Source organism: Triplophysa dalaica, unplaced genomic scaffold (assembly GCF_015846415.1).
Source record: "Triplophysa dalaica isolate WHDGS20190420 unplaced genomic scaffold, ASM1584641v1 Contig6, whole genome shotgun sequence".
Classification (NCBI taxonomy): domain Eukaryota; kingdom Metazoa; phylum Chordata; class Actinopteri; order Cypriniformes; family Nemacheilidae; genus Triplophysa; species Triplophysa dalaica.
Window position 1 is genome coordinate 79561 of NW_026622640.1, and position 72089 is coordinate 151649.

Consider the following 72089-nt stretch of genomic DNA (forward strand, 5'->3'; position numbering starts at 1 on the left):
ATAGCCCAGATTCACAACTGAGAAATGACCCATAACAGCTGCAGATATGTTTGCGTGATTCTTTTGTTTTGCTTAAAATCTTAATAGCTCAGATTCACAACTGAGAAATGACCCATAAAGTTTATTTCATTTATTTAAGGTTTATTGTGTAATGTCCAATGTTCAATGTGGTGTTAAATTGAATGTGCTGTCATGTCCATGATTACATACGTTTTGCTGTATCCTGAAGAGATGAGATTATTTTTTTATATTAATAATAAAGACAGACCCCTGTAAAAAAATGACATTTTAAAGAAGAATAACACACATTATTTATTTATTCAATTTAAAAACTCTTGGTTTAAACAAACAGAGTTAAACAGTTTAAACATTAGTTTATTTATTTATTAGGAAATGCTCTTCCTTTAAAGGAGTTAAAATCGTATGCTTTAATAACACAAAGAACACATAACATGAGCTAAGGATCTTTCTTTAATAGACAGATTCTTTAATCTTTCTTTCATGTATATGTTATTTGGTCTTAAACTGAGGCTCATAAACTCACTTGGTTTAATAAAGTATTGAAAAGGTCCCTTTTAGAAATGTCAGTTGCTAACATTTTTCCAAAAATCTTTCTTTGTGTTCAGCAGAACAAATAAATGTAAACAGGTTTGTAACAACTTGAGGGTGAGTAAATGATGACAGAATATCCATTTTTGGGTGGAGTATCCCTTTAATGCATAATTTAACTCATTATAATCTCTTTTTGCATCTTTGTCCTAGGGATGTGCACGAATATCGAAAACTCGAATATTCGATCCGCAATAACTATTCGAATATTCATATTTTTCATAAGAATAAAACTGCGTCAACACAAGGTTTAGTTATCCCTAAAAAAGACCTTAGAGTTGTCACGTCTTTTTAACGTTTCTTCACTTCATCTGTAATGATTTTTTACAGAAAATATAAAAAACAATTTGTATGTGTTCCTATATCTTTGTTCACTCAGATCGCAAGCTAGTTTAAATATTTTAAGTTAACACCGCGGAAGCCCGGACACATCAACATATTAACATTTTAAAAAACTGTTGAGCCAGAATTCGTTAACATACTTAGTTATAAAAATGCCAACGTCATATTAAATGATTAACAATAATTCATTTATTACCATAACTTGTTTGGAGCGGTTGTTCTTAATAAATTCATATCACTTCGTTAAAATATATTAAGTAATGCTAATTTCAACAATTAAAAACATGAAAATGTACATTTCACTGCAACAAATGTTAATCAATTTGGCCTTAACATAAGACTAGCACCTTTTTCCAATCATAATAGCAAGGATTTTTAGATGTTGAAATAGTCTCGTGGCCTTCAAGTTGCAGCCGATAAATAAAGTCACACGGATGTTTTTTTGATGTTTTAAAACGTGCTGTGATTCTTAAGTTAGTCAAAACAAATAGGTCTACCTTATTTAATGATGCAAATCCAATTCAAAGCTTAACAACACAAAAACTGACCGTGAACGACAAAGAAAACGATATTTTTGCGGTGCTGATCAGAATATCTTCCTCAGACGACCATCACAGGGAAAGCGTATACGGCTCCGTCTTTGTTGTGGGGTATTTTTTAGGATCTTAACCAAATTATCAGGCCCGTTTACTTAACCAACATTAGAAACAATTCTTGTCAGATCTGGGTTTTGTTACCGGGAGTTAGAGAAGAGCAGCGCGTTTTCCACGCGGTCGGCTTGTAGAACAGACTTTTTCACCAGAGTAAAATAGACCTATTTGCTTGCTTTCCTTATCTAGAAGATGTAAAACAAAATAAACAAGATAACCATATATCAAAGACGGTCAATATATGTTTCGTTTTGTTCGCTTTGATTTGTCTGTCTTTTTGTGTATTATACTGTTTTGCGCAGGTTTGAATGCACACTCTAAAAAATGCTGGGTTATTTCTGTAAACACATTTTATGGTTAATTGTGCTGGGTCATAATTTTGGGTTGTTTGAGGTACTGTAAACACACAGTTGGGTTGCTCATGCTGGGTCAAATGGACTGTAGGGGTTCTTTCACCACTGAACAGCTGGGTTGGGTTATTTTGACCCAACCGGTTTGTTCATTTTTCCACTTCATCGAATCTTCTGGATCCTTCACGAGTCTCATTGTCAGACGGCAACACACATCACAGCAAGCTGATTTTATAAGGTAAATTAATATGATAATATGATTATTTTTAATAACTCCCAGAAGTCCAAAACTTTTGCGAGCAGTCCACATCGTCATTGGACTAACAGGCTCGTGGAAATGGTTTCGTGTACGCTGCGCGGGGAAGACCCCAGATTTTTCGGGGGTCCCACGCCGGGGTCAACCGAAGGGGAGACCCCCGAGCGGACCTGGGGTGAAACCACGCCCCCTCGCTAAAGGGGGTCCGGACGGGAGGCGCGCCAAGCAAAGAGCTCCCCAGCTGCGCTTCGGCAGTCGACCACAGTGTGGCGCCAAGCCTGTCCACGGCCCAATTAAAGTGAATGGGGCTCATTACATTGGCATAGTCAAGGGTTGGGTGGTCTGTGCTTCCCCCGAGTGTCCACGAACATGATATTTATCCCACTTCCCAACTATCTTTTGCAGGTGGTCCTGGGACCCCAATTCATCTCAGTGATTGGTCCCTCTTTTGGCGGGCGACGCCCCCTGACACGCCCCCTGTAAAACCAAAGCACTATTTGTCCACTAACCAACTACTATTGCCAAAGTGGTCAGGTGACCACCAGGGTCGACCCCCACCCCCCCCCCCCCGTACCACGGAAGCACTATTTGTCCACTAACCAACTACTTTTGCCAAAGTGGTCAGGTGACCACCAGGGTCGACCCCCACCCCCCCCCCCCCATATCACGGAAGCACTATTTGACCACTAACCAACTAGTTTTGCCAAAATGGTCAGGGGACCACCCGGGTCGACATCCGCCCCCCCCCCCCCGTACCACGGAAGCACTATTTGTCCACTTGCAAACTAAATTTGGCTTGTCCACCTACAATTTATTTTAATGGGCCACACGTATTAAATTCGTGGACACACTTTAGAATAATCCATATGCATTATGGACCCTGTTAGTCTGTTAGTACATCTAAATAGACATACATATGTTAGCAGCAACTCACAGAAAGCTTATTTATGCTTAAAAAATGAACTTCCACGAACTCACTACACGTGGTCCACTCATATAAACTGCATGTGGTCATGTCCACCTGCAGATTACAGTAGTAGTCCACACATATGCTGTTCGTGGACACACTTTAAAGTAATCTATATGCATTAAGGACCCTGTTAGTCTGTTGGTACACTTAAATATAGATACATATGTTAGCAGCAACTCACAGAAAGCTTATTTATGCTTAAAAATGAACTTCCACGAACTCACTACACGTGGTCCATTATATAAACTGGCTGTGGACACTTCCTGTATGACTTAGTGAAAAACGGGGCAAATGTCCACCTGCAGTTTATGACAATAGTCAACACTTATGCAGTTCGTGGACACACTTTATAATAATCTATATGCATTGTGGACCCTGTTAGTCTGTTGGTTCACTTAAATAGTCATACATATGTTAGCAGCAACGCACAGAATGCATATTTATGCTTAAAAAATGAATTTCCACGAACTAACTACACGTGGTCCCTTCATATAAACTGCAGGTGGACACTTCCTGGTTGCCATATTTGAAGTCCTTTGTAGTTTTTCTTGATTATTAGTTTACCCAGGCGTTTCTTGTTTACTTTTTTGCCAAATGTATTCATATATACGATTAAAGAACCACCTTATTCCCTTAGTACACTTTATTAGACATACATATGTTAGCATCAATTCACAGAAGGCTGAATTATGCCCTAAATTGGTTGTCCACCAACTAACTACACGTGGTCCATTCATATAAACTGCAGGTGGACACTTCCTTTATGACTTAGTGAAAAACGGGGCAAATGTCCACCTGCAGATTACAGTAGTAGTCCACACATATGCAGTCTGTGGACACACTTTATAGTAATCTATATGAATTAAAGACCCTGTTAGTCTGTTAGTACACTCTCATAGACATACATATGTTAGCATCAACTCACAGAATGCATATTTATGCTTAAAAAATGAACTTCCACGAACTCACTACACGTGGTCCACTCATATAAACTGCATGTGGTCATGTCCACCTGCAGATTACAGTAGTAGTCCACACATATGCTGTTCGTGGACACACTTTAAAGTAATCTATATGCATTAAAGACCCTGTTAGTCTGTTGGTACACTTAAATAGAGATACATATGTTAGCAGCAATTTACAGAATGCTTATTTATGCTTATAAAATGTATTTCCACGAACTAACTACACGTGGTCTATTGGTATAAACTGCAGGTGGACACTTCGTGTATGACTTAGTGAAAAACGGGGCAAATGTCCACCTGCAGTTTATGACAATAGTCAACACTTATGCAGTTCGTGGACACACTTTATAATAATCTATATGCATTGTGGACCCTGTTAGTCTGTTGGTTCACTTAAATAGTCATACATATGTTAGCAGCAACTCACAGAATGCATATTTATGCTTAGAAAATGAATTTCCACGAACTAACTACACGTGGTCCCTTCATATAAACTGCAGGTGGACACTTCCTGGTTGCCATATTTGAAGTCATTTGTAGTTTTTCTTGATTATTAGTTTACCCAGGCGTTTCTTGTTTACTTTTTTGCCAAATGTATTCATATATACGATTAAAGAACCACCTTATTCCCTTAGTACACTTTATTAGACATACATATGTTAGCATCAATTCACAGAAGGCTGAATTATGCCCTAAATTGGTTGTCCACCAACTAACTACACGTGGTCCATTCATATAAACTGCAGGTGGACACTTCCTTTATGACTTAGTGAAAAGCGGGGCAAATGTCCACCTGCAGATTACAGTAGTAGTCCACACATATGCAGTCTGTGGACACACTTTATAGAAATCTATATGAATTAAAGACCCTGTAAGTCTGTTAGTACACTCTCATAGACATACATATGTTAGCATCAACTCACAGAATGCATATTTATGCTTAAAAAATGAACTTCCACGAACTCACTACACGTCGTCCACTCATATAAACTGCATGTGGTCATGTCCACCTGCAGATTACAGTAGTAGTCCACACATATGCTGTTCGTGGACACACTTTAGAGTAATCTATATGCATTAAGGACCCTGTTAGTCTGTTGGTACACTTAAATAGAGATACATATGTTAGCAGCAATTTACAGAATGCTTATTTATGCTTATAAAATGTATTTCCACGAACTAACTGCACGTGGTCCATTATATAAACTGCATGTGGACACTTCCTGTATGACTTAGTGAAAAACGGGGCAAATTTCCACCTACAATTTATTTTAATGGACCACACATATTAAGTTTGTGGACACTCTTTAGAATAATCTATATGCATTAAGGACCCTGTTAGTCTGTTGGTACACTTAAATAGAGATACATATGTTAGCAGCAACTCACAGAATGCCCATTTATGCTTAAAAAATGCATTTCCACGAACTCACTACGTGTGGTCCATTCATATAAATTGCAGGTGGACACTTCCTGGTTGCCATATTTGTAGTCCTGTGTAGTTTTTCTTGATAATTACTTTTTTTGTCCAAATTATTCATCTATATGATTAAAGAACCACCTTATTCCCTTTGTACACTTTATTAGACATACATATGTTATCATCAACTCATAGAATGCTGAAATATGCCCTAAAAAAGGGGTTGTCCACAAACTCACTACACGTGGTCTATTATATAAATTGCAGGTGGACACTTCCTGTATGACTTAGTGAAAAACGGGGCAAATGTCCACCTGCAGTTTATGAGAATAGTCCGCACTTATGCAGTTGGTGGACACAATTTATAATAATCTATATGCTTTATGGACCCTGTTAGTCTGTTAGTACATCTAAATAGACATACATATGTTAGCAGCAACTCACAGAATGTTTATATATGCTTAAAAAATGAACTTCCACAAACTCACTACACGTGGTCCATTCATATAAATTGCAGGTGGTCATGTCCACATGCAGTTTATAGCAATGGGTATAGCATATTATCTTGGTGGACAAACTCCCAAAAGGTGGTTGTCCACCAATTTAATATGCCTAGTCCATACAAATAAACTACATGTGGTCATTTCCACCTGCAGATTACAGTAGTAGTCCACACATATTAAGTTCGTGGACACTCTTTAGAATAATCCATATGCATTATGGACCCTGTTAGTCAGTTGGTACACCTTAATAGACATACATATGTTAGCAGCAACTCACAGAATGCATATTTATACTTAAAAAATGAATTTCCACGAACTAACTACACGTGGTCCCTTCATATAAACTGCAGGTGGACACTTCCTGGTTGCCATATTTGAAGTCCTTTGTAGTTTTTCTTGATTATTAGTTTACCCAGGCGTTTCTTGTTTACTTTTTTGCCAAATGTATTCATATATACGATTAAAGAACCACCTTATTCCCTTAGTACACTTTATTAGACATACATATGTTAGCATCAATTCACAGAAGGCTGAATTATGCCCTAAATTGGTTGTCCTCCAACTAACTACACGTGGTCCATTCATATAAACTGCAGGTGGACACTTCCTTTATGACTTAGTGAAAAACGGGGCAAATGTCCACCTGCAGATTACAGTAGTAGTCCACACATATGCAGTCTGTGGACACACTTTATAGTAATCTATATGAATTAAAGACCCTGTTAGTCTGTTAGTACACTCTCATAGACATACATATGTTAGCATCAACTCACAGAATGCATATTTATGCTTAAAAAATGAACTTCCACGAACTCACTACACGTGGTCCACTCATATAAACTGCATGTGGTCATGTCCACCTGCAGATTACAATAGTAGTCCACACATATGGACAATTCGTGGACACACTTTAAAGTAATCTATATGCATTAAGGACCCTGTTAGTCTGTTGGTACACTTAAATAGACATACATATGTTAGCAGCAATTTACAGAATGCCTATATATGCTTAAAAAATGCATAAATGCATGTCCACGAACTCACTACACGTGGTACATTCACACAAATTTTAGGTGGACACTTCCTGTATGACTTAGTGAAAAACGGGGCAAATGTCCACCTGCAGTTTATGAGAATATTCCGCACATATGCAGTTGGTGGACACACTTTATAATAATCTATATGCTTTATGGACCCTGTTAGTCTGTTAGTACATCTAAATAGACATATATATTTTAGCAGCAACTCACAGAATGCCTATATATGCTTAAAAAATGCATAAATGCATGTCCACGAACTCACTACACGTGGTACATTCACACAAATTGTAGGTGGACACTTCCTGTATGACTTAGTGAAAAACGGGGCAAATTTCCACCTACAATTTATAGTAATGGGCCACACGTATTAAATTCGTGGACACCCTTTATAATAATCTATATGCATTAAAGACCTTGTTAGTCTGTTGGTACACTTAAATAGACATACATATGTTAGCATCAACTCACAGAATGCCTATATATGCTTAAAAAATGCATTTCCACGAACTCACTGCACGTGGTCCATTCACACAAATTGAAGGTGGACATGTCCACATGGAATTTATAGTATTGGGCATAGTATATTAGTGGTCATGTCCACCTACAATTAATAGTAATGGGCCACACGTATTAAATTCGTGGACACCCTTTATAATAATCTATATGCATTAAAGACCTTGTTAGTCTGTTGGTACACTTAAATAGACATACATATGTTAGCAGCAACTCACAGAATGCCTATATATGCTTAAAAAATGCATTTCCACGAACTCACTGCACGTGGTCCATTCACACAAATTGAAGGTGGACATGTCCACATGGAATTTATAGTATTGGGCATAGTATATTAGTGGTCATGTCCACCTACAATTAATAGTAATGGGCCACACGTATTAAATTCGTGGACACCCTTTATAATAATCTATATGCATTAAAGACCCTGTTAGTCTGTTGGTACACTTAAATAGACATACATATGTTAGCAGCAATTTACAGAATGCTTATTTATGCTTATAAAATGCATTTCCACGAACTCACTGCACGTGTTCCATTCACACAAATTGAAGGTGGACACTTCTTGGTTGCCATATTTGTAGTCCTTTGTAGTTTTTCTTGATAATTACTTTTTTGTCGAATTTATTCATATATATATATATGATTAAAGAACCATCTTATTCCCTTAGTACACATTATTAGACAAACATATGTTAGCAGCAACTCACAGAATGCCTATATATGCTTAAAAAATGCATTTCCACGAACTCACTGCATGTGACCCATTCACACAAATTGTAGGTGGACATGTCCACATGGAATTTATAGTATTGGGCATAGTATATTAGTGGTCATGTCCACCTACAATTAATAGTAATGGGCCACACGTATTAAGTTCGTGGACACCCTTTATAATAATCTATATGCATTAAAGACCCTGTTAGTCTGTTGGTACACTTTATTAGACATACATATGTTAGTATCATTTCACAGAAGGCTGAATTATGCCAATAAAAGTGGTTCTCCACCAATTGAATACACGTGGGCCATTTCTATAAGCGTCGGGTGATCGAATTTCAAAAAAACTTCAACGGACTACAAATACGGCTCCCGACCGGAAGTAGCTTCCGGTTTTGTGCCATGTTTGTAGTCCTATGTAGTTGTATTATCTGAAGCGCTTGTTTAGAGTCAGAAATAGATCGTTCCACAGAAAGTTTATAAAACGGTAGAAGGACTTTAAGCAGGTATAAGTTTGCTTACTTTAAAATATACACTAATAACTTATTACACTTTATAAAACGTAAACATGTTGGCAAAAAGTCGTAAGATGCTAAATTGGGTCTAAAAGTACTTAGACAGCTATTATAAAACGCTCAAATATGAGAAAAACATAGAAATGCTCTTTAAAATAACACAGTTTACTTATAGAACAGTAGAAACAGTCAAAAACAATGCACTGAACAATTTAAGAACATTATTATTAAATCATGGTCGAAATACAACAGAGCACTTGATCAATGCAACATTAGATTAATGTATTACACTTATACATGACTTTATCCAAGGATCAGATTTGTTTTATGTAAATTTGTACAAAATATATAACATTTCATAAGATATTGCTTCATCTGCCTTGCATTTATTAACTCCTTTTCCAAAACCATTCTTTATGCTAAAGATAGCATAATCACAGCAGTTCACTTTGTTTACTCTGATGCTGTTACTCGTATTGTCATTACAGCGCGTTCATGCATCACAGTCTGCTTTATGCAAGATGCATTGTCACGCCAACACGTGTTGTTATTACAGCACATTCATGCATTGCGCTGCTTTTAACCAGATGCATTCTGTGACGCCAAGAGGGTTACAGAATGCATAATGCATAAATCAGACTGTGATGCATGAACGCGCTGTAATAACAACACATGTTGACGTCACAGAATGCATCATGCATAAAGCATACATGATGCACGAACGCGCTGTAATATCAACACCATACACGACTTGTCATTACAGTCCGTTCATGCATCACAGTCTAATTCATGCAAGATGCATTCTGTAACACATACACGTGTTCTAACAATTTGTTTTGTATTTCTCTTTAGAACATGCCGAAGTGTCCCCTGTGCCCAGCGGCGATGGCTGGAATAAGGCAACACCTCCGCGAGGTGCATAAAATTAAAAACCTCGTGGAGCGGGATATACTCATCAAGCTGGCCAGGGGCAGAGTTTTCCTGAAAGATGTTTGTTGTCCTCTCTGCAGGATTTCATTTAGATACATTGAAAAGCACCTTCTGAATCGTCACAAGGAGCTCACGGCAAGTAAAATTTTACTCAGCATGTCTGTAATCGTCATCAACATTCAATTAAAACATAATCTTGCTTGGTATAATGACAACTAACAGGAAATTTATTTAGGTGCGCAAACGGACAAAACTTGTAAAAAAGTTAAAGTGGCAAGCTGCCATTTTAAATTTGAGTGAGCTGCGACAAATCCGTCCAGTCATTCCAATGGTGACCACGCTGGACCTCAATAACAGATCCCACGAAGCATCCTGTTCACCCAATGAGGAGGCACCGGCAGTGGAGATGGGACCCGCGATGGAGGTGGGACCGGCGATGGAGGTGGCACAGACGTTGGAGGAGGCTCTTGGCTTTGGGATTTCACCAAACATAGAAACCGAGATGTTCTCTGACTTACAGCAGTTGTTGTCAGACATAATAAACCCTGCGCTATTACTGGGTAAGAATCAATTCGTCATCATAATGTGCCATCCAATGATCTAATCGATTAAAGATTAATTGATTCTTGTTATATTGCAGATGAGCCTTGGCAAGGGCAAAGCCTGGACCAGTCCAGTGAATTGGAAACTGTCAATTTGTGCCAACTTTTAGAAGATTAGTGTTTGTTAAGTTTATTTATTTCATATATCTATTTATTGCTCTAATTGTTCTTGTGTGTGTATTTATACTGTTTTATTAAAGTTTTATATTAAAAGGGTTGTCCTGTTTTTTTTTAAACTTAAAAAGGCAAAATGGAGCACTTCATGAGTTACTGATGGCATATCCTAAATTAATAATGTGCTGTTTGAAGCATTGAGTGGTAACTTCCTGAATGACTTAGTGAAAACTTGTAAAATTACCCCTGCAGTATATAGGAATGGGCAACACATATGAAGTTCATGAACAAGTTGCTCATTCCTAAACCGTAACTTTAGTTCCACTAATATGAATCACCAAACACCATAATTCGCTTAGTACAGTTCTTTAGACATACATATCTATGTTTACTGTCAGGTTTAGTTCTCTATCCCCCTGTTATTTTCGAATCTTATGTTATTTCGTGTTGTGTGCCATGTGTATAGTTCTATGTAGTTATTCTCTTTAATTATAGTATCCCCAGGCATTTATGGTTTCCTTTCTTACCCCAGTGTGTTCATTTATTAGTAATACAATTTATTAAGGGAAATATATGTAAGCAGCAACTCACAGAAGTATGAATTATTCCCTAAAACTGGTTGTCCACGAACGTAATATTCGTGGCTCATTTATTTTCACTTATGTGAATCACCAAACACCATAATTCGCTTAGTACAGCTCATTGAAAATACATTTGTATAAGTTTACTTTCATGTTTAGGTCTCTATGCCCCTATTATTTTCGAATGTAATAAAATATCTCAGGTAAGTATTGATGCATATCATGTAAGTATTGATGCATATCATGTAAGTATTGATGCATATCATGTAAGTATTGAAAAGCATATCAGGTAAGTATTGAAAAACATATCAAGTAAGTATTGAAACATCTCAGGTGAGTAAAGAAACATTTTATTTGATCACACAATATTATTATAAAACATTCAGAATAACACACACAGCACACACATAGGAACAATATTATAAGTAAAAGTAAACACGTAAAGAATGTAATGTGAACAACCATATAAACAAAGAACAACACTCAACAAAATTAAACTTTTTGGGGGCTAGTCAGTCTTAGTTTCGCTCGGTCGACCAGTTTCTGTGCCACCGTTTTCCTGGGCGGTTGGTCCAGTTTCATTGGGGAAAGACACACCTGCAGGCGCTGTCTCGTCTTGATTGGCGAGAAGGAAGCCAGTTGATATTTCGGCCTTTTCTGAGCCGACCGAGGTGGCTCATCGTCACCTGACTCCTCTTCGGGCTCCTCGCTTGAATCCTCCTCGTCGGACTCCTAGGAATAAACAAGAGAAGAGGGCAAATTAGTGTGAGATACTGAGGGAGTGAGTAAGCGAGCTAGCGAGTGAGTGATTGACGACCACTTACCCGCATAGACTTGTTTAATTTAGACCTCCTCGCCCGCCTCTTGCTTCCTGGCTTGATGCGTTCCATCTTTGAGCTTCCGCCCACCTCAGAGGTTGAATCCTTGTGGAGGAGAGCGGCCTCGAACAGCACTCTATGCTCGGCCGCCTGCTTTGCATTTAGGTGGAGGGCGTAGAAGCGATCGGCCGTGGCAGTGTCGTGGCACATGAATTGGGCAATTTTTTTCCGGTCGTCTGGGGTGTGTGCATTCTTAGCCTGGAAGAAGACAGCCACCAATAAGTTAGGAGGAGACACATCTAATCCCGAAAGGTCTAGTGTTTACATGAATTTATACTCACGTATGTCGCTATTGACGTCCTGACGTCCGTAAAGTTAGGGCTTCCCGGCAACCCCATCTCTACCCATGCGTCCTGGAAATGGGCATTTAAATTCTTGCAAGGGTTGGGCTTGGAGGTGCACAAGAAATAGACGGAGTTCGATCCCCCGACGAGCGTTTCCCTAATTTCGAGAAAGGCCTCCATCCACCCATACTCCTCTTGCGTGAGGGACAGCTGGGCTGCCCCGAAGGCCTGGTTCGTCTTGTGGGTTGCGATCTGTAGAAGAGAAAGCAAAGATTGAGCAAGTGAGTGAGCGAGAGCGAGTGAGGTGTGTGAGAATGAGAAAGTGAGTTACTCACGTTGATTAAGATGTTCCCAGCAGGGTCCGTTTTACGGGCACTGGCCACCTCTTCCACCAGCATATTCTGATAAACCCCCCCGCGGTGCCCGTAGATGGTGGCGAGGTAGGCGGTCAGGTGCCCGTAAAACCTCCATTGGTCTCTGGAGGTGGGAGAATTCTTTAACTTCTCTGCAAAGAAAGAAAAGACAAGAGTCATTAGAGGATGAAATGCAATACGTCTTAAGCTTGAAAAAAGTGAAAGTTTAACTCACCCAAAATGGATGGGATGATCTTCCTTGCCTTTTCTCGGCACGCCACCAGATGAGCTTTTGACAAAAGCTTCCCCTCCTTTGCCGTCTTCACCGCATACTCGTGGGTCACTACCTTTCTCCTCATTCCCTTAATCAGGGTGCGCACCTCTCTTCGAATGCCCACCAGGATGGGCTTCGATAGGCGGCAGGTGGCTGGGGGGGTCTCTGACAGGTAGTCCAGGAACTGAGCCACGTTTTTTAGGTAATGGTGGATGGTCGTCTCCGTAATACGAGACGCTCTCAGTTTGTCCATCCACTGCCTGATTTTAGGGGTGTCATTTAGGAACAGCATGTTCCCCAGACTGGATTTCCCCTCTGCCATGTATCCCAGAAAATGCTTGATTCTGAAAACTTTGGAGGCCACATTGTTCTTCAGTTTGGCAGAGGGATCCGATCCCTCCTGGTGGGCCTTGTACTCATTGATTAGATCATCTGCAGAAGAAAGAGAGACGCTATTACTCAGTGAGTCGGATTCAAGATCAAGAACAATCTGCCATTGTCTGTGAGATCTGTTTCCCCTGTTGATGATTAAATCGCATTTACTTAGTCGTGTTTTTAACACACTATAAGTCTAAATTTGATATAAAATCGAAACTTGCAATGTATTTACAAATTTAAATAAATGAAATAAATTTTCCACACGTGCACTCTATACTGCTCACTTGCACAACAGGAATATTATAATGAATGCTCCTTTTCACTAATGGACTACTCTCATAACTTCATTAACTCTTATACTGCACTGTAACCTTAATAACTGCATTAACTCATGTACTGCACTGTAACCTTAATAACTTAATTAACTCATGTACTGCACTGTAACCTTAATAACTGCATTAACTCATATACTGCACTACAACCTTAATAACTTCATTAACTCATGTACTGCACTGTAACCTTAATAACTGCATTAACTCATATACTGCACTACAACCTTAATAACTTCATTAACTCATGTACTGCACTGTAAATTGTTTTTCCGCATGATCGGTGGATGATGGACGGTTGCATGTGACCCGGTTTTGGATCGGTTGACCCTGTCGGGGTCACGTCCACGAAACCGCTATGGACTAGCCATGCAAATAAGCTATACGAGGAAATTTCCAGAAAGGTCCGAGGGGTCCCATATTCTAGATTCTGGCCCGCCTGGTGGCCCCCGACAACATACCGAGAGCACATCGCCCTAGAGGATTAGGAAATGTTTTTTGCACCCAATCACAAGATTATGCACAAAGCCTTGTCTCTCATATACCACTGAACAGCATTATGAAGGTTTAGTGTTGGGGGAGGTAGATTTTTCAGCAAGGTCTAAGAACTTTGGACATTTGGGGCATAAATGGGGGGCTTCTAGACAATAATAATCCAAAATGTCCAGACCCTTTGGCCTATCGTTTCCCAACGGGAGGGCTTCCACTTACCATCTATCCCAATATCTTTTCATTACCTGCTTCGTGGACGACTCTCCCTATTTTGACCCCTAAACAAAGACATAAGGTCGCAAGGCTTCTCTGCACGATTGGTGCATGGTGGACGGTTGCTCATGTCTATATGCTATATGCGTGATGCTTGCACGTCTGGTTATTTAAGCGTGTGCATGCGCCACAGTCTGATTTATGCAATACGTATTCAGTGACGCATGCATCACTTGCATGCGTCATGGTCCGCTCTATGCAGGCCGCATTCAGTAGTGCATGCAGCGCTTGCATGCGTCATGGTCTCTTTTATGCATGACACATGCAGTGGCGAACGCAGCATGCTTAAGTGGCACGGTTTGATTTATGCATGACGCATTCAACGGTGCATACAGCGCATGCATGCGTCACGGACTGCTCTATGCATGGTACATGCAGTGACGCATGCATCGCGCACATGCGTTATGGTCTGCTCTATGCACCATGTAGATTCCGGCCCGTCGGAGTAAATGAAAATGTATTATACACCCAATCACAAAATGAACCACACAGCCTTTGCTATATACCCCTCAACAGCCTTGTTAATTTCAGGAATGGGGGAGGGTGAATTTTTCAGGAAAGGTGTAGAGCTTTGGACCTTTGGGGGATACCTCTGGGGCTTCTTGAGAACACGAATCTAGAACTTCAAGATCCTGCGGCCTTTCGTTTCACTACGGAAGGCGTTCCACCAGTCACCTATCCAATACGTTTTTGATAGGGGGTTCGTGAACAGGCACCCTAATTAGACCTTTGAGGACAAACTGAGCGTTCTACAAGTTGTTGCTAAAATATGAGTGTCTAATGAAGTGCACTGACGGAATAATGCGGTAGTTGATGCATTTAAACGAACATAATGGCACATTTTTGCTAATAAGTGGGTTGTCCACCAACTGAATACACGTGGCCCATACATATAAATTGCTCGAGGAACTTTCCCGCAAGGCCGCCGGAGGGTCCGACGATCCCAAAACTTCACGTGCACTTGCGTCCCGGTCCCCTGAGAGACATACCGAAAGGCCAAAACTCTTGGTCATCCAGAAGTATTTTATAACCTTTTTAATGTAAATTAAAAAGCCCATTGATTTCAATGGCAGAGACTTAGAAGCGAGGCTTGTTTTAGCTATGTACTCATCCACTTTTAAACCCTTTAATAAGAAGCCACGGACTCGAAAATGCAGGGCCTGATTTGGGGGTCCGTGACACTGGTCACTGCAAAGGCTCGATGTCCTCTGACCTTAGGAACCTTGTTTTCTGGACCTTTGTTTACACCCTGACCTTTGACATATAAGATACCCGATTTTATGTCAAAACTGAACATTTTACGAGCTGTTTCCTAACCTGTGTGTGTCTAAAAGAGTGTTCTCGCTGAAAAGTGTTGTTCCTGACACCTAGAAATGAATACATACACTTTAAATATTGTTAAAAAGCATCATGTCCACCAACTTAATACACGTGGTCCACTCACACAAACCACATGTGGACAGGCAATGCAAACATACTAGAAAATGGATGCGTTTTCTAGTCAGAACAGACTGGAAAATGGATTGCTTTTTAACAATGTTTTAAATGTATATATTCATTTCTAGGTGTCAGAAACAACACGATTCATTGAGAACCCTCTTTTAGACACACATATGTTAGAAACAGCTCGTAGAATGATGAGTTTGTATCTATTACGATGTATATGATGTCGTCCACGTGCAGTTTATCAAATGGGCCAGGAATAAATGCTTGGTGGACATTGCACAGAATGGTCATTTAAAACGTGTAAATATTAATTTTTTTTTTTAAAAAACACATTTCTCGATTGCCACGCCCCCTCAGACAAACATATGTCAGCCCCGAGTGGCAGAACGCAGGTTCTGGTAAAAGTAGTTGGAAAGCGGACAAAAAGTGGTTTGGTGGTCGGGGGCGTGGCCATGGAGTGGTCAGCGGGGTCGAAGGTCAAATCGACACCCATAGTTGATCAGTGGACAAATAGTTATTTCGTGGACACTGGCACCAATGGGCAGTAAGCTGGCAGCCGACACCCATGCAAACAATTGAGTCGTGGAACTCTTATAATGTTGGAGGACAAGCGGGTAAGCCGAAGTACATGGGATAAACCTGTGAGGTACGCATATGATGTTCGTGGACAGGGGTCTTTGGGGTCTTCGAGGGGTGCCATGGCACGAGGGCGCCCCAAGTGGTGTCCCCACACCCCCTATCCGTGGCCAGCAGATTAAAAAGTGGTCTTACCACAGGGTAAGGTGAAATCACCCACTTCCCATTTAGATATGCGCTACGTGTCAGGCTTTTTCACACTACGATCCAACGCAAGACTGTGCGTCAAATGGCTGGCATTTTCAAGAGGCTTTTTTCCACGAACCCACTATTTTTGCTTCCTTGTGGTAAGTGCACACTGATTTTACGGATTAATGCAGTATTTGATCTGTCCACAGCAAAATTTCAAGTGTTGTTTTGAGTTGTTTTTTAGTGTTACTTTACCAGAGTTAAAAAGTGTTGATTTAGGTGTTAATTTGATAATAACAGCACTCACGGTGTAAATAAATGGTCAGAGTCAGTGTTATTTCAGTGAGTTGATGTTAAATTACACTTTAGGCGAGTACATCCAATTTCCGGTCATTGCGGATCACTTCCCTTTTGACTGATGGCGGACAACCACGAGGAGACGGCAGTGCAAAAATAGGTAGGCTATAATACATTTTTAATAACTTAATTCTTTGTTTTTGAATATTTACTGTTCTCAACACTTCTTATGTACATTTTCAGCTCGCTATCGTTTTTTTCAATCTGCAGACAACCGACAGAGATTAGCGCTGCAAAGGTAAGAATAACGTTGTTTTAAAGAAAGTTTATCATGATCAGTTTTGCACATTGATCAATTTTTAGTGGGACATCATGCATTTATTTCTGTGATCAACGTAAACATTTTAATGAAATTAGACGCAACCCGTTTTCGCCAGATCTCATGTGTGTTGCCATGGCCAAGAAAAGCATACGACTCATATTTTATAGTGTCGTGCAGTGTTTTCACAAATATCTATACTTATATAAACCGAACTCCGTAAACAGGTGAGGCTTGTTTAAACGTGCACATAACGTGACTTTTGTTGGTCCTAGTTAATGTTATTTACACGAATTTCATCGGGTTGCCCGCCCCTTCCCCAACAGTGCTAATTTTAAAAGCTAATACAACAGGAAACTGCTTTGAAAATGCGCACTGTAATTTTATATATTTCCTTGTTATGATATTTAACTCTTCATGTGTTCTGACGTGCACGCAGTTGATCTGCTATGGCGCCAAGTTGTTACGTTCACTTTAACGGTGTATCTGAGACCTTACATCTTTTAACAATTATGTGATCGTACAGGGTTGATACGACAGTGACCAACTTTTAAGCCTTTTTTGTGCATTTGAGTAGACGAAACGCGTTGTTAAAAAAAATCGATTGGCAGTATAATGTTCTTTCTAAAGTTAACTCAGGCTTTTCCCTGCATAGATAATTATCTAATAACAAAACTTTGTGAGGGGTTTTATTATAAACGAACAATTGCTGTACTTTTATGAAGTATCATCTGTAACGTGAACTGAAGCTACTCAATTACGCCACTGCGGTCAGTGCGGTGGCGCTCTATCGTCATCATCACAGTGAGGCGCTCACAAAGCACACGGCTTTTTTGTCTCGTATTGTTTAAGACGGTGATTTAGTCTTGGAAATACATCTAAAAAAATAGGGTAATCTTCGATGTCTTTTACGTTACGATAATACAGCCGCAATAGCTGCCAAATACGTTTAAAACAAGTTTACCCAGAACTGAAGCAACCCTCCCGGTTAAAAATGATAACCGTCTTACACTTCTCGTATATTGTTTTTCTCTCTTAGAAGTCAAATTTTATTTTAGTCTTGCTAACGTTTCCTTATGTTAATGAAATGTTGCTCAGCTACATGGTTTCCACATTGAGGTTAATAACATAATAATATTAAATTGTACATGTTTATGCTGGAAATATAAGTGTTTTTAAAAGCGATTGGTGGTGCCTTCTGCCAGTATTTACCATATTTTATTTACAATAAAAGTGAACAAACTTTATTAAACAGATTTGTTTTCTCTTTAACAGCTTTCGTCATGTTGGTTAAAGTTCAGTACAAGGTGTGAAGAAATTTATAAAATTGCTTAATGATTTTACATTCCAAGATTTTCTCATTGAAGGTAAGTTATTTGTAGCTTGTGCTTATGTTTAGAAATTTGCTTACTATAAACAGTCATATAGCAGCTTCATGATGTCCAGATTTGTCTCATGCCATAATATGTTTTCATATTTATGTTCATGTGATAAAATTATATTTCAGTTCAAAGCAAATTTGGGCTTGCTACAACTGCAGTTCTTCAAGTCTTTGATGACACGGACACCAGTGTGGATGAGGACATCTTCCAAGAACTAATTGAAGAACAAATTTATCCCTATAAGATGTCTGGAAGAAATTTCTGCTGGCCTGCCTGAGGGTAAATATATCAATTCAGACATTATTTCAAGGACTTCAGTGTAGCAATGGTCATTTCTGAGTTAAATGTATTTGGGAAAGACAAACACATTTACTCTTGTTCATATAGTAGCTACTTATTTAAATTATCTTAAATAAGAAATGTAACAAATTATAAATCTTGAGGAAACAATTCACAAAACTATAGAGACACAATGTTGCATACTTGTGGTTTTCTTAATTTTACCGTAGTTATTGTGTTTGGAAATTTGAATAAACATGAAAATTGTTTTTTACTTTCTGTTTCAGTGATTTGGCCAACAAGATCCTCAACACAAAGCACTTGCATTGATACTCTTTCAGTCTCTTCCACTGACTATGAGGAGAGAGAACCAACAGTGCATATTCAGTCAGCAAGGGCCAGCAGTAAAGAAGCCTTGAATTCTGAAAAGGCAAAACAGGTATGTATTTCCGAATGGTAAATTTGCCATGTAATAATTGCATTACTTGTCACTTAGTAGCGAACTTTACTCTGCTTAATATATGCTTATTCAGAATGTCCAAGATGCCCCAGAAAAACACTCTGGTGGTGAGGATAAGCTTACAGAATACCAGACAACAAAGACTTTAAAGCACAGTACCAGACGCCAACTTGTGAATATTGTTGTCAGTCACATGACTGAGACTTACGGGTAAGATTTCAGTGCACAGTTACACTACAAACAGCTGCCTATAAAGAAGCTTTGTTAAACCTTTGAAAAAATATCCTTTTTGGGAAAAAAACAAGGCTTTACATTTTGCTGTGCAATTTACATTTCTGTTTTTTAAATCAAATTTTAGGAGGATCCTACCCGCAAAGACTTAAGCCATGGGCATTGTTACTCTTTTTCCTGCCCTGAGAGATGCTTTTTCAGCAAAGGGATATGCAAGAATAATACTTCTTAATTTGCATGTGCATGTATGCTATTTTCATATTATAAAATAATACTGTGTTATTAAATGAAACTGACTTCAGATCATATTCAAATGTTTTCTCTTGTAAAGGGAACAGGGTTCATCTCCTGGCGCCTTAAAACTTTGTCAAGAAAGAACCCAAAACGTGTTTGCTCCGAGGTTTCTGAAACAGGAGGACTAAGTCGCAGAAGAAGGCTAGACATTCGACAACAGCTTGAAGAAGATGCATGCAGAGAGGCAATTTCCTTCCTTGTCCATACAGCTGATGAAGTTGAAGTTATGCAAAAGATGAAGGAAACTTTCAAGCATCTACAAGAACTTGTACACGACCCTGGAAGATCAGCTGACATCCTTAAGATATTTCCAAGATTTTTGGATGTGAAAGGATTGGTAAATATAGCATTACCAACATTACCAACATTTAAAATATAAGTTTGATTTAGATTTGCTGGTTTTATGTAATTTTTACAAAAGTAATGACTACTCAAATTTATCATTCTTACTTACACATATATCTCTCTTCGACATGGTCATAGAGAGTTAAACTAATTTTTCTTGAATAATTCATGTCGCCAAATGTCCAATTATGTTATTTGAATTCTTAATTTCTTAATTTCTTAAACTTCTCACATGCAAATACTTTTTTTTTGGAGGTGAAGAATAATGTCTTGATCATAACATATATAGACAATACCTAATTATATGCAACACAATTAATGATGAAATTCCAGTTTTTGTCAAATTCGGAAAATACTTTTCATTAACAGCACTGTATATTTTGTTGTTGACAATCTTCTCACTGAACATTGCTCAGAGCATCATCATGCATTTAAAGTACAGAGAAACTATGAGTTGAGTGAACTTATTAAAAGGAATGCTCTGTGGTACAGTCCTTTTGATCTACAGTGTCCATATGGGTCAGATGGTGAATATATTGTACCTTCATTTCTGTTAGTTTGAGATGTTATTTGTTTAAAATAAAAGATCAAACTGAAACAATATGTTGGCTTTTCTTTTTGTACATGTATGTATCATATTTATAGATGAATTAGATCTAGATATAAATTACCTTAATCAGGAGATGTTAAAACACTAAATAAGTGTACAGTTACCTTACACAGTGTTAAACTATTGACACACAAGATTGGAATTTCAGCACTACTTTGGTGAAAAATGTGCCTTTTGAGAAAGTAAAATGTACACTAGTGGTTTTATATATGAACACTCCGAGTGTTCTTATAACAGTGTGTAAGTGTTAAAAAGATAACACTTTTAAAAGTGTATATTTAACTCAATTTAGTGTGGACCTATATAAACCCCGTAAAAGTGTTGATTTTCACACTGCAGGTGAGAATTTGACACTCAGAAATTTGCTGTGTCGCTGTGCGGAGGAAGTGTTTTATTCTGTGATTGATTAACGTTAAGTAATTCAGCAGTTTAGCATGCTAATTTTTTTTTAAAAAAAAAGGCCTTAACAATCGCTTTATCCTTATGTTATATATATGTGTGTACGTGTGCATATTTTTACTTTTAAAGGTTTTTATCCTTCAGCTTAAATCCTCATGGAAATGTATGAACTAGCCTTAGGTCAGAAATACATCCCAGATAGCAGTGGACTCCGAGCCGGATCCGTTTTCAAACCGGCAAATCCGCGTTACAGTCGCATCCGTTTCACTGCATTAGTACAGATCCAGACTGAGCCCGGTTTCAGTGGGGAGAACGACAGTCGTTCAGAAGATGCGGCCCGTATCTGTGTAACCGAACGCGCGTTTTCTGAAGTGAAGTGGAGGCAGCCGGCAGCGGAAATGTTATTCCCATGGGCGGATCTACAGGGGGGCAAGGGGGGGGAAGATGCCCCCCACTCTAGAGCCTTGCCCCCCCAGCTGCCTCCCTAACTTTGATGATCCAAAAACTGTACTTACAAAAACAACCCACCACTATGTCCAATACATTTACCAAAAGTGAACAATTAAATTTTTAATTTTAAATGTATTATTCGCCCCTCCCCCCTTCCCCTCAAATACTAGTTACGTCCCTGATTCAAACCTGCAGAGCGGCGTTCGCTCAGTCTGGCTCACACACACAGCGAGTCTGCAGCGGTGCGGTGGTCCTGCAACCCGACGAGACTGAGCTTCCCCGGACAGATCCTCTGAAGGTGAAGTGAGTTTCCCCATGTGTAGTTTAAACACACGTTTAACTTAAAGTTACATTTGTAATTAATGTATTGTATGCTAAAGACGATTCAGCATCAGCAAAAACAGCGAGTATATTACGTTAGGCAAAATCAGCGGTCAAATCGCTCCCTCGTGATTTGTAAGAGCACTCTTCCCTTTGATTAGCCTGATTTTGATTTTAGTAAAGACAAGAACAGCTTAATAAAAATATAAAATATTGAGGGGCAGCGCTAGGGCTGGGCCAAGGGGGCTTAAGCCTCGAAAGTTTTTAGTAAAGCCCCGAATATTTTGTTAAATTGTCTTTCTCTCAAAGCAAAACAATTCATCAGAAAAACAAATGTGAATAAGATTGCAGCGGCCTCGATTAACTAATCATGAACAGTGCATATTACATTTTTTGTTATATTTTTCCCTTTGCATTAAAGGTACTTTTGATGTGCTTTTGCAACGTTGAGCATTGTAGCCAATCACAGACATGTCTGTTGATCACATCGGCCAATCAGAGGCGTTTAAATGAGTCGCTGTGCTGAAGATGTGTTTTGCGCGAGCTCACCGAGTTCACGTTCGCAAAGCTGTCATTATTATTGGCAATAAACTTAAGATGCAGATAAGAGATTCACTTGATATTATTATTAATGCTGCTCTGATGCACTACATTACGCAACGCTCTGTTTGTTGTTAGGAAGACTAAAAGTTCAGCGGTCTAGCTCATCAATGTCAAAATGATTAAATAAGTTAACAAATGCCTGGTAAAATGTAAGTAGATCATTTAATATTTGACTGTTTTACAATAGAAAAGTTAAACTTTTTTTATTTATTTATTAAATTTTGCCTTTTTGAATTGAAAATATGCTATAATTTCCTTGATTCATTTATGTAAATTAAAAATAAAATATTAGTTGCAAATAGTTACAATTATTTCACTAATACAACAAGCCTTTCTTTTTCTTTATTCCCTTAAATTGCTTTAATAATTAATTAATTACTTTAAATAAAAATACCCAATTTTAGTTTGGGCTGTTACGTTACAACACACAATACAGTGCCAGTTAGGAGATCGATCATTTGATTAGCTAAGCAGTCCTATTAAATCCAATTCCTCTCAGATATCACAGCAATGAAACCAGGTTACAACTGAGGAAATAACAAATACAATAGAATTAAGTAGTCTAAACATAACTGGTGTGTGCATGTGATAAATCTTTCTGATTTTATATTTGTTATATAGGCTACTTATTAACTACATGGCCCTACAGTGTAGTGTAATGTTATACAAGGATAACCAGAGGTTTTCACATATTGACGTTGTTTGCAGACAAGAGTAGTTGAAGAAAGTAGCTGGAGCCTCAGCCTAACCATGAAAAGGAAGGCTAAAAGTGGGGATATTGCCAGCTTTTTTGCAAAAAAAATTCAAAGAAGTACACAGGAGGAAGAGCGTGAGGGAAATGAAGGAGAAGGCAGTAAACTGGAGAGACCAGGAGGGTCAGAGCAGGAGAAGACAGAAGGGGACAAGGAAATAAGTGACGGAGAAGAGGAAATAAGTGAAGCAAAGTCAAAATGCAAAGGTGATGCAGCAGTGTCTAAAGATGCAGCTTACTGCTTTGCATGCAGACATTTTGCGCATTTAAAAAACAGTGTATTCACATCAGAAAATGGCTATTCTAACTGGAAGAAGGCCACTTCCAAAGACAGTGGGTTTAGTGTACATGGCAGATCAGACACACATGTGAATGCAATGATTGCATGGAGTGAGTTCAAAAGAATGGCCAAGCAAAATACAACTGTCTTGGGAATGATGAGAGATGAAAATCAGAAACAAGTAATCGAAAATCAAAAGTACATTAAAACTTTGGCTGAAACCTTGCTGTTGACAGCCACTCAGAATATTTCCCAACGTGGCCATGATGAATCGGAAAACTCAAAAAACAGGGGAAATTTCCTTGAGTTTTTAGATCTTGTGAGTAAACATGATGCCTTAGTGAAAAAACGGCTGTCACAGGGTCCCAGAAATGCTAAATACACAAGCAAAATCACTCAAAATGAGATTTTGGAGTGTTTAGCAGAAATGGTTAGAGAGGAAATTATAAAAGAGGTTAAAGAAAGTGAGCACTTTTCTATTTTAGCGGATGAGACTAAAGACATTCAAAAAAAGGAGCAGCTGTCTCTGGTCGTAAGATATTATTATAATGGTGTGGTTCAGGAGAGCTTCCTTGAGTACCAGAAAGCAGAGCAATTAGATGCAGCCTGTTTGACAGAGAAACTTATTTCACGTCTGGAAAAGTATGGACTGGAATACAGAGATAATCTGGTGGGCCAAGGCTATGATGGGGCTGCAGTAATGAGTGGCAGGTGCTCTGGGGTCCAAACAAGGGTTAAGGAAGTTGCCAAATATGCATTTTATGTTCACTGCAGGGCACACTGTTTGAATCTTGTCATTGTGGACAGTGTAAAAAATGTCCCAGAAGCTGCATGTTTTTTCACTTTGCTGGAAAGACTGTACACATTCATGTCAGGCTCATATGTTCACATTAAGTGGATGGATGTTCAAAAAGAAATGTTCAGTGGTGGGGCACCACGAGAACTTCCAAGGCTAAGTGACACTAGATGGGCCTGTCGCTATGCTGCATGTAGAAACCCTATGGACAGGCTGCCTGCAGTAATAAGAGTGCTGGATGAAATTTCAGATGAGGCGAATCCACAGAGAGCTGTAGATGCAAGAGGACTACGTTCTCAAATTGATTTTAATTTCATAGGGCTCCTTGCAGTCTTCAGAAAAGTGCTAGGTGAAACCAAGTTTTTATCTGAGATGCTCCAGTCAACTTATGTGGACCTTACCAAAGCAGTTGACCTTACTGAAACCCTCAGACAGACATTGGAAGATTATCGCAAAGAGGAGAGCTGTAATGACCTGTGGAGTACAGCAATTGACACATGCAATTGTTGTAACATTTCTACCATTGTCAAATCAAAAAGAACCAAACACACATCTAGGAGACTACATGATACTCTTGTAACATCTACACTTAGACAGCAAACACATGTTGACAGCAAAGATGCCTTTAGAATAGGTTTATTCATTCCTATCATAGAGTCAGTGATCAGTGAAGTGGACAGGCGCTTTTCAAACTCTAGCAGCAAGATAATGAGGGGTATACAAGCTTTAAATCCATCAAACAATGACTTCTTAAAGGAAGAATTGGTTTTGTTAGTGGCTGAGGAATATGGCTCTGACTTGCAAGACTTGAAAACTGAGATACACCAGGCAAAAAGACTTCTTGAAAGAAACAGAGTAAATGGCAAAGTAAACCCGTCCAGTCTGACTGAGTTTGTGATGTTCTCGGTGCCTTTTAAAGAGGTTTTCTTTGAGCTTGTTCGCCTGTGCAAGATCACTATTGTTTTGCCAGTGAGTACTGCTGGGTGTGAGCGAAGCTTTTCAACTTTAAAGCTTGTAAAAACTCACCTGCGCTCAACCATGGCAGATGACCGTCTGAGAAATCTGGCTGTTCTCAGTATTGAGAAACAGCGTGCAAAAGTACTAGATTTAGATAAGTTTGTGAACCGTTTCGCTGCAAAGCACAACAACTGTCGCCTTAAGCTTTCCTAAAAAAGATGGGTAATCATGGGTCATTTGAGTATTGAACATCTTGGACACAATTATTGTACTTTTTTTATATTTTCATTTAGCTTTTTATACTTTTACTTTTTAAAAGATGCACAGCTTTGTTTTATTTGAACACTGGGCTTATTCCTGTTGTGAATTAAAAAATGTTGTAGTGTGTAAGGGCATGATTAAACAATAACTAATGAAGTTTAAAAGTGTTTTTGTGTTTGTTTTTTTAAAGCAATTCATATATAGGGATTCCATGTAGGCCTACCCCTGCCACGAGCTCTTGCCACCCCTTTGCCCCCCCCCATGCAAAATTTTCTAGATCCGCCACTGGTTCTGAGACAGAGGAACAACTTATAAATTCTGGTTAAATAATGTGCTCTCAGAAGAATCAGACATGTGCTATGAGGTGTCCTTATAAAGCTTCAATCTAATAGTGTTTGTATGAGACACAGCTGCTCTCCAATGTCCAGTTTAATGAGTAAATTGATGTGTCATCAGTTCTTCCTTCACCAATGAGAACACATAAGATCTGATGATGATGATGATGAGCAGCAGCTGTACACAATCAAAAGCTCTTGTACTTCAGCACTTAAATACACTGACTCAACACTTATATTCCTCTTCTAGTCATTATACAATCATTTATAACGCCATCCTGATATTGTCCATGATTACTGAATAAGGTCATGTTAGAGATTGATATTAACTCAAAATCAAAGTTTGAACTTAAAACTTTGTTTCTCAATTGCATGGATTTCACAGACGGGGTCACATATGTTCAACGACATATGTCCTCTAGACATAAGCTTTATGCTTTGTATTTTTAGACACCACAAAGACTCCATCATCTAGAAGTTTCTGAGAATGATTTTTAGCCATTTGCTTGTATTGTTTATATGGAAGTCTAAATCCAAATAATGTGCAGCAGGTCACTAAGGTGCATCTAAAATGTTTGATGGAAATATAATTGTCCTTGAGGTGTATTCACGAAACAGATCTTAAGTATATATAAAGATTTATTGGTGTGCATGTTTTACTATTGGAAGCCTGAACCTTATGTGATATGTTTGATTACGTCAATGCTTACACTGATGATCTCCTGAAGAGAAACCTACCACACAAATCATAAAAATGTACAATTTAATGAGCCAAGCCTGTATATCTGCCAACCATGCCATAAGAGACTCAAGACCCAGAGAGTTGCTATAACAGGCAGACAAATGTGGGTGTCCTCCTCATAACAATACAAAAAAGCTCATGTTCTCTAAAACTTGAGCCAAGTTGGAGCATTTAGAGCGAAAAGCGCAAAGGAGCCAGAATCAAACTTTGGGGAACTCCATATGGCAAAAAAAGCCTTACTTGAGAATTGTTCACCCATATTGACAGAAAAACTTCTAATTGTAAAATATGATTTAAACCAATTTAAAGCTCCCGCTATTATACCAACACAGTGTTCTAAAGGAAATACCCATTTTTCAAATCTCGTGACCCATAGGTGGCGCTGTTCCCAATTTTAGCAAGGACCCGCAGTCCGAGGTGTCGAAGCGTTATGTTTGAGATACGGCCTAAGATCCATTGTTGGGTCAACTTTGAAAAGTTTGCGGCGTCTTAACTTTGATACAAAAGTGAAAATCTTTGCTCTTTGACTAGGTCACTCATGTACACCTCTAGCATTTCTAGGATCCCCTCTGGTACCTGTGCATGACTGGTTGAAGTGAAGCATGGTGTCATACAGACAGTGTAGAAGATTGTTGGCCTCGTCTGAATTCTTTTGCTGGTCGATCCTTGTGACTCCAACACACACCTGAGCACTGCTACACACGGTGTAATGGAGCGCAGAGGATTCTGCTTTGCTCATTTCATGTGTTATCTCATAAAGTGGTTTCAGGGTCTCTGACAGGGTGGCTGCCACATCCCACTCATCCACAGTTGGACATCCACAGTTGGCCCTTGGTCACTGGAACAGGCGTTACTTGCTCTTTGTTGCTCCAGGATCCTCAGAAGCATGTGTAGTGTGGAGTTTCATCTGGTTGCCACACTGGAATGTGAATGCTGAGGGACACCAACCTCCTTTTGAATAACGGAGAGCCGTTGCTGTGCAATGACTGAGTGGTTTAAGTGTGTTGCTATTCTTTTGAGATTGGCCAGTATGTCCCTCACCACTACTGGGAGCTGAGGCCATCATTAATGAGGGACAGGCACTACATTATTATACATATAAGCTCGCAGCATTCTCGAGGACTACTTCAGTTCTTTCCTCAATTTGACTAAACTAAACATGGAGAAGCAGCATTCAGTTTTTATGCACCATATATCTAGAAGAAATTCACTGAAAAGTGAAGGTATGCTGCATCTCTTCATTCTGTTTAAATCAAGTTTAAGTACTTTACTGTATTTCACTGTCTTTTATTAATTGGAAAGAAATCATGATTATTTATAATTTCTTTTCATATTGCACTATGTTGCTGTTAAGTTGTATGTGAAGCACTTTGAAAACTTGCTTTAAATCAAAAACTCATTTCATATCTTAATCTTAAATCAAAAATACATTTCTATCTTTAATAATAATAAGAAAAATAGTAATGGTAAGTTTAATAGTTTCATCCTTACCATCTTGAATTTAGATCAATTTTAGTTTAAGGGCACACAGTTGCAGTAACGTTAACTTTTTGGAGAAAAAATACTTTTTTTTTTTTTACTAGGAGCTAAATCGTGACTACGCACAGCCTAGAACGTGAAAGAAATTAAACTAAAGCTTGCAATCACTGTTGACTTTGCTTACATGGAAAATCATACATCTCGTAATTTATTTTGTTATTTTGGTCAAAACGACATGTATCCAAATTCAAAGTTATTTTGGCTAGTGGGCTGCGGGCTATATCGGGTATAACAGAGACGGTGAAATGACGGCTATTGCTTGCGGGGAAATAGCCCGTCTTACAACGATCTACATCGTGTCTACGCACAGCCTACACATATAACATGTCAAATAAAGCAAACCAAACACCTCGTCATCACAGTTGACTTTGCTTACTGTGAGATTAGGATTTCGTCTGTGTCCTCTTTAATATTTCAGTTGTGTCTAATACAATAAAGTTGTATCATGTCTTATGCTGTCTTATGCTGATATGAATATCCGTTGGTCTCCATCTCAAGGTTCCTAATGATGTCAAGGGACAATTGTTTTGATACTGTAATGTTGAATGTATAAAGACGCATATCGAATACATACTTTGTGATATCATATCTGATTGTTCACATGAGGAATAATAATGTCTGGTGATTTTCCACTCTGGTGTTTTTCCATGGCAAATGTTACCTCCTGTTTCAAGCACTAATAAATAATAATAATAATAATATAATATATATAATAATATAATAATAAATATTAGTCCTTAATACAATAAACTTTGGACTCTGATTGCAACCCAATTTCGTATAAATAACACGCTGTTGCATAATCGTCTAATATGTGGGCCAAATTGCGATTTTGCGTGCATGTGATACGCCAATGTTTGCTTGTACCTGGGTGGAGAGCAGCCATTTTAAAACGTACATGAAGAGAAAACACAAAAATAATTAAAATAATAATGTTAGGTTTAGGGTTTGGGTTAGGGTAGAGGTTATAATATGCACGGACACTAACATTAGGTTTAGGGTTTGGGTTAGGGGACAGGGTAATGAGACAAATTGCTGTTTAATATGCAAACACGCTAATTGGCGTATCATATGCACTCAAAAAAAGGTGTATTCATGCACGCAAAATCTCAATTTGGCGTCCGTATTATACGATAATGCACAGCGCATGTTATTTATACGCAATTGGTGCGAATGGGCTGCTGATTGAACTAGACTCCTGTGTCTGTGTCAAACTTTGTGTCCAGGCCTACAAACTCTGTGTGTTCTGTCGACCAGACTCTTCAACCTTAGAATAATACTTGGACAAGGGGACATAGGAAATAATATTCTTACACTTACATGATGGAATATCATACATCTCGCAAATTATTTTGGCTAAAATTACATTTTAGCTGAAAGTGGGTTACACATAGCCGGACTATACCGGGTCTATATTTAACCTAGACGGCTATTGCTTGCTGGGCTGTAAATAAGTGTCATATTGTTTAAAGAAATCTACAAGTTCAATTATTGGTTGTTGAAATCTGTACTGACGTGTCATCAATGTCCATTATATTATCTGTAATCCTAACTTTAATAAAGTTTACTTCAAGCGTGGTGAGCTTTGTCTCAATGCCATGTTTAAGTAAAATGTTTAAGAATTTTAACTCTTTCTACATAAATGACTTTATGAAACAGTGATGAGAGTCTCAGACAGAGTCTCAGACCTTTACAAAGATACAATGTTTGTCATGATAAGATAAGAATTCACATGCAAAATCTTGATGTTGGCCTCATGGCTTTCCATTGTTTGATCCCAGTTTTGTCATATATGGATTTTTGACTCTTTCTACATAAAAGACTTTATGAAACAGTGATGAAATATGTATTCTTGAGTCTCAGACCTTTACAAAGATATAATGTTTGTCATGATAATGTAAGAATTCACATACAAAATCTTGAAGTTGACTTCATGGCTTTCCATTGTTTGATCCCAGTTTTGTCATATATGGATTTTTTATTCTTTCTACATGAATGACTTTATGAAACAGTGATGAAATATGTATTCTAGAGTCTCAGACCTTTCCAAAGATATAATGTTTGTCATGATAATGTAAGAATTCACATACAAAATCTTGAAGTTGACTTCATGGCTTTCCATTGTTTGATCCCAGTTTTGTCATATATGGATTTTTGACTCTTTCTACATAAATGACTTTATGAAACAGTGATGAAATATGTATTCTAGAGTCTCAGACAATCCAACGCTTGGCGAAATCTGCTTCACAATGATAGGAAAAGCCGACATCGAAGGATCAAAAAGGTTTATATTCCAGCTTGTTCTTCAACAGATAGCTGTAGTAATGCACATACCTGCGCTGGCTGGGTATGGTTTCCCCCTTTTTATCCCTGGTCCTAACTGCCCCATAAAATTCCACTGCTTCCTGGGCCTCTGCAAACTTCTTACTATGCAAAAGGTAGGCACAGACTATGACCCCTGGGTGACCCACTGACACGTTGCCGACCTCATCATTACATATTCTTAAAATAAAGTGTTTGTAAGTGTTTGAGTTTTGAAGTTTCATAATGGTTAATGATGGATGCAGCATTTTCGCTGATTTCCATGGTTGCAAACATCCATCAAAGCCAAATACAGCCTCAAACGACGCTTTGATAGTTCACCACTTCTGATACATTAACGGTATCCATGATAAAATATACACATGTATTAGAATCTCTTTTTTTTCAGTCAGATGCAATGTTTTATGTGCGGCCAGGTATTTTCTTTCAGCATCTTTACCCTTACAATTCAACTGACACACACTGTTTATTTGATTCTTCCTGTATCTTCATGAGAGCAACCATAGAGAAAAAGTGAAGCAAACCAATTGCACTTTTAAGGACAATTTGTTTTATTGATTTAAACATATAAAAACAATATGAATATAGAATTATCTCCTAATCTTCACCCTCGTCCTCGAAATCGGCGAAACACTGCAGTGAGAAAAAATAACCAGGCAATCCTAAACCAGCAGGTTACAGAACATGTCTAATATTTCCATTACATGCCTCTTCTATGTCCAGATGAGGTGGTGATGGCTAAGGAGGAGGATGAGAGGAGGGGGTGAGGGTCTGGTGGCTCTTCCTCATCATCTGACGATGTGTTCTCGCTGTCCTCAAAAATAAGACCAAACAACATCTGTTTGTTGTTAAACCATTGCTAGTTTTCCATAGGGCTCTCAAAGAACACACACAACACACACACACTGATCTTACTGTCTGGCTGATGAGATCGGTTGGTGCCTGGAAAAAAAATTGAGTTCAAGTATCTATTTACAACTGAACATCTGTATGTTTATCATTGACTATTTATACTTACCTTACTGTAATAGCACGGGGTTACTACAATTCCCAGAATGTAGTTTTATTCTTTTGTCAAATAAAAATTGAAGACATGAAGCAGTTTGACTGAAATCTCTTTTTATTTGTCCGACAAGGAAATGACAGATAGTGGGATAGACAGCTCTAACAGTGAGGTACGTTGAAATATTCAATGATAAACATACAGATGTTCAGTTGCATACTTGAAATATAATTGAAATAATTTTGTATTATATTTTCCAGGCGATCAGTGTGTGTGATTGTGTGTGTTTTCTTTGAGAGAGTTTGGATGTGTCTGCCCATCTCGCACAGTTGCTCATCTTCTCAATGCAAGAGGATAAATGAACGTGTCAGCTTATTTCTATTATGAATACCAGACAAGTGAAGACCTGAGACTAAGAGAAGTACAGTTCAGAGAGGTTACGATGGTGCACTTAATTCTTGTGAAGCTGGTTGATATCTTTGTACTGGAAAATGTGCCTTTTAAAAAAGATAAAATTGTATTAAATAACTTGCTTGCGCATATTTGTTATGTGATCTGATCAAATTGGTTCAAAGGATTAAACATACCGCTTCTGGACGATTTCTTTGCTGGCTATCATCCATTAGCTTAGTAAGCTCACGCATAAACAGCTTTGATTTCTTCCTGTTCCTCACAAACAACAGGGACGGCTGTTGTGTGTTCGTGAAGTGGAAAAATCTGGAAACGTTTTCTACCTGGAAAGAAAGAAATGAATTTAACATTAGCATACGGATGAGACTTTTTGCAATGTTACAAAGAAACGCTTTCAAATTATATTCTCACCTCCTGCTTGAAATTTTCATTCCCATAGATTTGCCCGCGCAAATTCATAATGACTGGTGTTATTCATCAGGAAAGTAAAAATAGATTTTTTCTGTACAAAGTGTCCATAGATTTGCCCGCCAAATTCATAACCGCTGGCATTGTGCATAAGGAGAGTAAAAGATTTGCTGTTCAAAGTCTCAAAAGTTTTGCATTCTTATTCATAAACGGTGTGTTGCTGGTGTTCCAGAAGTGGGGGTCTATTCCCAGTTGAGATCTAGACCCTCTCCCCTGTAGGACTTCTTCTTGTCTCCGTAATCGTAGTAGAGTGCTTCATTGGTCTGGATCTTTCGGATTGCCAGAAACAAGATAATGTCCTTGTCCTTCCCATCCTCCTGAACTGTAAACAGCCTGGGACGTATATTGGCATGCTTCCCAGAGTGGCAAATGCGGTGACAGAACGGCTTCCGGTCGGGGTGGCATTCGCAGTGGCTGGAGTCTATGCACATCGACTCGCCCTTCCTGTTTCTGTAGAAGAACAAGCCTCCAGATTCACCCTTTTCAGTTTGGATGTTTTGGGCCTCACCTGCCGTAACTACACTTCCGTGATAGTCACATATGACCTCTCCGATCTGGAAGGAACGTGTTGTGACAACATCCTTATCCGTCAGTGTCAGGCCTTTCCACTTCTGTGAGGTGATTAGCTTCCGGATCTGCGTTTAGTCAATCACAGCACGGACGGGTCCCGGCGCCTTCCAGTGACTGACGATGCGGGCGTAGGAAGAGGTGTTGCTTTTCCAGCCCTGGCTCGCAGTCCAACTAATGAAATGTTTTCTTTCGGAAGTCGCCGTCCAAAATGGGCTGCAAAATAACGAAGAACAATTTTGTTACATGTAGCCTATTTAACAATCTTCTGTATCGTACACAGCGGTGCAAGACTTTCAAAAAAATCCAAACAAAATACTTACAGACTTTACCGCTGAGGAGTTCTGGTCTGATCTCATCATAGTAAGCGTCAAACCACTGTTGGCAGAAGACAAACATGAATGAAGTTCAGGTTCTGTTGTTTCTGGTACATATAGACAACGTACATGAATCTGGTTAACTTACGCTCTCTTCCTCGCCCTACAGAACAAACGTTGCCACTTGTTGAGCTGATGTTTTCTGCTCTTTTACGCCGATAACGGCCCCGTCCCCATTGGGATTTGCCGTTCTTGATATCCATTCATCCACCTAAAACAAGCAAGAATACAACACTGGTTAAACAGAGTGAAAAAGTGACAGGTAAACAATGCAGACACTGCAATAAAACACTGCAAGTGCTCGACCACTCCCGGCCGCTGGAGATGCTTGAGAATAACCACAGCCTCCAGGTAGTAGAGAACCAGAGTACACTCCGACATAGCCAGTGTTTCCTCAAAGCCTCTCTCCGGGAACACCTTAGCAATGACAGCAAGGAAGTCTCTTTTGGCCTTATCAAGCACAGTCCAGCAGTCTCTTGGTGTGAGCTGCCCTGGCTGCGTCAGCATATCTTTCCTTTTAAAAAAGATAAAATTGTATTAAATAACTTCATGCGCACATTTGTTATGTGAGCTGATCAAATTGGTTCTAAGGATTAAACATACCGCTTCTGGATGATTTCTTTGCTGACCAACTTCGAACAGCCTTTCTGCAAGGACCCGATGTACTCTATGAAGTGTTTGCAGTCTTTGTGGAGCTGTTCGTCGCTGTGTATGAGGTCCGTGTTGACCATGTGGTACTGGAGAAATCTGCAGCAAGAATGACAAGCGTTTAAAGTCATGACACACATTTAAGACCAAAGTGTCCATATATAAAAAACGTCAAATCGTTCTAACCTTTTCAGGCTCTTGAGGTAGTTGAGCTGAGTCTGTTTGGTCAACTTGGCCTCAGTGAGCTCACGCAGAAACAGCTTTGATTTCTCCCTGTTCCTCACAAACAACAGGGACGGCTGTTTTGGGTCCATGAAGTGAAGGAAACTGGAAACGTTTTCTACGTGGAAAGAAAGAAATGCATTTATCATTACCGCACGGATGAGACTTTTTGCAATGTTACAAATGAACACTTTCAAATTATATTCTCACCTCCTGCTTGAAATTTTAATTCTGGAGGTCTTTCTCCAGGAGCGGATGATCCAGGGAGTGTTTCTGATATAGTCCCTTCTCTGCCATCAGCTTCCTTGCTTGATTCTTCCACTGCATGTTGGGCTCGCTGAAATGTGAAAAACAAAGCACATTATAAAATCGCATATAAGTGAGTATGACAAGAAGTTCAAAACAAAGAGCTTTATTCTCACATCTGAAAGGTCTCGCTGCTGCTGTCACTGCCAACCTCAGAGGGCTCAGTCTCCTCTGTCTCTGCCACAGCTGGTGGTTCTGGGGTCGTGACGACGGTGGCTGGCTGTGGAGTCGTGTCGGTGGAAGGCATCGGTGCCCTTGCCCGTGCTAGAGGAATGTCTGTCACCACCATGTGGCGATGCTCCAATTCCTCAATCAAGCTTTAAGAAAGAATAAAAACAGAAAGGTAAATTCACAGCTCCTGGAAATCACGCAAAGAAAAAGCAAGACGACATATTTTTGCTTCACCAACCTGTTGATGGGACTGGGGTCCAACATGATCTTGGCCAATTGTCCATAACTGAAGACTACGCCACTCTGCAGAATCTCCAGAGAAACTGCCTTTGCCTTTTCCACCACCTTAGCGATTGCCTCCGGTGTTGTATTTTTCATGCACACCCTGCGCAGGTGAACCGACAGGGTGGCCTGGGTCTTCTTGCATGTTGGACATGCAAGGAAATGTCTATTGTGGACATTTGTACTAAAAAATAATAATAAAAAATAACAATTAATAATGCAAACATACACTGTTAAACATTTCTGTAGATATTAATCTGCCAGAAGTTTGTTAAAAGATAAAATAAGACAAATCTTTACCTTGACAGAAAAAAAAATCGAAGTTGCAGCCGTTTAAATCCCTTCAAAACCTTAAGCTTGCATTCATTTTTGCTAGAAATCGAGGGAAACATGCTATAAAAATCTGGTTGACCTACCTCTGAGAAGCCATCTTTTTTCAAGTTGGTTTTCAAAAAACTTCAGCAAAATGTGTTCCAAGTTGGATGCTCGAGCAGGAAGTGGGTAAATGACCTTGTTGGGTCTCCCTATTTATGAAAAACACACCTGAAAGTCCCGCCCCCCTACCTAAGAGGGAGGTCTATAATGGGGTAATCAATCATTTCAGATTCAAACATTTTTTTAAATTAGGTAAATGTATTTATAATATATTTGTTTTTTGATTTGTGTTAAAGGGACCCTTTCATTACTTTATCAAACAAAGTGAGTGTATGTGCTTCAGTTTAAGACCAAATAACATATATATGAAAGAAAAATTAAAGAATATGTCTATTAGAGAAAGATTACATGTTATGCCTTGGTTGTGTTATTTAAGCATAATAATTTAACTCCTTTAAAAGAACAGCATTTACGAATAAATAAATTAACTCACGTTTAAACTGTTTTACTCGGTTTGTTTAAAGCAAGAGTTTTTAAACTGAATGAAGACATTGCTATTATGCCAACCCGGATCTACCTTTAGGAGCTGCAGATCGTCCAACAAGTAGCAATTTTTCAGCCCAAAAGTTATTTTCCAAGGTGAGAAGCTGAGCTATTAAGCTTTGGAAAGCTGACTTGCCAAATCGGATCGATCGCTAGGACCAGCGATCGTCTTCCAAGTAGCAATTTTCACCCCAAAAGTTGTTTTCCAAGGTGAGAAACAGAGATATTAAGATTTTAAGCAACACAAAAGAATCATGCAAACATATCTTCAGCTGTTATGTATCATTTCTCAGTTGTGAATCTGAGCTATTAAGATTTTAAGCAAAACACAAGACGTGCCCTTACGAAAATGAACCATAGTTTTTTTTCGTAAGGGTCGTGTACACAAATTACAAACATAGCAAACAAATACAACAACACAGCACAAAACTGTCTATTGAAGAAAGAATCATAGTTCATGTTATGTGTTATTTGCGTTATTTTATTGTTGTAATTCACTTCAACAAATGATTGTTACTCTGTTTACACTAATTTTTAATCAATTTTCTGGCTGTTTTATTGTTTGTTCAAATCTAAAGTTTCATTTGTGATCTTAAATCTTTTTGCATCTTCGATCTGAACACGACTATGACAGTGATAACTGCGATAGCTTTATTAATGGCACATTTATTTAATGGCAGAACATTTGCCAGATTTCATTGTCTTTAAAATGACTGGAGTCATAGCCAACTGAACATTATACAAATCAGAAAAACCCTCAACAACCCTAAATTATTCACTTGTGAGTTTTCTGTGAGTTTTAATGTATTTATTAAGAATGTTAAACCTTTCTACATTTAATTTAGTTGTTATTTCAAACGAATATAGTCTGGAATAAATATAGACATCATTTCAATGGTTATATTTTACATTATATGTTTAGTTGATGTTACGTAAGTCAAAACGGGCACACATGTTGTATTGTTAGTTGGTGCGCTTCTGAATAACGTGTTAAATTCAGATTTGTTATCAAACATTTTACGATTTGCATTGAACAGAAACAAAAAAAAATGTTTTTTTAGTGTAGACACTGAATCACAACTATGTATCAAACAAAAGTATGTTTTGGAGAAACAAACATGTGACATTGTGTTGTAAAATACTGCGCGGCATATAATGTTTTATTATCGGAGAATACTCTTCATTTTTAGGAGTGTTAAAAAGAGCCGTATTGTTGAAGAAATAGTTAAACCTTCAAACATATATGTTTGATTGTAGACTTCATTAATATAGGAACATGTGAAATAAAGATTTATGAAGTCTTGATAGTTCATTTGTCCATCCTCCAGTCTGTCACTCATTCACATGCAAATGATGGAGGTTAAAAGGCCGCTTTCAGGCACAGGCAGGTCATATTTGAGACAGACTTCATACGATCACAGCACCAACTGTTCCAGAGGATCCATTAGTAAAATAAACCTCTTTTTTCAAGGTAAGTCGAGTCTTTCTAGAAATGTTGTGATTATTTTTTCATGATTTAAATCATTAAATTGAACAATTATGTTGTTTATTCAATTTCAGATGAGGTTGGATTGCCCCCTTTGCGTGTCCCAAGTGAACAATTTGGGCCATCATTTTAGAAATGTTCACTCCATCGCCAACGCTCAAGAGCGTCAACTGTTACTGAGACTGGCCAGAGGAAGAGTGCTGCTTAGAGATTTAAGCTGTCCCGTGTGATCCAGAAAGTTTAAATCAATTAAAAAGCACATAGTGAAAGGGCACCCAAATCTAACTGTGAGTATAATCAAAGGGTTTGTGACCGAAGTGATTTAGAATAAATAACACAACGTGTATAATGTATGTGACCATTTATATCAACTATGATTTTTATTTCATTTTCAGGCTTCTGTGGTATCAGAACTGACCAATGACCTCAAATTGAGAGTCACAAAAGACAAAATGAAACATCTGAGGGCGTCAAACACCCTCATACCGATGAGAAGTTTCTTTGATTTGACGGATCACCAGAGGCCAGAATCAGAGGAAACAGAGGCTTCCACCTCTCAGGATACAGACAGCGAGCATATCTCCACCTCAGGCTCCTGTTGATTTACTCAAGTTCTGGGTAGGTGATCTAGGGACATGTTATACAGAATCATATACATACATTAATAATAGCAACACATTAATAATAATTTTTTGTTTCACGTGCATTGATGTTAAGCAAATGTTTTCTTGTACAGACACATCTTCACAACAACAGGAGATCATTAAGAACACCTTCGATGTTTCAACTCTCAACTTCAATGATCTGCAAGAATTTATAAACGCTGAAAATTCCTTTGTTTGGATTCGAATGTGTGTTTTTTATTTTTTTTATTTAAACTTTTAACATCTTTTGCTGTGTGTGTGTTTACGTAACTTGTTTTCATTGCAGTTTATAATTGGGAAGCACTTTTAAAGTTAAGTTTTACACTGTTTATATATTTTTAATGTTTGCCTATTTTTTTGGTTGTAATTTATATTTTACAGTATTTTATAACATTAAAATGTTTGGATTTTTAACTTTTCTAACTTATACATTTAAGCTGTTTTATTGATGTTTATCTTAATGAATACTATGAGATAAATCAGTTTTTGCTATTTTAAATTAAAATCACAGTTAACAGTAGGCTATGGAGACTCATTATCAGATCATGCAGCAAGTTGTATAACATGATCTTGGATCTGAATACGACTGTGACAGTGATAACGGGCGATAGCTTTATTAATGGCACATTTATTTAATGGCAGAACATTTGCCAGTTTTCATTGTGTTTGACTTGAGTCATAGCCAACTGAACATTATACAAATCAGAAAAACCCTCAACAACCCTAAATTTTTCACTTGTGAGTTTTCTGTGAGTTTTAATGTATTTATTAAGAATGTGAAACCTTTCTGCATTTAATTTAATTGTTATTTCAAACGAATATAGTTTGGAATAAATATAGACATCATTTCAATGGTTATATTTTACATTATATGTTTAGTTGATGTTACGTAAGTCAAAACGGGCACACATGTTCTATTGTTAGTGGCTGCGCTTCCGAATAACGTGTTAAATTCAGATTTGTCTGAACTTGTTACATATTTTACGATTTGCATTGAACACATACAACAAATAATGATTTTTAAGTGTAGACACCGAATCACAACTATGCATCAATCAAAAAGTATATTTTGGGGAAATGACAGTGTGACATTGTGTTGTAAAATACTGCGCGACATATGTTTTATTATCGGAGAATACTCTTCATCTTTAGGAGTGTTAAAAAAGCCGTATTGCTGAAGAAATAGCAAAACATATATGTTTGATTTTAGACTTCATTAATATAGGAACATGTGAAATAAAGATTTATGAAGTCTTGCCAGTGCGTTTGTCCAACCTCTAGTCTGTCACCCATTCACATGCAAATGATGGAGGTTAAAAGGTCGCTTTCAGGCACAGGTAGGTCATATTTGAGACAGACTTCATACGATCAGAGCACCAACTGTTCCAGAGGATCCATTTGTAAAATAAACCTCAATTTTTTCAAGGTAAGTCGAGCAGTCTTTCTAGAAATGTTGTGCTTATTTTTTCATGATTTAAATCATTAAATTTAACAATTAGGTTGTTTACTCCATTTCAGATGAGGTTGGATTGCCCCCTTTGCGTGTGCGGCTGTAACGTTCCTGATCATGAATTTTGGTGTTCATTTCGTTACCCTTTTTTTCCAGGAGAGCATTTGATGCATTTCGTTTTCTTTCTGCAGAACCATTACATCATCGTGTACTGAGGTAAGAGATTTACGCAGAGCTTCAATGTTGGAAGAGTTTTCTTTAACCATTCTTTGAATCTGATCGGATTACTTGTTATTTTCTCAGAGAGAATTGGGATGATATTCTCCTGCACATCACTCAAAGAAAGTTCACTTCGTTTGGCAGAGGTGTCAACGGCATTTTTTTGCTTTTTGTGAGGCTGATTTTTGCTTGGTGTGTTTGGGCAAGAATCACAACTTCCTCCGTTTTTAACTATACATGCATACGAGTGAGTATCGTTAAAACTTCTCTTCTCTTTTACAGTTTCGACATCCATCTCTGCGCCAAGATCCACATACATTTTCTGAATTGTGCAGTGAAACTGATGATGGATCAATATCACTCGTTGCGCAACTCCAATGTCAATATTTAATCTAATCGACAACTATAAGCAACCAAACGATAGTAGTTAGCAACTTAATTGAACTTGTGTGTTCATTTGTGAGAATTACCCAATTTGTTTCTCAGTTTACAAAACCACGTCCGTCACGGCTTCATCTTGGAGACACACATCAGTTTTAAATCCTAAATCATCAATTGAGTTTGTGACGTGCATCAGAATCAGACATCACTACTGTAACTGACCACCCACATAGCAAAAGACTCCGGGGCGGATCCGCCTTCAAGTCTCCTGCTCCACTGTTCTCTGAGATTCTATTGAGTCATACGCACAGGACACGCCCCGCCTCCACACAACGCACTGTCGACTCGCGGACTCGCGACGGACGCTGAGCGAATTCTCTGACCGAACCCGCGCTTTTCAAACTGTCGCAGTCACGATCATCTCCTCACAAAGTGGAAACGGTGGAGCCGGCTGGTCGGTGAAGACGGAACCCGGTAAAAATAGTTAAATATGCTTGATTTGTACAGTTACGTTAGCCAGTAACATTACCGTTGATTGCTCTGTTTGATGTTTTTAATTCTGAAGAGATTTTGGCCAAGTTTCAGCGCATTGTCATTCACGTTGAGTAAGATTGATTTGGTAAATAACTTTTTGAATAAAAGGTTTTTAAACGGAATGTCTTTATCTTTCTGGGTGATTTAATCGATTTTTTAATCGATTATTTTTACCCCTTTCCAGTATAATAGCAGGCGAGATTAACTGATAGGCCAAACTTTAACTCATAACGTTACCTGTTTTTTATCCACTAAACCTCTGGTATAGTTTGAGTCTTTTGTTCATATTTTGACATATATTTTCCAACTCCCCATGTAATGTTGTGTCAGATAATGAATTCATCATATTAAGATACTGTGTGGCCTTGTTTTTATATCAGGATGTGGACCAAAATCGAGGCTATTTTGTCAAATACTAATAACGGTACACACTACAGCTTTTAACATGTGGGTCATTATCACTTTAGAGTGCCTTTGAGACTTCACAATATTCAAAATATTAATCTTACATTTAAGTTCATGTCTGTTGTATTAAGTAGACCTTTGGCTGTTAGAAAGTATTTTGGTCAAAGCTCAAGCCCATTACGTTAATGCACTTGTCCACCATATCAAGGACCGGCTGTGCGTTTGTGGCTAAAGTTAGCATTCCGAAGCTAGCAAAGAGATTCACTGTTAAAGCTGACTGTATACTGTTTAAGAAGCATATTTTCAATTACTGAAACGTTTTTGTTAATTCAAATGTCACCAAGACATGTGAAGCCTGACAACATTTAACTACAAACACATTATGTTGAAAACTATAAAAAGGAAATATGAGTGCAGATAGAAGATACTAATTGTATGTGCAGAAAATGTTTTAACCTCCACTGAGGAAAGTCAGAATGGGTGGAGGGGATGTAACTGAGTACATCACACTATTTCTTAAAGGGGCGTTTACCCCAAAATGACAGGGTAGACGGCAAATACAGGGACGCATGCAAATGAAACAAATAATTTGGATAATCTATATTCTATTAAATACATTTCTGAGGACAAAAGGAACTTTCAAAAAAGATTTTAATTTTGTGTAATGTATCCGCTTTTTAAACTCAAGAAGGTAGCTAAGCAGTGTGAGGGACATGCCAAAATCACATACATCGAGTCAAAGAAAATTGTTATAAAATGATAAAACACATATTAAGAATCTTCTTATTGCAGTTGTAAGTGTGTAAATATTAGTACATTTATAATAAAACTTCAAAATGCCACTATTTTGCATTACACGATGGCTCAGTGTTTCTGAGGAGGACACCAAATGGCACTTTATATAGTGATAATGACCCATGTAATAATATTTAATTTCATACGATTCATATCAATAATTTAAGATTAAAAGTTTAAAACCTACTTTATAGTTTTATATAACAAAACTTCTTGCATTAGTAAACTTTAGTTCTGGTATACTAATTATTTCAAGTCATATTAATTGTATAAATCAACTATTATATACTGTGTGTGTTCTGCTGCAGTTTACTGCTCGTTCTAGTGCCAATGGTCTGTTTTGGAGTTCATCATCTTCATCTTCTCAATTCATCTTTTCCAACCAAACTGGTAAAGTAAGATTTTATACTGTTTTAAACATTATTTAGCCAGCTATTTTGCTGAATATGACATAACGCTTGTAGTGTTTCCCCTAGGTTTACAGTTTTGGGGGGGGGGTTCGTTGGTTAGGGAAAACTGACGAGAAATCTTAAATCATTTCCTTTTCATTCTTTATGTTCTATCTATCTATCTATCTATCTATCTATCTATCTATCTATCTATCTATCTATCTATCTATCTATCTATCTATCTATCTATCTATCTCTCACATAAATTGGTTGTCTGGGAGGGTAATGCTTTGTAAAAGTTAAAAATGTTAACATAAGATATCTCTTTAAAAAAATAAAATAGACGTATTTAAATCTTTTTAAAATTGACTTTTGCAAATAACCTTTGTTAAATTTATAGAAGTTTTTGTTAATATCAATGGACCAGAGCTAAAATAGTTATATTTTTTAACTAACAACTAAAGAAGATTTATAGATACTAACAAATATATTGCTTATTCATTGTCTGTTAATGTTAGTTAATACATTTATATGAGGGATTTTTTTTGTGAGACGTTTTTCTTTCTATGATGCATTTATTGGAGAATAATCCTGTCAATCGCAGCACTTCTGAATGTTCTGAACGTCATCACGTGCGCAGGACATTCCCATACAACACAGAGCGGCCTGTATAGCGTATTAAATATCTCTTGTCTTATTTAATCAGCAGATTTACAATGTCCTGACTAAAAACATTTTAAACACACATATGTAAATAGTAAGCGGCATGTAATTCATTAATGTACATTTAACTTGTCATCCGGTGATGACTGGACTTTCCATACTTGTCAGGGGCAGGATGCCTAATCTTCAGTCCCCAGTGAGCGCTTAAAAAAAACACAAATATTTTCATCTGGTTTTCATTTGATTGACGCGACATATTTCCCACCGCGCACACGCTGTGTGTGTGTGTGTGTGTGTGTGTGTGTGTGTGTGTGTGTGTGTGTGTGTGTGTGTGTGTGTGTGTGTTGGTAATTGTGATTTAGCAGGACATTTCATATGAATACACGCCACACTATGAGGACATTTCGTATTATGAGGACATGGCCGGTGTCCTCATAATTCGGGCAATGTAGAAGTGCTTCTACAGCTTGGGGGAGCTTAAATCCAAAATTTCTGCAAAAGTCTTTTTAATTCACATTGACCAGAATTTGTGTGTGACGTGTGTATCGGAAGTGCTCCCCTGTAGGCCGGACTCGGTACCGCGCCACCTCATTAACTATTAATGCCTGTGTATGAAATCGCGGCTTCTGATTGGTTTACCGCCAGATGTCCTCATAATTTCTGTATTCGTCAAACCGTGCCGTTGGCAAAGATTATTGAAAATTGCATTGAAAGATATTGAAAAAGATAAAGTTTTAAATACAAAGTAATAGCCATTATCTGCTACATTCACAACGGTATAAATACAAAACACTGTGCACGTGACCCAAGCCGTTCCTGCTGTGGATGTCTCGACGATTACACGCTTATCACTCATCTCCGATAAGGTAAGACAAAAGATAAGCGCTACTTTTTATGTCGACATTTTAAACTACCATTGTTAATAAGACGATTATGAAATCAAAGAGTATGAACAGTTAATCAAGTTAGCTTTGGTGTAAGATAAGCGCTACTTTTTATGTCGACATTTTAAACTACCATTGTTAATAAGACGATTATAAAATCAAAGAGTATGAACAGTTAATCAAGTTAGCTTTTTGTGTAACATAGCAGGAGCTCTGATAAAGCTTGATGAATTTAAAGGCAACTGTTTATTAATTATTTTTAGTCATTAATAAACTGTTTAAACAGCAGCTTTATTCCCACAAGTCGGAAAAAGATACATACTAATTAAACAGTTGTTGTGTGCAAGAGTATTTCGGGTGAATAAATGTACTTCTGACCTATTAAGTAACTCATCAAGTTATTGTCGGTTTGAGATTACATTATTTAGCAAAATGTTGTAATAGTGCGTCACTGCTTTAGCTGTTACTGACATGAACATTAATCTATTCTGCATACAACTGTAACAGTTCTTTATGCAACATTGTAGAAAGATTTTGTAACTGTAACTGAAATGTTGTCACATTATAGATCTTTATGAGTTATGAATAATGTTTTTTAACGTTTCTGCAGATGTTTTAGCTAATAATCATACCTAACGATGTCTGTCAAATCATAAAGTTCAGTATTACTCAGTTTTGAAGATATAAAGGACATGTTTTAACAGAATGTTTCATACATTACGTAGGATAATTTATGTAGAAAACAGTAAATCACATAATAACAATTGCTGTTTTTTTCTGGACCTTTGCAGAAAATGTCAGGAAAAAGGCCCAAGAGAGCTAAAAAAAAACCAAAAGATGAGGCTGTCTATTATGCATCAATCTGTAAAGATAAGGGTGGATTTGTTGCAAAATACATAAATTCATTCAAAGGTAAGTAACTAAGACGTATGTTTAAGTCAGGGATCACCAACACCTTTTTTTGGAACTTATCTCTAATCAGACTTATTCTCTGTTAGGTCGGGGAGTGTTTACCTCTTCTCACTTCAATAAAGGCGATTTTCTTATTGAATATCGAGGAGAGGTCATAAATAAAGAAGAAAATGAAAGAAGACTTAAACTTTATGACAATGAACTCGAAGTGTTTTTATTTGAGTTCCGTTTTGATGGAAAACAGTTATGGTATGTATATGGCTTTATTCGACTTATAATGTAAATATTGCAAATGAACAAATATGTAAGTCAATCAGAAACTAGTAACTTATATGTACTTATTGTGTTACTATAAAGTTCTGGACCTGATTGGTTGAGCCGAGTTCGAAGCCCTTATGAAATACCCCGATATATAACTGCTGACTGCATTACACAACCTAAATATCACTTAATTTGCTTTATTTTATGAAACCTTGCTACGCATATGAAACAAGAGTTTTATAAAGGCAGTAAGCCTCATGAAGAAAGTGGGATACAAGTGCATTTTATAACAGCTACATGGTTTAATGACACCCTTAGCTGTTATAAAATGCACTGTAACCCACTGCTTCACAGGGTTATTGCTCTATTACACCCTAAGGTACAGTACCATTCTGTTTTCGCTGTTTCAGGGTTGATGCTGCGAAGGAAGATGACTCTTTAGGGCGTCTTGTTAATGATGACCACCTGAACCCCAACAGCAAAATGAAAATAATAACCGTGGACGAAAAGCCCCATCTGTGTTTATTTGCTATAAAGAACATTAGTCCTGGGGAGGAAATACGTTATAACTATGGGGATTCTGAATGGCCATGGAGAAACCAAGTATTTACAGATAATTTTAACAGATATATATCTCTTAAATTTTATTTTGCTAATTATTCAAACAAAGCTTCAATTATTTAGAGAAATGAACATGCTAACACTACACAGGTAACTTCAGACACTGCTGAACCTGCCTCACTCGTCTGTGATGATGGGAGTAAAACACAGACGGTAAGTTTTTGTGAAGTGAATGAATGCTGTGTCTTATGGTTTTATATGGGTTGTGTTGTGTGTCCTCATATTTACTGTTTATGTCGTGTTGTGGGGGATGGGGTGAAGATCCATGTTTCTGTTACAACAGTCAGATTGGGCTTTGGGTTGTTGTTGTGTGTCCTCATATTTACTGTGTATGTCGTGTTGTGGGGGATGGGGTGAAGATCCATTTTTCTGTTACAACAATCATATTAGGCTTTGGGTTGTTGTTGTTGTGTGTCCTCATATTTACTGTTTATGTCGTGTTGTGGGGGATGGGGTGAAGATCCATTTTTCTGTTACAACAATCATATTAGGCTTTGGGTTGTTGTTGTTGTGTGTCCTCATATTTACTGTTTATGTCGTGTTGTGGGGGATGGGGTGAAGATCCATTTTTCTGTTACAACAATCATATTAGGCTTTGGGTTGTTGTTGTTGTGTGTCCTCATATTTACTGTTTATGTCGTGTTGTGGGGGATGGGGTGAAGATCCATGTTTCTGTTACAACAGTCAGATTGGGCTTTGGGTTGTTGTTGTGTGTCCTCATATTTACTGTGTATGTCGTGTTGTGGGGGATGGGGTGAAGATCCATGTTTCTGTTACAACAGTCAGATTGGGCTTTGGGTTGTTGTTGTGTGTCCTCATATTTACTGTTAAAACAGTTGGTCAGTCACATAGAGAACTTAATGTCCTAATACTTTATTTTTAATCTACACAGGTAACTTCAGACACTGCTGAACCTGCCTCACTCGTCTGTGATGATGGGAGTAAAACACAGACTGTAAGTTTTTGTGAAGTGAATGAATGCTGTGTCTTATGGTTCTATTCCATTTGTACTTGTTCATTCACAAAGGTTTCTGTTAAAACAGTTGGTCAGTCACATAGAGAACTTAATGTCCTAATACTTTATTTTTAATCTACACAGGTAACTTCAGACACTGCTGAACCTGCCTCACTCGTCTGTGGAGATGGGAGTAAAACACAGACGGTAAGTTTTTGTGAAGTGAATGAATGCTGTGTCTTATGGTTCTATTCCATTTGTACTTGTTCATTCACAAAGGTTTCTGTTAAAACAGTTGGTCAGTCACATAGAGAACTTAATGTCCTAATACTTTATTTTTAATCTACACAGGTAACTTCAGACACTGCTGAACCTGCCTCACTCATCTGTGATGATGGGAGTAAAACACAGACGGTAAGTTTTTGTGAAGTGAATGAATGCTGTGTCTTATGGTTCTATTCCATTTGTACTTGTTCATTCACAAAGGTTTCTGTTAAAACAGTTGGTCAGTCACATAGAGAACTTAATGTCCTAATACTTTATTTTTAATCTACACAGGTAACTTCAGACACTGCTGAACCTGCCTCACTCGTCTGTGATGATGGGAGTAAAACACAGACGGTAAGTTTTTGTGAAGTGAATGAATGCTGTGTCTTATGGTTCTATTCCATTTGTACTTGTTCATTCACAAAGGTTTCTGTTAAAACAGTTGGTCAGTCACATAGAGAACTTAATGTCCTAATACTTTATTTTTAATCTACACAGGTAACTTCAGACACTGCTGAACCTGCCTCACTCATCTGTGATGATGGGAGTAAAACACAGACGGTAAGTTTTTGTGAAGTGAATGAATGCTGTGTCTTATGGTTTTATATGGGTTGTGTTGTGTGTCCTCATATTTACTGTTTATATCGTGTTGTGGGGGATGGGGTGAAGATCCATGTTTCTGTTACAACAGTCAGATTGGGCTTTGGGTTGTTGTTGTGTGTCCTCATATTTACTGTTTATGTCGTGTTGTGGGGGATGGGGTGAAGATCCATGTTTCTGTTACAACAGTCAGATTGGGCTTTGGGTTGTTGTTGTGTGTCCTCATATTTACTGTGTATGTCGTGTTGTGGGGGATGGGGTGAAGATCCATGTTTCTGTTACAACAGTCAGATTGGGCTTTGGGTTGTTGTTGTGTGTCCTCATATTTACTGTTAAAACAGTTGGTCAGTCACATAGAGAACTTAATGTCCTAATACTTTATTTTTAATCTACACAGGTAACTTCAGACACTGCTGAACCTGCCTCACTCGTCTGTGATGATGGGAGTAAAACACAGACTGTAAGTTTTTGTGAAGTGAATGAATGCTGTGTCTTATGGTTCTATTCCATTTGTACTTGTAAATTCACAAAGGTTTCTGTTAAAACAGTTGGTCAGTCACATAGAGAACTTAATGTCCTAATACTTTATTTTTAATCTACACAGGTAACTTCAGACACTGCTGAACCTGCCTCACTCGTCTGTGATGATGGGAGTAAAACACAGACTGTAAGTTTTTGTGAAGTGAATGAATGCTGTGTCTTATGGTTCTATTCCATTTGTACTTGTTCATTCACAAAGGTTTCTGTTAAAACAGTTGGTCAGTCACATAGAGAACTTAATGTCCTAATACTTTATTTTTAATCTACACAGGTAACTTCAGACACTGCTGAACCTGCCTCACTCGTCTGTGATGATGGGAGTAAAACACAGACGGTAAGTTTTTGTGAAGTGAATGAATGCTGTGTCTTATGGTTCTATTCCATTTGTACTTGTTCATTCACAAAGGTTTCTGTTAAAACAGTTGGTCAGTCACATAGACAACTTAATGTCCTAATACTTTATTTTTAATCTACACAGGTAACTTCAGACACTGCTGAACCTGCCTCACTCATCTGTGGAGATGGGAGTAAAACACAGACGGTAAGTTTTTGTGAAGTGAATGAATGCTGTGTCTTATGGTTCTATTCCATTTGTACTTGTTCATTCACAAAGGTTTCTGTTAAAACAGTTGGTCAGTCACATAGAGAACTTAATGTCCTAATACTTTATTTTTAATCTACACAGGTAACTTCAGACACTGCTGAACCTGCCTCACTCGTCTGTGATGATGGGAGTAAAACACAGACGGTAAGTTTTTGTGAAGTGAATGAATGCTGTGTCTTATGGTTCTATTCCATTTGTACTTGTTCATTCACAAAGGTTTCTGTTAAAACAGTTGGTCAGTCACATAGAGAACTTAATGTCCTAATACTTTATTTTTAATCTACACAGGTAACTTCAGACACTGCTGAACCTGCCTCACTCGTCTGTGATGATGGGAGTAAAACACAGACGGTAAGTTTTTGTGAAGTGAATGAATGCTGTGTCTTATGGTTTTATATGGGTTGTGTTGTGTGTCCTCATATTTACTGTTTATGTCGTGTTGTGGGGGATGGGGTGAAGATCCATGTTTCTGTTACAACAGTCAGATTGGGCTTTGGGTTGTTGTTGTGTGTCCTCATATTTACTGTGTATGTCGTGTTGTGGGGGATGGGGTGAAGATCCATGTTTCTGTTACAACAGTCAGATTGGGCTTTGGGTTGTTGTTGTGTGTCCTCATATTTACTGTTTATGTCGTGTTGTGGGGGATGGGGTGAAGATCCATGTTTCTGTTACAACAGTCATATTGGGCTTTGGGTTGTTGTTGTGTGTCCTCATATTTACTGTTTATGTCGTGTTGTGGGGGATGGGGTGAAGATCCATGTTTCTGTTACAACAGTCAGATTGGGCTTTGGGTTGTTGTTGTGTGTCCTCATATTTACTGTGTATGTCGTGTTGTGGGGGATGGGGTGAAGATCCATGTTTCTGTTACAACAGTCAGATTGGGCTTTGGGTTGTTGTTGTGTGTCCTCATATTTACTGTGTATGTCGTGTTGTGGGGGATGGGGTGAAGATCCATGTTTCTGTTACAACAGTCAGATTGGGCTTTGGGTTGTTGTTGTGTGTCCTCATATTTACTGTTTATGTCGTGTTGTGGGGGATGGGGTGAAGATCCATGTTTCTGTTACAACAGTCATATTGGGCTTTGGGTTGTTGTTGTGTGTCCTCATATTTACTGTTTATGTCGTGTTGTGGGGGATGGGGTGAAGATCCATGTTTCTGTTACAACAGTCAGATTGGGCTTTGGGTTGTTGTTGTGTGTCCTCATATTTACTGTTTATGTCGTGTTGTGGGGGATGGGGTGAAGATCCATGTTTCTGTTACAACAGTCATATTGGGCTTTGGGTTGTTGTTGTGTGTCCTCATATTTACTGTTGATTTTGTGCTGTGGGGTATATCGTGAAGTCAGACTCGGCCATTTCTATTTACGGGTCGATTCATATTGCATAAAGTTACAGATAAGATCTACATTGTACATGTATGAAAAGTTTGCCAACAATTACTCTTTCATGCCTTAAAGTGCAATTCTTAAGTAATACACGGTGGTTAAATTGGGCAGGTCCCTTCAGGTTCGGAGCCCCGGCACATAGGCTGATTATCTATAAGCTTTGTATACTCACCCCTTTAAAATCCACCACAGCGCCCCACCACATAACAAATCCCAATTTCACTGCTGGTAATACAAACATTTTATACATACATTTTTATCTTGATAGTATTATATTTATTGTATTTTAACCCCAACCCTGTATTTAAACTCCTAACATCTATTTTAGATGGAATGATAAGATTCATTTGTATTTATGTTTTTATAATTTATATATATACCTATATTTTTTTGTTGCAGATTTGCAAACATGACATAACTTCTACAGTTGTATCAAGTTTGGATAAATGTGCCCGCTGTACTGGGCCCTATTCTACTTTTAAGTGGATTGGTGTGAAGTGCAAGAGTAAGTAATATGTTTTCACTCGTAAATGATACTGCAATGTGTATGCGAATGTGTCACCAGTATTTAATAATTTCTAAAAAAAATTCTAAAGTTTGGTAGAAACCATCTAATTTAGAGCAAATCTCAGTAACCAACCTTATATTTATTATTGTGTCTAGTCTGTTCATGTTTCTGGCATAAATCCTGCTACAACCAGACTGTAACGCCCAAACCCGACACCCCAGACAAATCAGTAAGTGTATTCTATTAAATTATATTATAAAGAATGTTATAGAATAGTTCACTAATAATAAAAAAAGTATATTTAACATTTTGGAAATGTCTATATTTGATATATTCTTTATATATATTTTTCCTATTACAGAATTCTGATGAATTATTTAGTGATAACTCGGATGAGGACTATATTCCCAGTGATGCTTCACATGATTTAGAATCTGAAAGGTTCTCTTTAGATCCCGCTAAACCAAACCCTAAACCAATCTCATTCATAGACAGCCAAGAAAAAATTGAAGTTATTGGGGCTGAGGATACTACGGAATTTGAGGAAGTGGCTGAGGATACTAAAGAATGTGGGGAAGGTCCATCTGTACCGTCCACAGACATATCGACTTCAGTAAATAAGAATTTCTGTTTTATTTGTCAAAAACCCCAATCAAAATTCACAAGACACCTGAAAGTTCACGAAAAAACAAATGCGGAAGTTGCTAGGGCTTTGGCCTTGCCAACACATTCCAAGCAACGTAAGAAATTACTGGAGAACCTAAGAAATAAGGGAAATTATGAACACAATGCAAGTGTTTTATCTGGTGGATCTGGCCAATTAAAATTCAAACGTAAACCGAAGAAAAATTACAATCCAACTGATTATGTGAGTTGTGTATATTGCCATGCAATGGTCCTACGCAGAGATCTATGGAGACACGTACGAAACTGTCCTTCTAAACCAGCTGATCAGGAACAACCAGGAAGAACTAGGGTACTGACTTTAGCATCAATGTCTGATTCAGTTCTCTGTCAGCAGATGTCACAGGAAATTTGGAAACTCCTAACACCAATGAAAGATGATGACATCTCTGCTGCAGTGAGAAGTGATTTCTCTATCCTACAGCTGGCACAGTCATTTTTAAATAAACATGGTCAAGATCCGTCTAAATATGATTACATTAGACAGAAGCTCAGAGAGGTTGGAAGACTTCTTTTGATCATTCGAACGCAATCTTCATTGCATACGATTGAGGATGCTGTTAAGCCTGCACATTTTGGGATAGTTATACAGGCTGTCAAAACAGTATCTGGGTATGATGCAGCAAAACACGCTTATCGCACTCCAAGCCTTGCTCTTAAGCTGGGTCACTCTTTGAACAAGATATGTGACATCTTACACTGCAGAGTGTTAATGGCCGAAGACGATGCAAGGATTAAGTCAACCCAGACTTTCAAAAAGTTGTGTAATTCTAAGTGGCCGGAACTGGTGTCTCATGGAGCTTTAACCACTTTACACGAAGGACATTTCAATAAACCATCCACCCTGCCGTTTACTGAAGATGTTCAGCGTCTTCATCAACATCTTGAAACAGTCGCTGAATTAGCTTCTGGGAACTTGAAGAAGACCGCATCACCACAAGTTTATGGAGAACTGTGCAGATCGACGCTTGCAAAAATTATAATCTTCAATCGAAGGCGTGGAGGAGAAGTTGCAAGGATGCAGCTTAAAAGTTTCCTAGAGAGGGACACAACTCCTCTTCACAAAGATGTCGCGGTTGGGCTCACAAAATTTGAGCAGAAACTTTGTGCCCATTTTAGTCGAGTGGAAATTAGGGGTAAAAGAGGGCGTAAGGTAGCAGTGCTGCTATGCCCAGACGTGGTGGAAGCTTTAGGACTCCTCATCAGCCGAAGACAAGAGTGTGGAGTTCTTGATGACAATGTATTTCTTTTTGCAAGACCAAAGTGTTTGACTCCGTATCGTGGACAAGACTGTCTGAGGATTTACGCAGATCAGTGTGGTGCTCAAAATCCAGAACTCCTTCGGTCAACACAATTACGCAAGCATGTTGCAACACTGTCGCAGGTCCTTAACCTCAAAAACCATGAGTTGGATCAAGTCGCGGACTTCTTAGGCCATGATATTCGTGTCCACAGAGAATATTACAGACTTCCAGAGGCTACAACCCAGCTGGCCAAAATATCTAAGCTTCTGCTTGCCATGGAGAAAGGTTCTCTTGCAAGTCTTCAAGGCAAAACACTAGAAGAGATTGAGATTGAAGGTAAGTCAATCGAAGTTGTTACAAATTAGATTTAACATTAGTGTATGGTTTACAATATATTTTAGTGTTCCTGGGCCAAGTTTCACACAGACTGTATATCTTTACAGAAATAATACTTATCAGATTTCAGAATTGTCATTCTGTGTACATTTTATTTGCTTCTAACATTTGCTATGCTTAAGTTACATTTTTTTTTTTTAGAAAACATAAACTTAACTGACTCATATTCAAGTGATGACAGTGATGCTGGGGAGACAGATCCACTGACAGGAAGTGAAATTGGTAAAAGTGCATAAACATACAATTGGCAAATCATTAAATTCAAGTTATCCATGCATCACAAGCTATTTATGTATATATATATATATATATAGAAACAGTTTGGTTCCAAAATGAGATAACTCTGTTTTTAAACCTTTTCAAAATTCATGTTCATGTGTTAACACGTTTTTATTGTGTTAGTTAGCTGTATTTTTTGAGTTATTTAGGCTTCATTCAAAATAAATAAAACTATGCATTTCAAATAATATAAATCAAACTTCAATTAAAAAACATGATTTTTCAAAAAGTTATAACATTTTGGAACCAAACTCTTTATATATTTATATATATATATATATATATATATATATATATATATATATATATATATATATATATATATACAGATGTATCTAAAAATATAGAATATCATGAAAAAGGACAATATTTTTGTCACTCATTTCATGAAGTGAAACCCATATATTATATAGGTTCATTTAACATAGAGTGGAATATTTCAAGCCGTTATTTCTTGAAGTTTTGATGATTATGACTTACAGATAATAAAACTCAAAATTCAGTGTTTAAGAAAATTAGAATATTACATGAGATCAATAAAAACATTCTATTTTAAACGGAATGTCAACAGAAGATGACTATTAGCCCATTGGGAGAGTAAGGAGATGAGATCGAGTCATCATGGTGTTAACTCTAGTTTTTGCTTGTATAGTAAAGTACATGTGACACCAAAACCTTGATTGTAAATTATATAATTCATACCACAGGACCGAAGAGAGCTAGGCGACCTGTTGAGGATTCTTCAGGCACCTCAAATGGTATGGGCATCTATCCATTTAACTAGGATGTTAAACAAGGTTTGATTCATTTCATGTAGACCAAGCAGTTTCAACTATATGTGACAGTACTGTATTATTCCTTTCATAGATGTTGAGACTGCTTTAGATGATCCATCTCCAGGTAAGTCAAGAAGGAAGTTTTTATCTACTGATTCGTTTAAAGGCTATATAAATGTTAGTCAAAGCTCAAATCAGTGACATTAAATAATCTTGATTTTAGAATTTTGAAATGCGATCTGATACACTTTTACTTTGCTTTATTTTAATGTGATTTACACGTACACTGCTGAATGGGTTTCTGTTTTGTTTTAAGCTATTACCGAGAAAAGCAGGAAGAAGATTAAGTGCAGCAATAGGAAAGAGCATGAACAAGCTGGTAAAACACACAAACAAATATCCACAACAAATACTTGATTAGACAATCATTTTGATCAAAAATCTAAGTTGAAAAACAGCTAATAACATTAACGGATAAAACAGTCTAGAGTAGGCTGAAACATTGTATGAAGGAATTTTACAAATATTTTAAACCAAGAGTCAGACTTTTCATTTCATTGTGTTCATTTGCAATTTGACATTATGCAATGAAATGTAACATCAAGATGGGAAAGCAAAATCTTACAAGAATGGTATAAACTACCTTCTTATCTGCTTTCCTAATAATTCTAAGCAGGCCAAAACAGCCGCTCAACACTTCAGTAGAGACTAGCAATGATTCATACAAGGCTAGAATAAAGATGACTATTAGTACATTGGGAAAGTAAGGAGATGAGATCGAGTCATCATGGTGTTAACTCTAGTTTTTGCTTGTATGGTAAAGTACATGTGACACCAAAACCTTGATTGTAAATTATATAATTCATACCACAGGACCGAAGAGAGCTAGGCGACCTGTTGAGGATTCTCCAGGCACCTCAAATGGTATGGGCATCTATCCATTTAACTAGGATGTTAAACAAGGTTTGATTCATTTCATGTAGACCAAGCAGTTTCAACTATATGTGACAGTACTGTATTATTCCTTTCATAGATGTTGAGACTGCTTTAGATGATCCATCTCCAGGTAAGTCAAGAAGGAAGTTTTTATCTACTGATTCGTTTAAAGGCTATATAAATGTTAGTCAAAGCTCAAATCAGTGACATTAAATAATCTTGATTTTAGAATTTTGAAATGCGATCTGATACACTTTTACCTTGCTTTATTTTAATGTGATTTACACGTACACTGCTGAATGGGTTTCTGTTTTGTTTTAAGCTATTACCGAGAAAAGCAGGAAGAAGATTAAGTGCAGCAATAGGAAAGAGCATGAACAAGCTGGTAAAACACACAAACAAATATCCACAACAAATACTTGATTAGACAATCATTTTGATCAAAAATCTAAGTTGAAAAACAGCTAATAACATTAACGGATAAAACAGTCTAGAGTAGGCTGAAACATTGTATGAAGGAATTTTACAAATATTTTAAACCAAGAGTCAGACTTTTCATTTCATTGTGTTCATTTGCAATTTGACATTATGCAATGAAATGTAACATCAAGATGGGAAAGCAAAATCTTACAAGAATGGTATAAACTACCTTCTTATCTGCTTTCCTAATAATTCTAAGCAGGCCAAAACAGCCGCTCAACACTTCAGTAGAGACTAGCAATGATTCATACAAGGCTAGAATAAAGATGACTATTAGTCCATTGGGAGAGTAAGGAGATGAGATCGAGTCATCATGGTGTTAACTATAGGAATCTGTTTTTCTTTTTTGTAGTCGTACTTGAAAATCCTGCTGAAAAGGATGCCAGAAGGAAACAAAAACAGCCATGGTCTCCGACTGAAATCGCAGCGGTGATGAGGCATTTTAAAAGCCACATCACACATGGAAAACTTGCTTCTAAAATTGATTGCCATCAGTGCAAGAGTTCTGAGCACCCAGCTTTGTCAACCCGGTCTCTTCAAAACATTAGAGATTTTGTCAGGAATAGGGGTTTGACAAGAAAGAGGCAGGCCCAAAATACTTAATGTGTTTTGGTCATTTTGTTTTGTGTTTTTCTCATGTGTTATCAAGGTTATAAACTTCTTTTTTTCAAATATAATATGCTTTGTTCTTTAATATATTATTTAGTTTATCAAAGTTACATTTTATAATGCTTTAACTCAATGCATTTGAGTCTTGTATTTTATTTTTGAAAAAGCACACATTAAACTTTTCTTCTTGTTCCCATACTTGGTGTACTGTTTTATGTTTTCATATCTATATGTAACAAACGGCATGTTGATAAAGTCATATCACAGAAAAACCAAGTCCTTGTATACACTCTATGAAAGGTTGTATGCGTTATCAGAATCAGAATCAGAAAGAGCTTTATTGCCAAGTGTGTTTGCACATACAAGGAATTTGTTATGGTGACAGGAGCATCCAGTACACAGAATAAGCAACAACACAGAGACCATCAAACAAAACAAAAACAGTTACACAGATGATTTAAATAAGGGCCTATGGGTATAAAATTAAGACATACAATACAATAAACATAAGAGTAAAGTTATGTGTGTATGTAAATATGTACAAGTAAAAAATAGAATAGACTATTTCAGTAAAAGGTATGTGTTATATGCAGCAAGATGAAATATAATTTACAGAAAAAGTTGTATAAAAAATAGATAGTGTATTATCTGAAGGATATTGAAGATTGCACTTTATTATTATTGCACAGAGTTAATTGCACATAAGAAGTTTTGTACGCCAGAAAAAATAATAATATAAAAAATGAATTAACTGTTCAAGAGGTAGATGGCCTGAGGGAAGAAGCTGTTTTTGTGTTCTTGGAGGGTGGGCAGGGGAGCACCAATGATCTTCTCAGCAGTCCGAACAGTCCTCTGTAGTCTTCTGAGGTCTGACTTTGTGGCTGAGCCAAACCAGACAGTGATGGATGTGCAGAGAACAGACTCTATGACTGCTGAGTAAAACTGTTTTAATAGAGTTTGTGGTAAGTTGAACTTCTTCAGCTGATGTAAGAAGTACAACCTCTGCTGGGCTTTTTTAGCAATAGAGCCAATGTGATTGTCCCACTTCAGGTCCTGAGAGATGGTGGTGCCCAGGAACCTGAATGACTCCACTGCTGCCACAGTGCTGTTCATAATAGTGAGAGGGGGGAGTGCAGGGGGGTTTCTCCTGAAATCCACAACCGTCTCCACTGTTTTGAGTGTGTTCAGCTCCAAGTTGTTATGACTGCACCAGACAGACAGCTGCTCAACCTCCTGTCTGTAAGCAGACTCATCACCATCCTGGATGAGGCCAATGAGTGTGGTGTCGTCTGCGAACTTCAGAAGTCTTACAGAAGGGTTCTGGCAGTGCAGTCATTTGTGTACAGGGAGAAGAGCAGTGGGGAGAGAACACATCCCTGGGGGGCGCCAGTGCTGATTGTGCGAGTGCTGGATGTGAGTTTCCACATTCTCACTAACTGTTGCCTGTATGTCAGAAAGCTGGTGATCCACTGACAGATAGAGCCAGGAACAGATAGCTGGGTTAACTTTGTCTGGAGCAGTGATGGGATGATGGTGTTGAAAGCAGAGCTGAAGCCCACAAACAGGATCCTTACATAGGTCCCTGGTCTATGGAGATGTTTCAGGACAAAATGCAGCGCCATGTTAACTGCATCCTCAACAGACCTGTTTGCTCTGTAGGCAAACTGCAGGGGGTCCAGTAAGGGTTCTGTGATGTCCTTCAGATAAGCCAATACCAGTCTCTCGAATGACTTCATGACCACAGATGTGAGAGCGACGGGTCTGTAGTCATTCAGTCCTGTGATTTTGGATTTCTTTGGGATGGGGATTATGGTGGAGCACTTGAAACAGGAAGGAACTGTGCACAGATCCAGTGATCTGTTGAAGATCTTTGAGAAGATGAAGGCCAGTTGAACAGCACAGCTTTTAAGACAGGCTGGGGAGATACCATCTGGGCCTGGTGCTTTCCTTCTCTTTTGTTTCCTAAAGACTCTGCACACATCCTCTTCACTGATCTGAAGTGCAGGAGGTGGGATGACTGAAGGTGATAGGTGTTGTGTAGAGAGAATGTCAGAATTGGGGTGAGGTGTTAATTGCATTGCTATATGAGGTCAAATGTACAGACAGCTGGTTGTTATTACAAAATCAATTTTGTCAGTGTGATCAGGAAGCGAACAGAACAAGAGGACTCTCATTTCGTCCTGGAGAATTGTATTTTGCGATTTCAACTGGCTGGATGTACCATTATCCTGCTTAGTACAGATTTAAACTCCAAGAAGAAAAATCAGTTTGGAAGTTACTAACATTTAAAAGTAATTTCATAAACATCATTATTTTGATATAATATTACTTTAATATATGTTATTAAATTGCATCAGTCGAAGTGTCTCACTGTACCTGGATAAGCCTTGTGTTACCAGTTTCAGCAGACCTAAGGATGTTGCCTTCAGTTTGTTGAACCATTTGTTGTCTTACTTTTCTTTATGTTTGTGTTTAACCATTTGTCCTCATAGATCATTTATGTCCTTATAATACACTACTTTTTCACTTCTGTGTTTGTGTTTTTAAGTTTTCAGTTACATTCACTTTAGCTAAGTCTGTTGGCATCAGGTGTTTATAGAAGTGCATAGAAAAAAGAATATGGCATGGTTGGAACTGCTGTGTGGGCCCCAGATATCCATGGTAGTCCAGAGATGAGACATTTAGAGACAAAAAGCAGGTATTAGGGTAGAGGCCATTCACTCGTCTATGTACATTAATCTATGTGTTTGATTCTGATTTAGCTTATTATTGCAGCATAACATAGTTTGGGCATTGAATTATGTGTATGCTTGGTTAATGAGATGAGTTTGTTGACTTAAACGGATGGAGTCTGTCTGAATCCTAAACAGGGCTGGGGAGGATGTTTCAAAGTTTATGAGCTTAGTAAGAAAACTATCTACTACCTTTAGAGGATTTTGATATTTGATTTTCATAAGATTATTAACAGACCAGATCTTTGTGACCACAAGGTTTGACAGACAGTAGTCTGATAAGAGTGATAAGCAATTTAATGTTTTACTCAGTTTTCCTCATGGTTCAGCAATGTCCTTTAATACACAATGCCATCATTTCGTGTATGTGAAGCTATGTCCTATTAATTCATGCGTGTCCCATTAATGCACTTTAGTGACATGTGTGTGTGTTTAATAGCTAATGTCCTTATAAAAACGTTTTTGTCATAGGCGGAGCTTGCATGTAATTATAATATGTCCTCATAATGCTGGATTTTGTCAGGTTGTCATATTATCACTTGTGTTGCGTGTAAAGTAATTATAAAGTGAGATCTGTGTTGTGCGACTCAAATAAAATTTTTTGATGTACAGCACAACTCTCTAGTGCATGCGGAAAGGTGTGTCCCTCTAATACACCAAAAAACTGGTTTGGGCTGAAGTGTCCTTTTAATACACATAGGCCCGTATGTGTGCTTTGTGAGAGTGTATCCTTCTAACATTTCAAAAATATTAAATCTTCATAGCTGTCATTTAAATATGTGCGTAGGCTACTTAAAGAAAGAATGTATTATATGATGTTATCGTACAAAATTATGAAAATAAATGTGTAACAAAACACTGAACGCAGCAGAACTACTTTAACAAGCGAAACAATATTGGTCAGTCACAGTAGTGATGTCTGATTTTGATGCACGTCACAAACTCAATTGATGATTAAGGATTTAAAACTGATGGGTGTCTCCAAGATGAACACATAAGTTCAATTAAGTTGCTAACTACTATCGTTTGGTTGCTTATAGTTGTCGATTATATTAAATATTGACGTTGGAGTTGCTCAACGAGTGACATTGATCCATCATCAGTTTCACTGCACAATTGAGAAAATGTATGTGGATCTTAGTGGAGAGATGGAGGTCAAAACTGTAAAAGAGAAGTTTTAACGATACTCACTCGTATGCATGTCAAGTAAAAAACGGAGGAAGTTGTGATTCTTGCCCAAACACACCAAGATAAAATCAGCCTCCCAAAAAGCAAAAAAAAGCCGTTGACACCTCTGCCATACCTCTCCAACCTCATCTGAAATTGAATAAACAACATAATTGTTCAATTTAATGATTTAAATCATGAAAAAATAGTCACAACATTTCTAGAAAGACTCGACTTACCTTGAAAAAATTGAGTTTTATTTTACAAATGGATCCTCTGGAACAGTTGGTGCTGTGATCGTATGAAGTCTGTCTTAAATATGACCTACCTGTGTCTGAAAGCGGCCTTTTAACCTCCATCATTTGCATGTGAATGGGTGACAGACTAGAGGTTGGACAAATGAACTATCAAGACTTCATAAATCTTTATTTCACATGTTCCTATATTAATGAAGTCTATAATCAAACATATATGTTTTGCTATTTCTTCAGCAATACGGATTTTTTAACACTCCTAAAGATGAAGAGTATTCTCAGATAATAAAACATTATATGCCGCACAGTATTTTACAACACAATGTCACACTGTCGGTTTCCCCAAAATATACTTTTGATAAATGCATAGTTGTGATTCGGTGTCTACACTAAAAAAACATTATTTGTTGTATGTGTTCAATGCACATCGTAAAATATCAAATAAATTCAGACGATTTGATAACAAATCTGAATTTTAACACGTTATTCGGAAGCGCAGCCACTAACAATACAACATGTGTGCCCGTTTTGACTTGCATAACATCAACTAAACATATCAAGTAAAATATAACCATTGAAATGATATCTATATTTATTCCAGACTATATTCGTTTGATATAACAACTAAATGTAATGCAGAAAGGTTTAACATTCTTAATAAATACATTATTGTAATACATCTCAATAAAAGGGAAGGAAGGAGGCGGGAACCGGCAAACATTTAAACATTTAATAAATAAATAAAAACAGCCGGCGGCCCCTCACGGACGACCGCCGGCGAAATAACATAAACAACAAATATAAATACAAACGTAAAACAAGTTCGGGCCCGGTCCTCTCTCTTCGACGGTCCGGTCGCTTGTTCCTTTTATGCTCCCATCTCCTACGTGATTCGAGGCCGGTGTGCGCACAGCTGGCGCTAATTCACAATTACTCACCGGACTCGAACCACGGTCTCGCCCCGCCTACTCTACTACATACCCCCATCACCCCTCACAGGCCGGGGGGTACCCCCGCGACTGTGCAAGCTCCCTCCCCCTCCCTCGGGGGGGGGTGGGGTGGGGGGTATGCAGCGACGAGACGAGACAACGGAGACGGGAGCCCTCGGAGCGACCGGAAAGAGAGAGGGGAGAGAGGAAAAAAAAAAATCAGATTCCCCGACATGCTGCCGATCGTTCCTCAACCAGCCGGAGTACTCTCCTTCGCGGTGCCTTGCGGTGGCCCTGGGGCTTCGGTGGACGGCTCGACCGTCCGCCCCCTGGCGGCCGGCGGTGGCTCCTCCTTTATCCTGGAGTCGTGGCGGGTTCCCCGTCCCCTGTTCCTCCCCCTTGGGCGGACGGACGCAGGCTCCGGCCTCTGGCAGGCGGTGGCTCACCCGGCACTTCCGCCCCCTGCTCCTCCCCCTCGGGGGACGGACACAGGCTCTGGCCTCTGGCGGACGGCGGCAACCCCCCCGCTCCCACTTGGACGAAAGCCACCCCACCTCGACCCAGGGGCGCGGCAGCAAAGGTCGCCGTTCCACCGAAGTTTTGACGGTGGCCGCACTGTGCACTTCCGTTTCCCCAGAGCCACCGCTTCGGGCAGCCACTGGTGGACGCCCTTCGTCCGCGCTGCCCGAACTCTCCGGCACCGCTCGGCGGCGAGGACTCTCCGACAGCATGTCTCTCCTTCCTCCCGGGTTTCGGCACCAATGCAACACATCTCAATAAAAGGGAAGGAAGGAGGCGGGAACCGGCAAACATTTAAACATTTAATAAATAAATAAAAACAGCCGGCGGCCCCTCACGGACGACCGCCGGCGAAATAACATAAACAACAAATATAAATACAAACGTAAAACAAGTTCGGGCCCGGTCCTCTCTCTTCGACGGTCCGGTCGCTTGTTCCTTTTATGCTCCCATCTCCTACGTGATTCGAGGCCGGTGTGCGCACAGCTGGCGCTAATTCACAATTACTCACCGGACTCGAACCACGGTCTCGCCCCGCCTACTCTACTACAATTATAAATAAAAATTAAAGCTGCAAGCAGCCTTTAAGCGGGTTTCGAGTATTTATGCCATTCAATGGAGCAGTGAATCCACGAACAGTGTACGGGGTCAGACCCCAACGAACCCACGACGGATCAAACTCCCACCAACACAGAAAAATTATAGAAATTATCAGTATCAGCTCAAAGAAGCGTTGCATGCTTACACACTCATGACTAGCTGTTGTCTCTCAATAAAACAACAAAATAAACTAATTCAAAGTTGGTTGGTGTCAGTTAATGGTATCATAAAATACTGCCTGCAGGCATAGCCTTTATCCCCTAGCAGGATTCCATCATAGTCACCTATATAATAGAAAAATGCAGTTCTGTTAGGCCCAAAATTAGTAATCCAGTTAGTTTATAAAGTCTATTTGACTTGCCACGTCCAAATAATGTGCATAACTCTCTGAAGATACTTGAGTCGTGAACAGAGCCTGGCCATTTCACCACCAGATTTATAATGTGGAACATAGTCACACACCATCTAAGAGATGTGTTGTATAAATGAATACATTCCCTTGAATAATTATCAAACTAAATGTTATGAATGTTTACTGGCATGGTCATTTCATAATCTTTATGATCAATTATAATGTACCTGCAATAGAGAATTTTGAAATTGCTTAAAAAAATCAAAGAACTAGTTAGCAAAAGTCAGTTTTAAACACCATCACCGATAACTCGTGAACCGTTTGTGTGACATCAATGGATCAAGAGGCAAAGTTGTTCAGAATGAAGAGGAGGACTATTAAATGATATCATTAGTTTGTGTAAGTGTCAAATGTCATGTGATACACAATTGTTTAAGATATGAGATACACGTCAATTTTGCCATTTTTACTGTTTTAGCGCCACCTAGTGTCCAAACGCTACCTTCTTTTGTACGTGACCTCGGAGTGATGGTCTACACATATCAACTGAGCCCCATGATGATATGTTAAGCCCTTCTGGATTTATGGCCATTTTAATGTGATAGGATCTGCCCATTTTAAGTTTTGGCGTCCCTAAGCAACGGTGAAAAGAAATTTCAACTTTTTTTCAATGATTATTTACATTCACACTCCACAGAAGTCATCTGCATTGGTTTGGTTCCGATTGGTTGAAAAACCAAGGACTAGTTCGCGAAAGTAGGTTTTGACATCATCAGCGATAACTCACAAACCGTTTGATTGACAGACGCGTGTCCAGAGGCAAAGTTGTTCAGAATGAGAAGAGCTATCATATGATACCAATAGTTTCTTTATATGTCAAATGTCACGTGATACAGAATTGATTAAGCACTCCAAAAGCATTATTTCGCCCCCCGGTGGCCGAATGAGTTCATGTTTCTTACAGACCTTCAGGACCATGAGGCAAATAAGCCCAGCAAGTGTCGTTTTAATCGGCCTCAGTTAACCCTGTCTAATGAGTGCTCACATTTAATTGACCGATGGCAGACATATTTTTTGAGATACGCCAAAGTCCTTTTATACAGTCAAGGTTCATGACACAAAGACACACCATAACAAATAATATGTCGATCGGGCAAACGGTTGGATAGTTATAGCCCTTTTCGAGTTTGTTACTATTATAGCGCCACCTAGTGGTCAAACACCGAGTTTTTTTTATTGTGACCCCGGACTGAGGTTCTACACATATGTTCTAAGCCCCGTATAGAAATCTCAAACCGTTCTCTAGGTATAGCCATTTTAATGAAATAGGCTACTTCCGGGTTTGACGTTTTGATGCCCCCTAGCGACCCTGAATCGAAATTTCAACTTTTTTTTAATGAATATTTACAATCACACTCCAAAGAATATATCAGCGTTGGTTTGGTTCCGATCGGGCAAAAATCCAGGGACTAGTTCATTTTTATTTTTTTTCATAAAATGCTAATTAGCGGGAAAATTTGCATACCGGAAATGAAATCGGAGATATACGTTTTTTAAGTTTTGAGCCAATGATTACACTGATATAAAACACTTGGGTGTGCGACAAACGGTTTAGGAGTAACGAGCCCGAACGCGTTCAGCATCGCTGTAGCGCCACCTATGGGCCGATATGGCTGGGTCACTGTATCTGAGTAGCCTGCACAGATACAACCAACTGACCAAGCCTCAAGTTTCTACGACTTACGGTTTGGGCTGGGCGACCGGTTCTATGGCGGAAAAATAATAATAATTAAAGCTGCAAGCAGCCTTTAAGCGGGTTTCGAGAATTTGCGCCATTCAATGCAGTTATGCATCCACGAACAGGCTAAGGGGTCAAACCCCAACGAACCCACGATGGATCAAAGTCCCACACACAGAAAAATTATAGAAATGATCAGTATCAGCTCAAAGTAGCTTTGCATGATTACACACTCATGACTAGCTGTTTTCCCTTAATAAAAACAACAAAATAAACTTATTCAAAGTTGGTTGGTGTCAGGTAATGGTGTCATAAAATACTGCCTGCAGGTGTAGCCTTTGTCCCCTAGCAGGATTCCATCATAGTCACCTGTATAATAGAAAAATGCAGTTCTGTTAGGCCCAAAAAGGCCCAAAATTAGTAATCCAGTTAGTTTGTAAAGTCTATTTGACTTGTCACGTCCAAATAATGTGCATAACTCTCTGAAGATACTTGAGTCGTGAACAGAGCCTGGCCATTTCGCCACCAGATTTATAATGTGGAACATAGTCACACACCATCTAAGAGATGTGTTGTATAAATGAATACATTCCCTTGAATAATTATCAAACTAAATGTTATGAATGTTTACTGGCATGGTCATTTCATAATCTTTATGATCAATTATAATGTACCTGCAATAGAGAATTTTGAAATTGCTTAAAAAAATCAAAGAACTAGTTAGCAAAAGTCAGTTTTAAACACCATCACCGATAACTCGTGAACCGTTTGAGTGACATCAATGGATCAAGAGGCAAAGTTGTTCAGAATGAAGAGGAGGACTATTAAATGATATCATTAGTTTGTGTAAGTGTCAAATGTCATGTGATACACATTTGTTAAAGATATGAGATACACGTCAATTTTGCCATTTTTACTGTTTTAGCGCCACCTAGTGTCCAAACGCTACCTTCTTTTGTACGTGACCTCGGAGTGATGGTCTACACATATCAACTGAGCCCCATGATGATATGTTAAGCCCTTCTGGATTTATGGCCATTTTAATGTGATAGGATCCGCCCATTTTAAGTTTTGGCGTCCCTAAGCAACGGTGAAAAGAAATTTCAACTTTTTTTCAATGATTATTTACATTCACACTCCACAGAAGTCATCTGCATTGGTTTGGTTCCGATTGGTTGAAAAACCAAGGACTAGTTCGCGAAAGTAGGTTTTGACATCATCAGCGATAACTCACAAACCGTTTGATTGACAGACGCGTGTCCAGAGGCAAAGTTGTTCAGAATGAGAAGAGCTATCATATGATACCAATAGTTTCTTTATATGTCAAATGTCACGTGATACAGAATTGATTAAGCACTCCAAAAGCATTATTTCGCCCCCCGGTGGCCGAATGAGTTCATGTTTCTTACAGACCTTCAGGACCATGAGGCAAATAAGCCCAGCAAGTGTCGTTTTAATCGGCCTCAGTTAACACTGTCTAATGAGTGCTCACATTTAATTGACCGATGGCAGACATGTTTTTTGAGATACGCCAAAGTCCTTTTATACAGTCAAGGTTCATGACACAAAGACACACCATACCAAATAATATGTCGATCGGGCAAACGGTTGGATAGTTATAGCTCTTTTCGAGTTTGTTACTATTATAGCGCCACCTAGTGGTCAAACAACGAGTTTTTTTTATTGTGACCCTGGACTGAGGTTCTACACATATGTTCTAAGCCCCGTATAGATATCTCAAACCGTTCTCTAGTTATAGCCATTTTAATGCAATAGGCTACTTCCGGGTTTGACGTTTTGATGCCCCCTAGCGACCCTGAATCGAAATTTCAACTTTTTTTCAATGAATATTTACATTCACACTCCACAGAATTTATCAGCGTTGGTTTGGTTCCGATCGGGCAAAAATCCAGGGACTAGTTCATTTTTTATTTTTTTCATAAAATGCTAATTAGCGGGAAAATTTGCATACCGGAAATGAAATCGGAGATATACGTTTTTTAAGTTTTGAGCCAATGATTACACTGATATAAAACACTTGGGTGTGCGACAAACGGTTTAGGAGTAACGAGCCCGAACGCGTTCAGCATCGCTGTAGCGCCACCTATGGGCTGATATGGCTGGGTCACTGTATCTGAGTAGCCTGCACAGATACAACCAACTGACCAAGCCTCAAGTTTCTACGACTTACGGTTTGGGCTGGGCGACCGGTTCTATGGCGGAAAAATAATAATAATTAAAGCTGCAAGCAGCATTTAGCGGGTTCGAGCAGTCTAAGGCCTCTATTGGCCTTGCCATTGTCAACTAGGCTCAGGAATGGCACCGTAACAAATCCATAACGAATGACACTCTTCCACACCAAGAAATATGACAGAAACGGTTGGTAACTTTTAATACAGACCATGCATGCGTACACTCGTATGCAAAAACGGGCGTAAACCGATAATACCTAAGGGACGAGTGCAATAAACCATTTCTCATGTCTCTATGATGATTTGTTGCAGAGATAGAGATCTTGCTAAACGGTTGCTAAGCTAACCTGTTCGGTTGCCATGGGTGTCAATTAATACCTGTCAATTAATAACACATCAAACCACAAGCCAAACGAACCAAGCCCCGTGTCTTTATAATATTCTACTGCAGAGATGTAGGTCTGGCTAGACGATTGCAAAAAATAATCTGTTTGGTTGCTAAGGGCGTGGCTTGGCAGCTGTCAATTGATAAAGAATGAAGCCATTAGCAAAACAAAGCAACTCCTGTGTCTCTAAAACATTCTATTGCACATATATAGGTCTTTTTTTTAATACAATGCACATTCTTCAAAATAGCTTATTTTGTGTTCTGAAGAATTGATAAAAAAAATACGACCAGTTTAAATAGATAATTGATTCACATTCATGGTCTGCAACAATATTCCAGAAGACCTTGCCATTTAAGTGATGCTTATTTGGTTGAGTCTGGTGACTCTGAAGGCCATTGGAGTACAGTGAGCTCATTATCATGTTTAAGAAACCAGTTTGAGATCATTTGAGCTTTCTGACATGGTCCATTTTTTACTGCTGGAAGTAGCCATCAAAACATGGACATGGTTGGCAACAATCCTCAGGTGGTATGTGTTATCTAATATATCCCATACCATATATCCAATTGTTTCTCCATTTTGATGCTCGGTTTGAACTTCAGCAAGTGTGTTTACCACGTCTAGAAGCCAAAATGGATTGAGTTTATGCTATGTGACTGGCTGATTAGCAATTTGATTAGCAAATGATGTACTTATTAAAGACAAGTTTAAAACAGTAATTTTAAATGTATGATATTTCACCTTTTTGACTGTTGTGAAGGCATGCCTCTTCCGATAAGGATCACATGTTGCATGCTTGTTTTGTGTCATAATATGTATAATAGTACTTAATGGCAAGTCAGTTGGATTAATTATTAAGGAGTAGCGACCTTCACCGTACTCGTTTCACGCTAATATAATAAAGGACCCTGTTATGGTCACAAAACAAAAAAAACTCAACATGTTTTTGATGATTATTGACCTAGAGAGTCCAGAGAAATGTACTGTGGTGGAAATTTTGAAATTGCTTGAAAATCCTTGAACAAGTTTGCAAAAGTAGGTTTTTTACATCATCACCAATAACTCACAAACCATTTGATAGACATCAATGGTTCAAGAGGCAAAGTTGTTATGAATGAGGAGATCTATCGTTTGATATCAATAGTTTGTGTATTAGTCAAATGTCACGTGACACACCGTTGTCTAGGCCACCAAAAGACATGTACATTTAGCCATTTTTACTATTATAGCGCCACCTAGTGTCCAAACGCCACGTTATTTTGTATGTGACCTCGGAGTGATGGTCTACATATATTTCCCGAGGCATATGATGATTTGTTTAGCTGTTCTGGATTTATGGCCATTTAAATGTGATAGGCTCCACCCATTTTTTTATTTTGGCGCCCCTAAGCGACCGTGAAAGGAAATTTTAACTTTTTTTCAATAATTATTTACAAACACTTCCCAAAGAAGTCATCTGCATTGTTTTGGTTCCGATCGGTCGAAAATCCAACGACTAGTTCGCAAAAGTAGGTTTTTGACATCATCAGCAATAACTCACGAACCGTTCGATCGATAGAAGTTGTTCCAGAGGCAAAGTTGCTCAGAATGAAGAGTACTATCATATGATACCAATAGTTTCTGTATATGTCAAATGTCACGTGATACACAATTGTTTAAGCACTCCTAAAGCGTTATTTCCCCCCCCGGTGGCCGAATGAGTTCACATTTCTTACAGACCTTAAAGACCATGAGACGAATAAGCCCAGCGAGCGTCGTTTTGTTCGGCCTCCGTTAACCCGGTCTAATAAGTGCTCAAACTTCATTGGCCAATGGCGGCCATGTTTTTTAAGATACGCCAATGTCCTTTTAGATATTCATGTAGAATGAGACAAAGACACACCATACCAAATAATAAGTCAATCGGGCAAACTGTTGCGTAGTTATGGCCATTTTCTAGCTCATTAAAATTATAGCGCCACCTAGTGGCCAAACGCAACATTTTTTTTACCTTGACCCCGGATTGAGGGTCTACACATATGTTCCAAGCCCCATGAAGATATCTCAAACAGTTCAGGAGTTATGGCCATTTTAGTTCAATATGTTACTTCCGTTTTGGACATTTTTGCGCCCTCTAGCGATGGGGGATGAAAATTTCAACTTTTTTTTAATAATTATTCATTTTCACACTCCACAGAACTCATCAGCGTTGGTTTGGTTCCAATAGGGCAAAAATCCAGGGACTAGTTCATTTTTTATTTTTTTCATAAAATGCTAATTAGCGAAAAATCTATAATGGCGGAAATGAAATCGGAGATATACGTTTTTTAAGTTTTGAGCCAGTGATTACTCTGATATAAAACATTTGGGTGTGCGACAAACGGTTTAGGAGTAACAAGCGTAAACGCGTTTTTTATCGCTGTAGCGCCACCTATGGGTCGATTTGGCTGGCTCCGTGTATCTGAGTAGCGACAAGGACTACTACCATCTGACCGAGTCTCAGCTCTGTCGGCCTTACGGTTTGGGCTGCAGTATCAGTTCTAGGGAAGAAGTATAATAATAATAATAAAACCAACAAATACAATAGGTTTCTAGCCCTTCGGGCTCGAACCCTAATAATAAAAATCCTTACAAAAACAATAGGTTTTCAGCACTTCGTGCTCGAAACCCTAATAATTAAAGCTGCAAGCAGCCTTTAAGCGGGTTTCGAGAATTTGCGCCATTCAATGCAGTTATGCATCCACGAACAGGCTAAGGGGTCAAACCCCAACGAACCCACGATGGATCAAAGTCCCACACACAGAAAAATTATAGAAATGATCAGTATCACCTCAAAGTAGCGTTGCATGATTACACACTCATGACTAGCTGTTTTCCCTTAATAAAAACAACAAAATAAACTTATTCAAAGTTGGTTGGTGTCAGGTAATGGTGTCATAAAATACTGCCTGCAGGTGTAGCCTTTGTCCCCTAGCAGGATTCCATCATAGTCACCTGTATAATAGAAACATGCAGTTCTGTTAGGCCCAAAATTAGTAATCCAGTTAGTTTGTAAAGTCTATTTGACTTGTCACGTCCAAATAATGTGCATAACTCTCTGAAGATACTTGAGTCGTGAACAGAGCCTGGCCATTTCGCCACCAGATTTATAATGTGGAACATAGTCACACACCATCTAAGAGATGTGTTGTATAATTGAATACATTCCCTTGAATAATTATCAAACTAAATGTTATGAATGTTTACTGGCATGGTCATTTCATAATCTTTATGATCAATAATAATGTACCTGCAATAGAGAATTTAGAAATTGCTTAAAAAAATCAAAGAACTAGTTAGCAAAAGTCAGTTTTAAACACCATCACCGATAACTCGTGAACCGTTTGTGTGACATCAATGGATCAAGAGGCAAAGTTGTTCAGAATGAAGAGGAGGACTATTAAATGATATCATTAGTTTGTGTAAGTGTCAAATGTCATGTGATACACAATTGTTTAAGATATGAGATACACGTCAATTTTGCCATTTTTACTGTTTTAGCGCCACCTAGTGTCCAAACGCTACCTTCTTTTGTACGTGACCTCGGAGTGATGGTCTACACATATCAACTGAGCCCCATGATGATATGTTAAGCCCTTCTGGATTTATGGCCATTTTAATGTGATAGGATCTGCCCATTTTAAGTTTTGGCGTCCCTAAGCAACGGTGAAAAGAAATTTCAACTTTTTTTCAATGATTATTTACATTCACACTCCACAGAAGTCATCTGCATTGGTCTGGTTCCGATTGGTTGAAAAACCAAGGACTAGTTCGCGAAAGTAGGTTTTGACATCATCAGCGATAACTCACAAACCGTTTGATTGACAGAAGCGTGTCCAGAGGCAAAGTTGTTCAGAATGAGAAGAGCTATCATATGATACCAATAGTTTCTGTATATGTCAAATGTCACGTGATACAGAATTGATTAAGCACTCCAAAAGCATTATTTCGCCCCCCGGTGGCCGAATGAGTTCATGTTTCTTACAGACCTTCAGGACCATGAGGCAAATAAGCCCAGCAAGTGTCGTTTTTATCGGCCTCAGTTAACCCTGTCTAATGAGTGCTCACATTTAATTGACCGATGGCAGACATGTTTTTTGAGATACGCCAAAGTCCTTTTATACAGTCAAGGATCATGACACAAAGACACACCATACCAAATAATATGTCGATCGGGCAAACGGTTGGATAGTTATAGCCCTTTTTGAGTTTGTTACTATTATAGCGCCACCTAGTGGTCAAACACCGAGTTTTTTTTATTGTGACCCCGGACTGAGGTTCTACACATACGTTCTAAGCCCCGTGAAGATATCTCAAACCGTTCTCTAGGTATAGCCATTTTAAGGAAATAGGCTACTTCCGGGTTTGACGTTTTGATGCCCCCTAGCGACCCTGAATCGAAATTTCAACTTTTTTTCAATGAATATTTACATTCACACTCCACAGAATTTATCAGCGTTGGTTTGGTTCCGATCGGGCAAAAATCCAGGGACTAGTTCATTTTTTTTTTTTTTCATAAAATGCTAATTAGCGGGAAAATTTCCATACCGGAAATGAAATCGGAGATATACGTTTTTTAAGTTTTGAGCCATTGATTACACTGATATAAGACACTTGGGTGTGCGACAAACGGTTTAGGAGTAACAAGCCCAAACGCGTTTAGCATCGCTGTAGCGCCACCTATGGGCCGATATGGCTGGGTCACTGTATCTGAGTAGCCTGCACAGATACAACCAACTGACCAAGCCTCAAGTTTCTACGACTTACGGTTTGGGCTGGGCGACCGGTTTTAAGGCGGAAAAATAATAATAATAAAAATCCTTACAAAAACAATAGGTTTTCAGCACTTCGTGCTCGAAACCCTAATAAAAATCCTTACAAAAACAATAGGTTTTCAGCACTTCGTGCTCGAAACCCTAATTAAAGCTGCAAGCAGCCTTTAAGCGGGTTTCGAGTATTTATGCCAGTCAATGGAGCAGTGCATCCACGAACAGTGTAAGGGGTCAGACCCCAACGAACCCACGACGGATCAAACTCCCACCAACACAGAAAAATTATAGAAATTATCAGTATCAGCTCAAAGAAGCGTTGCATGCTTACACACTCATGACTAGCTGTTTTCTCTCAATCAAACAACAAAATAAACTAATTCAAAGTTGGTTGGTGTCAGGTAATGGTATCATAAAATACTGCCTGCAGGCATAGCCTTTATCCCCTAGCAGGATTCCATCATAGTCACCTATATAATAGAAAAATGCAGTTCTGTTAGGCCCAAAATTAGTAATCCAGTTAGTTTGTAAAGTCTATTTGACTTGCCACGTCCAAATAATGTGCATAACTCTCCGATACTTGAGTCGTGAACAGAGCCTGGCCATTTCGCCACCAGATTTATAAT

At 38.4% G+C, this 72089-nt stretch overlaps 2 protein-coding genes and 3 long non-coding RNA genes across 5 annotated transcripts; 3 read left to right on the forward strand and 2 right to left on the reverse strand.

Moving 5' to 3' along the window:
• The first annotated feature begins 16888 nt into the window (after window positions 1–16888).
• Window positions 16889–19499, forward strand: LOC130417004 (uncharacterized). The gene is made up of 6 exons (XR_008906097.1): window positions 16889–17009; window positions 17093–17147; window positions 18444–18535; window positions 18676–18829; window positions 19117–19268; window positions 19363–19499. It is a non-coding gene; the product is annotated as an uncharacterized LOC130417004 (long non-coding RNA).
• Window positions 19500–31642: 12143 nt separating this feature from the next.
• Window positions 31643–33184, reverse strand: LOC130417000 (uncharacterized). The gene is made up of 3 exons (XR_008906093.1): window positions 32351–33184; window positions 32116–32262; window positions 31643–32025 (listed from the first exon to the last, which is right to left on the reverse strand). It is a non-coding gene; the product is annotated as an uncharacterized LOC130417000 (long non-coding RNA).
• Window positions 33185–33450: 266 nt separating this feature from the next.
• LOC130417001 (uncharacterized) lies at window positions 33451–35126 on the reverse strand. The gene is made up of 6 exons (XR_008906094.1): window positions 34937–35126; window positions 34644–34844; window positions 34432–34558; window positions 34186–34339; window positions 33955–34098; window positions 33451–33865 (listed from the first exon to the last, which is right to left on the reverse strand). It is a non-coding gene; the product is annotated as an uncharacterized LOC130417001 (long non-coding RNA).
• Window positions 35127–43293: 8167 nt separating this feature from the next.
• Window positions 43294–48773, forward strand: LOC130416991 (histone-lysine N-methyltransferase set-1-like). The gene is made up of 9 exons (XM_056742339.1): window positions 43294–43730; window positions 44540–44660; window positions 44747–44909; window positions 45332–45524; window positions 45633–45695; window positions 47969–48031; window positions 48383–48445; window positions 48590–48652; window positions 48741–48773. The coding sequence occupies exons 2-9, from the start codon at window positions 44543–44545 to the stop codon at window positions 48771–48773; spliced, it is 759 nt and encodes a 252-aa protein (XP_056598317.1). The 5' UTR covers window positions 43294–43730; window positions 44540–44542.
• Window positions 48774–48801: 28 nt separating this feature from the next.
• LOC130416996 (uncharacterized) lies at window positions 48802–55993 on the forward strand. Its single transcript, XM_056742343.1, has 12 exons — window positions 48802–48859; window positions 50292–50397; window positions 50556–50629; window positions 50762–52664; window positions 52866–52946; window positions 53711–53761; window positions 53871–53903; window positions 54096–54158; window positions 54653–54703; window positions 54813–54845; window positions 55038–55100; window positions 55548–55993. The coding sequence occupies exons 4-12, from the start codon at window positions 51293–51295 to the stop codon at window positions 55796–55798; spliced, it is 1998 nt and encodes a 665-aa protein (XP_056598321.1). The 5' UTR covers window positions 48802–48859; window positions 50292–50397; window positions 50556–50629; window positions 50762–51292; the 3' UTR covers window positions 55799–55993.
• Window positions 55994–72089: the final 16096 nt, after the last annotated feature.

Excerpts from the sequence above, each read along its gene's own strand:
- LOC130416996 (XM_056742343.1), top strand. The coding sequence starts at position 51,293 with ATGGTCCTACGCAGAGATCTATGGAGACACGTACGAAACTGTCCTTCT. Across the intron at positions 52,665-52,865 it reads AGAAGAGATTGAGATTGAAG|AAAACATAAACTTAACTGAC; the intron begins GTAAGTCAATCG and ends TTTTTTTTTTAG. Across the intron at positions 55,101-55,547 it reads GAAAGAGCATGAACAAGCTG|TCGTACTTGAAAATCCTGCT; the intron begins GTAAAACACACA and ends TCTTTTTTGTAG.
- LOC130416991 (XM_056742339.1), top strand. The coding sequence starts at position 44,543 with ATGTCAGGAAAAAGGCCCAAGAGAGCTAAAAAAAAACCAAAAGATGAG. Across the intron at positions 44,661-44,746 it reads ATACATAAATTCATTCAAAG|GTCGGGGAGTGTTTACCTCT; the intron begins GTAAGTAACTAA and ends ATTCTCTGTTAG. Across the intron at positions 45,525-45,632 it reads AATGGCCATGGAGAAACCAA|GTAACTTCAGACACTGCTGA; the intron begins GTATTTACAGAT and ends AACACTACACAG.